This window comes from Crinia signifera, chromosome 5, assembly GCF_055691185.1.
Source record: "Crinia signifera chromosome 5, ASM5569118v1, whole genome shotgun sequence".
Taxonomy (NCBI): Eukaryota; Metazoa; Chordata; class Amphibia; order Anura; family Myobatrachidae; genus Crinia; species Crinia signifera.
The window spans coordinates 87116305-87188393 of NC_139221.1; the positions used below are offsets into that span (position 1 = coordinate 87116305).

The 72089-nt window shown below is 45.2% G+C and overlaps 3 long non-coding RNA genes across 4 annotated transcripts; all 3 read right to left on the minus strand.

The window, feature by feature from the left end:
• Positions 1-12094: 12094 nt before the first annotated feature.
• LOC146079502 (uncharacterized) lies at positions 12095-12884 on the minus strand. The gene is made up of 2 exons (XR_014474571.1): positions 12782-12884; positions 12095-12259 (listed from the first exon to the last, which is right to left on the minus strand). It is a non-coding gene; the product is annotated as an uncharacterized LOC146079502 (long non-coding RNA).
• Positions 12885-14388: 1504 nt separating this feature from the next.
• On the minus strand, positions 14389-14902 carry LOC146079503 (uncharacterized). Its single transcript, XR_014474572.1, has 3 exons — positions 14783-14902; positions 14559-14698; positions 14389-14474 (listed from the first exon to the last, which is right to left on the minus strand). It is a non-coding gene; the product is annotated as an uncharacterized LOC146079503 (long non-coding RNA).
• An 811-nt stretch (positions 14903-15713) lies between these two features.
• Positions 15714-16970, minus strand: LOC146080382 (uncharacterized). 2 transcript variants are annotated; one of them, XR_014474865.1, is made up of 4 exons: positions 16569-16970; positions 16101-16469; positions 15897-16017; positions 15714-15812 (listed from the first exon to the last, which is right to left on the minus strand). It is a non-coding gene; the product is annotated as an uncharacterized LOC146080382 (long non-coding RNA). The 2 variants fall into 2 exon arrangements; XR_014474864.1 differs by having other exon boundaries at positions 16101-16970.
• Between the last annotated feature and the right edge of the window lie 55119 nt (positions 16971-72089).

Consider the following 72089-nt stretch of genomic DNA (forward strand, 5'->3'; position numbering starts at 1 on the left):
CAATTCCCAATCTTTTCTTTTAGTGATGAGACAGGGTTCCAATGTAGCTCTCCCAAGTGTCAAAGAAGTTTTCGATTCATTTTTCTTTTTGTAGGAAAGCTTTGAGCCACTCCATTCTAAAAATGTCAAATAATTTTGTAAAAAGAATGGAGAACGGTGGAGCTGTAGGGTGTAGTCAAATCTTTGACTGAATATGTTAGTCCAGCTACAGAAATACTGTATGACCGTATTTCAATAATTAATACAAATTTTTACAATTAATATATTGTACCAGTTTTACCACTCTTATATGTCTATGCCCACTTGACAATACTTCAGTACCATGAAACTATCAATTACCTTTACAGAGCATTTCTGTACTTCACAATAGGGGCATTATTCTGTTCCGCTCGCTCCTCCATGCATTCGCACACGAGCAATGTCTTCCTAATGCACATGCGCATTTTTATGCATGTGCATATGCTGGGTGCGAACCTGCACAGCAAACTGCTAGTTCGCCGTCCTGTTCGCACCTACCAGTGCGGGCAGGGGGTGGCAGAAAGGGGGTGCACCCATAGGAACGCCCAGCGTTTCATGGCTGTTCCCATGAAAATGCTGTGCAATCCCATGAAAATGATACAGTGGCTGCCGGGTGCGGGCAGCTGACCACCGGATGTCAGCTGCCACCCCTCGTCCCGTACAGGAAACATGCAAAGCTAAGACACCAGAAAGTGTCTTAGTTTTGTGTTTAACTTTCAAATCATTAGATGGTCGGCGACCATCAAATGATTTGACCTCTGCACCCAAGGCCAAATCACCCAAGGCCAAATACACTGTGAGAAGTGGTTTAGTCAAAATTGCCTTGCCTGAATAGTCTATTTGGGCAAGCGATAGTCACACAGCAGCGCCATACATCGGTATCACCCGCAAGGGAGAAGCACTGTACACACAGTGCAATTCTGGCTAGTTAGCTAGGCAATTTTGGGGTCAACTGTCATTGCTACTGCCATCTCTATTGCACTTTTGGTGATCTCCTTGACCTCCTTGGTGACACCTATAACAAGAACTTATTCAAACATGAGGTACAAGTGGCCTAGCTCTGTGTCCAGCAGCGATTATGATAACAAAGTATATAAACAATACCTCCCAACTCTATGGCGAAAAATTACACAACTACGCTCAGCTTGTATGTTAAACTAAACTAGTCACAGGTGCTGCTTGTGGAAAAAGGAATTAACTAATAGCCTAGTGGCTTATAGTTATAGGGCGCCTACTGGGGTGGTTTGTCAAGCTGCTCCTACTGGGGGGTGTCAATCCCCTGGTGAAATTACAATAGAAAAAGGGGGTGGGTGGAGCGCTAAGAGCAATAATTGGTTTTACAATAATTTTCTATCAACATGAAAAAAAAATGTCTAAAATAAAATCCTCAATCAGTGTGCAATTGCACTGGGTAGGTGTACAATCAATGCATGGATAACATAATGGGCGGTATTCAATGACCTGAATCGCTGGTCACAGCGATTCAGGTTTCACATTCGCCAGTCAATCGCCGTTTTTTTGACGGCGATTCGCCACGCGTAGGGATTCGTCGGAAGTCGCCGGGACTAGCTGTGTCACCCTATTCAACGTGGCTGAGAATCGCCGCCCCCAACGGCGATTCTCAGCCAATCCAGCGTATCTGGTGACTGGGTGGAGGGCGGGTGTATATATTCCCGCTCTTCCATCTAATATATAAGTGACTTCCCTGCTGCGCAGCTCTGCTATTAGCTTTCAGCAGGGGTGGAGTGAGTTGCTGCAGCTAATAGTTCTCCCTGAACACGTGCAGAGAGCAGAGAGCAGAGAGCAGAGAGCAGAGAGCAGAGAGCAGAGAGCAGTGCCTGGAGCCTGGAGCCTGGAGCGTGGAGCGTGGAGTGGAGTGCATATTTTCTTTTGCAGGTGAGTATTGTGATGTGTTTGTACTGCAATGCTATGGGGCTTTGTTGTATGGGGTGGGTGAGTGTTTGTTTGCAGTATGTGTGCCCCCCGTTTTTTGGGGGGGTTTTAAACTTTTTTTTGCTTGAGTGTTTTTTTTTTTTTTTTTTTACTGTGCTTGGTGCAATGTGCGGCCATGCTGCATGCTTGTTTGGGGTGCTGGAGTGTTGTGGTGGGTGCCCTTCATGCTTTGGGCGTGGTCGTGAGTCCCCATTTTAAAATGACTGCAGCCAAAAAAAAAAGGAAAAAAAAAAACCTGCAGCCATTTTAAAATGGGGGCCCTGGGTCACGAACATAGCATGTCGGGATCCCCCCCACTACACCCCAGCATCCCTGACAAGCATGCCTGCACCTTGCACCCCACTTGGGTTCGCCTCGCCCCTAAGTGTCATTTTCTCAAAATTGCCTGTTTGGGGTTTTTTTTAGTGTGGATCATGTGTGGGTGCCATGTGCGGCCATGCTGCATGCTTGTTTGGGGTGCTGGAGTGTTGTGGTGGGTGCCCTTCATGCTTTGGGCGTGGTCGTGAGTCCCCATTTTAAAATGACTGCAGCCAAAAAAAAAAGGAAAAAAAAAAACCTGCAGCCATTTTAAAATGGGGGCCCTGGGTCACGAACATAGCATGTCGGGATCCCCCCCACTACACCCCAGCATCCCTGACAAGCATGCCTGCACCTTGCACCCCACTTGGGTTCGCCTCGCCCCTAAGTGTCATTTTCTCAAAATTGCCTGTTTGGGTTTTTTTTTAGTGTGGATCATGTGTGGGTGCCATGTGCGGCCATGCTGCATGCTTGTTTGGGGTGCTGGAGTGTTGTGGTGGGTGCCCTTCATGCTTTGGGCGTGGTCGTGAGTCCCCATTTTAAAATGACTGCAGCCAAAAAAAAAAGGAAAAAAAAAAACCTGCAGCCATTTTAAAATGGGGGCCCTGGGTCACGAACATAGCATGTCGGGATCCCCCCCACTACACCCCAGCATCCCTGACAAGCATGCCTGCACCTTGCACCCCACTTGGGTTCGCCTCGCCCCTAAGTGTCATTTTCTCAAAATTGCCTGTTTGGGGTTTTTTTTTAGTGTGGATCATGTGTGGGTGCCATGTGCGGCCATGCTGCATGCTTGTTTGGGGTGCTGGAGTGTTGTGGTGGGTGCCCTTCATGCTTTGGGCGTGGTCGTGAGTCCCCATTTTAAAATGACTGCAGCCAAAAAAAAAAGGAAAAAAAAAAACCTGCAGCCATTTTAAAATGGGGGCCCTGGGTCACGAACATAGCATGTCGGGATCCCCCCCACTACACCCCAGCATCCCTGACAAGCATGCCTGCACCTTGCACCCCACTTGGGTTCGCCTCGCCCCTAAGTGTCATTTTCTCAAAATTGCCTGTTTGGGTTTTTTTTTAGTGTGGATCATGTGTGGGTGCCATGTGCGGCCATGCTGCATGCTTGTTTGGGGTGCTGGAGTGTTGTGGTGGGTGCCCTTCATGCTTTGGGCGTGGTCGTGAGTCCCCATTTTAAAATGACTGCAGCCAAAAAAAAAAGGAAAAAAAAAAACCTGCAGCCATTTTAAAATGGGGGCCCTGGGTCACGAACATAGCATGTCGGGATCCCCCCCACTACACCCCAGCATCCCTGACAAGCATGCCTGCACCTTGCACCCCACTTGGGTTCGCCTCGCCCCTAAGTGTCATTTTCTCAAAATTGCCTGTTTGGGTTTTTTTTTTAGTGTGGATCATGTGTGGGTGCCATGTGCGGCCATGCTGCATGCTTGTTTGGGGTGCTGGAGTGTTGTGGTGGGTGCCCTTCATGCTTTGGGCGTGGTCGTGAGTCCCCATTTTAAAATGACTGCAGCCAAAAAAAAAAGGAAAAAAAAAAACCTGCAGCCATTTTAAAATGGGGGCCCTGGGTCACGAACATAGCATGTCGGGATCCCCCCCACTACACCCCAGCATCCCTGACAAGCATGCCTGCACCTTGCACCCCACTTGGGTTCGCCTCGCCCCTAAGTGTCATTTTCTCAAAATTGCCTGTTTGGGGTTTTTTTTAGTGTGGATCATGTGTGGGTGCCATGTGCGGCCATGCTGCATGCTTGTTTGGGGTGCTGGAGTGTTGTGGTGGGTGCCCTTCATGCTTTGGGCGTGGTCGTGAGTCCCCATTTTAAAATGACTGCAGCCAAAAAAAAAAGGAAAAAAAAAAACCTGCAGCCATTTTAAAATGGGGGCCCTGGGTCACGAACATAGCATGTCGGGATCCCCCCCACTACACCCCAGCATCCCTGACAAGCATGCCTGCACCTTGCACCCCACTTGGGTTCGCCTCGCCCCTAAGTGTCATTTTCTCAAAATTGCCTGTTTGGGGTTTTTTTTAGTGTGGATCATGTGTGGGTGCCATGTGCGGCCATGCTGCATGCTTGTTTGGGGTGCTGGAGTGTTGTGGTGGGTGCCCTTCATGCTTTGGGCGTGGTCGTGAGTCCCCATTTTAAAATGACTGCAGCCAAAAAAAAAAGGAAAAAAAAAAACCTGCAGCCATTTTAAAATGGGGGCCCTGGGTCACGAACATAGCATGTCGGGATCCCCCCCACTACACCCCAGCATCCCTGACAAGCATGCCTGCACCTTGCACCCCACTTGGGTTCGCCTCGTCCCTAAGTGTCATTTTCTCAAAATTGCCTGTTTGGGGTTTTTTTTTAGTGTGGATCATGTGTGGGTGCCATGTGCGGCCATGCTGCATGCTTGTTTGGGGTGCTGGAGTGTTGTGGTGGGTGCCCTTCATGCTTTGGGCGTGGTCGTGAGTCCCCATTTTAAAATGACTGCAGCCAAAAAAAAAAGGAAAAAAAAAAAACCTGCAGCCATTTTAAAATGGGGGCCCTGGGTCACGAACATAGCATGTCGGGATCCCCCCCACTACACCCCAGCATCCCTGACAAGCATGCCTGCACCTTGCACCCCACTTGGGTTCGCCTCGCCCCTAAGTGTCATTTTCTCAAAATTGCCTGTTTGGGGTTTTTTTTTAGTGTGGATCATGTGTGGGTGCCATGTGCGGCCATGCTGCATGCTTGTTTGGGGTGCTGGAGTGTTGTGGTGGGTGCCCTTCATGCTTTGGGCGTGGTCGTGAGTCCCCATTTTAAAATGACTGCAGCCAAAAAAAAAGGAAAAAAAAAAACCTGCAGCCATTTTAAAATGGGGGCCCTGGGTCACGAACATAGCATGTCGGGATCCCCCCCACTACACCCCAGCATCCCTGACAAGCATGCCTGCACCTTGCACCCCACTTGGGTTCGCCTCGCCCCTAAGTGTCATTTTCTCAAAATTGCCTGTTTGGGGTTTTTTTTAGTGTGGATCATGTGTGGGTGCCATGTGCGGCCATGCTGCATGCTTGTTTGGGGTGCTGGAGTGTTGTGGTGGGTGCCCTTCATGCTTTGGGCGTGGTCGTGAGTCCCCATTTTAAAATGACTGCAGCCAAAAAAAAAAGGAAAAAAAAAAACCTGCAGCCATTTTAAAATGGGGGCCCTGGGTCACGAACATAGCATGTCGGGATCCCCCCCACTACACCCCAGCATCCCTGACAAGCATGCCTGCACCTTGCACCCCACTTGGGTTCGCCTCGCCCCTAAGTGTCATTTTCTCAAAATTGCCTGTTTGGGGTTTTTTTTAGTGTGGATCATGTGTGGGTGCCATGTGCGGCCATGCTGCATGCTTGTTTGGGGTGCTGGAGTGTTGTGGTGGGTGCCCTTCATGCTTTGGGCGTGGTCGTGAGTCCCCATTTTAAAATGACTGCAGCCAAAAAAAAAAGGAAAAAAAAAAACCTGCAGCCATTTTAAAATGGGGGCCCTGGGTCACGAACATAGCATGTCGGGATCCCCCCCACTACACCCCAGCATCCCTGACAAGCATGCCTGCACCTTGCACCCCACTTGGGTTCGCCTCGTCCCTAAGTGTCATTTTCTCAAAATTGCCTGTTTGGGGTTTTTTTTTAGTGTGGATCATGTGTGGGTGCCATGTGCGGCCATGCTGCATGCTTGTTTGGGGTGCTGGAGTGTTGTGGTGGGTGCCCTTCATGCTTTGGGCGTGGTCGTGAGTCCCCATTTTAAAATGACTGCAGCCAAAAAAAAAAGGAAAAAAAAAAACCTGCAGCCATTTTAAAATGGGGGCCCTGGGTCACGAACATAGCATGTCGGGATCCCCCCCACTACACCCCAGCATCCCTGACAAGCATGCCTGCACCTTGCACCCCACTTGGGTTCGCCTCGCCCCTAAGTGTCATTTTCTCAAAATTGCCTGTTTGGGGTTTTTTTTTAGTGTGGATCATGTGTGGGTGCCATGTGCGGCCATGCTGCATGCTTGTTTGGGGTGCTGGAGTGTTGTGGTGGGTGCCCTTCATGCTTTGGGCGTGGTCGTGAGTCCCCATTTTAAAATGACTGCAGCCAAAAAAAAAGGAAAAAAAAAAACCTGCAGCCATTTTAAAATGGGGGCCCTGGGTCACGAACATAGCATGTCGGGATCCCCCCCACTACACCCCAGCATCCCTGACAAGCATGCCTGCACCTTGCACCCCACTTGGGTTCGCCTCGCCCCTAAGTGTCATTTTCTCAAAATTGCCTGTTTGGGGTTTTTTTTAGTGTGGATCATGTGTGGGTGCCATGTGCGGCCATGCTGCATGCTTGTTTGGGGTGCTGGAGTGTTGTGGTGGGTGCCCTTCATGCTTTGGGCGTGGTCGTGAGTCCCCATTTTAAAATGACTGCAGCCAAAAAAAAAAGGAAAAAAAAAAACCTGCAGCCATTTTAAAATGGGGGCCCTGGGTCACGAACATAGCATGTCGGGATCCCCCCCACTACACCCCAGCATCCCTGACAAGCATGCCTGCACCTTGCACCCCACTTGGGTTCGCCTCGCCCCTAAGTGTCATTTTCACAAAATTTTCTTAAGGTAGGTTAATTGCACACTAAAGGTACAAAAATGTAAATTAATATTGCTTTATCTGTGTTTATATTCCACAGGAATGTCTCATCGGACAAGGACCGTGGAACCCCTTTCCCCTCTTCTTTCTATTTCAGGTGAGATGAGTCCAGTGGAGATGACTACAAGGGAGGAAGATGGTGATAGGATATCCACAAGTAACCCTGGCCGGCCGGTGCAGGACGACATGGAGCATGGAGATCGAGAAGGAACACCTCAATCAAGACAAACAACTAAAAGGAGAAGGACACAGGTAACTTCTTTAAAACTTGATGAATAGACAGGTTTCGCAACAACGCACTAGCGCGTATTTTACCCTAAAAGTGGGCGCCGGGACCCATTAAACAGTGGCCACCGGACGCCGATGACTGTAGGTTTTATATATTTTGCTGCAGCTGCGCATCACGAACCCTGCATGAGAGCAGGTTAACTTTTCAAACTCTGCATCCTAAGTCCGCTCTGCTGTTGAGAGCAGTGGGGGGGGGGTGGGGACAGGATAGGATGCTGTAACAGCCGCTCTCAGCAGAGTAGATCTGCGCACTGTCAGGGTGGCGGGGTAACGGATGATGCAAATTTGACTTAGATCAGCGTGTCAGCTGGTCCAGTCCCACCCCGCCGCGTTGATAGCCTGCTCACCTACTCTGCTGACCCCCCTACCCCCCCCCCACCCCCCCCCCCACCCCCCCTGGCAACCAGTGTGAAGATCCCGGGATCATGCAGCAGCGCAGCGCGACTTAAGCCTCACGCAGAGCCCCGGGGTCACTCCTAGTTCCAAAGATTGCACAGGAATAAACAATAGCAAAGATACCAAAGTATTACCTTTATTTTACACACGGGTTCTACATGTAAAATCAGCATTTAAAGTCTATATACATTATATACAGAAAGGTCATCAGTATTATTCACGTTATCAGAACCTTACCATGTTATCCTTCAGATTAACATCAGATGGCCAGGACACGCTAGTCCACAACTCCCGGCGCTGACGCTCGGACACTTCTCTGCCTCTCTCTCCCTGCAAACACCCACTTAAATCCCAAAGGCACCCCTCTCCACCACCCTCTGGAATTTTTAACCCTTCCTATGCTGGGTGCGGTTGCATGATATATAAAGAGGCCCATTGATCCCAGAACCAAAAAATATACACAAACTAAACAGATTCTAATCTAAGCTTTTGGTCGCTTCTAACCGGACCATTTGACTCTAGATATACAGTTATATTCTTTAGGTATTAAGCATTCGGGAAGACTGCCATAATTAACTTCATTGTAGCAAATCCCTTATTCATGCTACCATCACAGTTTACTAACTACATAACCAGGAGGCAGTGACGTAACCACGGGCAACGCTTATCCTCCCAGTTTCTCTTGTGTTCAAAAAACGCTCTTCTTGCCTTCATATGCATATGTAGCAGTATGGGATACAGTATACAAAGCTTAGGGAACATAGTACAGCCATTTACATAACATGAGGGAATATTTCCCTCCAGTAGCACACATACTCATCCTAATTGAATAACCTGTTTGGATTATTCAGTATAACATCCTATTATTGTCCGACATACAGCCCTGTGATGTCCCCTATATACAGCAGTCTGGGGAACCCAGCTCAGATATGAATACAGTCCGTGATAATTTCCGGTTATCGCCGGCATTTTGCAGTTCTCTTTGCTGAAACGCAGAAAGATGCAGGCGAACAACATATGCCGGAAAGGGGCGTGGCCAAATACTTAATACATCATGAAGTTAATGTTTAATATATGCTAAATCTATGTGTAATTTTGCTGACACTGTTTGTTTTTTAAAGGCAACAGACAGAACACTGGACGAACAACCCAGTGGTTCTGGGGTCCAACCACCCGTAGCGAGAAAGAAACCTGGCAGGAAAAAAAAGGTTCCCCTAGACCAACTTGCCGAGGGAGAAGAAGAGAGCATCCCGTTCACTACTGCAGAAAGCAACGTGCTGGTTGAAATGGTCCACAAGTTCTATGACCAACTGTGTGGACAAAGAAGACAGGAAACGAGCGGTAGAGAGCGTAAAAGAATATGGGCCTCGATTGCAGAGAAGGTACATTGCTTTTTTTTTATTAAAATAAATCCATTTAAAAAAGTGCATTATTTGATTGTTTATAATGTGATGTTTTGCATCTTAGATTACAGCAGTGAGTGGCAACGTCAGGTCGATCGACAAATGCCACAAACGATACAATGATTGTCGACGGCACACAAAACGGAAGATGGGCCAAGTCAGGCAACATCTAATTGGGACTGGAGGCGGACCACCATTACAAGTTTCATGGCAGCCGTGGGAACGAGCCATCCAGGAACACATGAATCCAATCATGGTGGAAGGTGTTCCAGGCTCTGTGGAGTCCAATGTCCGCAGAGCAGAAGTGTTGAACGCTATCGAAGCGCAAATTCCACCTGCGCAACGAAGAAGACGGAAGACAACACCAGCAGAAACAGCACCTTCGCAAACTCAGGAGCAGGGTAATTATTTGTACTACTTTGCTCTCTCTAAAATTATTTTGCAATGTTCTAAAATGTATATTTTCATTTCAACAGTTGTCGTTGCTGAAGATCGGACAGAAGACACCCATGTAAGCCAACCGGCTGAAGAACAGTCAACACAGGAAGAGACCATCACCCTGGATCTGTACTCGATCAGTCAGTTTGAATCGTCCATTCAAACAGAAGACACCTCTCAAGGATTTGAAGACAGCAGCTTGCAAACCCCACTGGGTGAAGAAGGATCTACAGCAAGTGGAGGATTGGCCCATCAGCTTCCAAGTTATCATCATTCCATCCAGGACATCGAGGAAGTGTCTGAAGATGAGGAGGAGGTGGATCCCACCAGACCACCACTGATGGATTGTAAGCTTTTGCCATTTGTTTGTAACCTTGTGGTATTTTTTTATTTTTTTAAAGATTACATTGTGTGAAATGGATAAAATTTATTTATCTTGTCCTTTTTTTTTATAGCCGGAATGCAGCTCGTGGAGGACATCCAGAGAGAACAGGCTCCAACGCGCGTCCATAGAGTCCGGCAATTGGCATCTGAAATAGAAGATCACCAGAACCAGTACCGGATCATGATGGAGCAGAGGATGACAGCCATGGAGAAGCATCTTGAAACACTGGCCACAACGATGTCCGACATCGAGCGAAGACGCCAGGAGGATTGGGCCGAAATAGAGCGAAGACGGCATGAAGACTGGGTGGAATCCGAACGCCGACGTCGAGAGGATAACCAGGTGATGATGACCGGGATCTACAAGTTGGTTGAGAATGCAGCGTGTCAACAGGAGACCCTGAGACAAATTTCCACCTGCCAGACACAAATTGCGGCAAGCTGCATGATGATCGCCAGTTCCCTGCAGCAGAGATACAATCCGGACAACGTGGGACAACCAGCGAGAGCCACCCCTTCACCGTGGATGCCACCATCTTCATCAAGTCGGCATCAAGAGCCTGCGCATCTCCAAACATCGTGGGCTGGATCTTCTCAGGCATACCAAGGCTACGCTGGAATGTATCCACCTCCTCCACCCTCCAGCCAAAGACCAAGGACGCCACCACATCGCACATCTCCTGCTCGAGCTTCAACCGCCCAAAGGCCGGGACCGGCGGCGGAGGACCCTGCACAGTGAACACGGTCGTATATTTCCATTTATTTTACATGTTGTTTGTTTTTATGTTAATATACAAAGCTTTCTTTTCTCCTACTTTCAGTTTGTCTTTTCTTATGATTATTTAACCCTTGCAAATTTTTTCTACAGCTGTGTTCACTAAGGAGTTGGGCGTAACAGTTATGCAATGCATGCGCGTGCATGCATTGATAATTGTAGGGAAATGATGAAAGCTCCTTACATATGGTGGATGTAATAATGGGCCATAAAAAGAGCAATCTGATCCCACATTTCTACCCTTGCTATGCAACCTTTAAACCATTTGGTCATATTTATCAAAATTACACCCAGTGCAAACACCATTTTTTTTTTTTCAATTTTTCAGGGGCAGTGCATTGGAAATTGATTTTCAACTCCTAAAATCCAAAACGGGGAGAATGCCAAAGCTACATACCTATTGGTGAGTAATACCCAAGTGCACCCTCTAATCTATCTTGTCCCCAAATCTTGTCCCTTGTGCTAACGCCCAGACCAGGCGCATTTGAAGTGTGGCTGGCTTGTGCGTTACCACAACACTTACTCTGCATCCGGTGCCCACAGCTTGCAAGTCGCATCTTGTCCCTTGTGCTAACGCCCAGACCAGGCGCATTTGAAGTGTGGCTGGCTTGTGCGTTACCACAACGCTTACTCTGCATCCGGTGCCCACAACTTGCAAGTCACATCTTGTCCCTTGTGCTAACGCACAGACCAGGCGCATTTGAAGTGTGGCTGGCTTGTGCGTTACCACAACGCTTACTCTGCATCCGGTGCCCACAGCTTGCAACTCGCATCTTGTCCCTTGTGCTAACGCCCAGACCAGGCGCATTTGAAGTGTGGCTGGCTTGTGCGTTACCACAACGCTTACTCTGCATCCGGTGCCCACAGCTTGCAACTCTCATCTTGTCCCTTGTGCTAACGCACAGACCAGGCGCATTTGAAGTGTGGCTGGCTTGTGCGTTACCACAACGCTTACTCTGCATCCGGTGCCCACAACTTGCAAGTCTCATCTTGTCCCTTGTGCTAACGCCCAGACCAGGCGCATTTGAAGTGTGGCTGGCTTGTGCGTTACCACAACGCTTACTCTGCATCCGGTGCCCACAGCTTGCAACTCGCATCTTGTCCCTTGTGCTAACGCCCAGACCAGGCGCATTTGAAGTGTGGCTGGCTTGTGCGTTACCACAACGCTTACTCTGCATCCGGTGCCCACAGCTTGCAAGTCGCATCTTGTCCCTTGTGCTAACGCCCAGACCAGGCGCATTTGAAGTGTGGCTGGCTTGTGCGTTACCACAACGCTTACTCTGCATCCGGTGCCCACAACTTGCAAGTCACATCTTGTCCCTTGTGCTAACGCACAGACCAGGCGCATTTGAAGTGTGGCTGGCTTGTGCGTTACCACAACGCTTACTCTGCATCCGGTGCCCACAGCTTGCAACTCGCATCTTTTCCCAAATAGGTTTTTGATACCAATTTCAAAACTTTGCTCTCCTTTTTTGCAGGTTATACCGACGGTAAGGATTAAGAATTGACACCGGGAAAGTCTTTACCATGGTATTAATTTATTTCGGAATTTAACATGTGAAAAAAAGTTAAATAAAGTTTTTCAAATATATTGACTGCTTTCTTGCTTCTGAATGTTATTAAAAAGGTATCAGATGAGTATTATTCCATTTTTCAGTTGTGAACCATTTTCTTTTGAAACGACTGAAAAAAATGATAAAGGGTCAGTGTCAGATAAATATTAAGGTTTTTTTTTTTGTTTTACATGCATACAAGCTAGGAGTTTCCAGATTGGTGCCGGTTTACACCAAGTACTTTTTGGGTTTATATTTCACTGATACTCCTATTTCTAAGCTTTTCCTTAAATATGTCATTCTTGCCAAATACACCTAAATAGATTTCTGAAGGTGTCTCAGTGAAATATTGGGAGCAATCCCCGCCATCTCATAACAGAAGTGATTGATCCAAAAAGCGAATTTCTGGGCCTATTACAGGGTGATAGTTTCAGAAAGCAAATGATTTTGGGAGAGTGTTCCCATAGCTTAGATAACTTAGATTTGACCATATAATTGATTGATTTATCACTATTTTCAATAGTTTAAAAACTCTACCAAAATCAAACACAAACTCAAGCTAGCTATATTCCATTTGACATGAACTGGTTTCATGGACGAGAGGTGAATAAACATGTAAAATTTATTGATGAGAAACAACATTACTTAACACCTTGCACGCACATGACAGGTACAGCCTTTGGTCCTGCAGGTCTTTTTCACTTTAGGGGTTCACCCGCTGGAGACTTCCCCGTCCAGAGACCAGCAAAAGAAACTGAAAAGAAGAAAGAAGGGGTTAATGATCGGTGACTGTCTCCTATAGCCTCCCACCACCAGTCCCCCACGTAGTTCCATACTCACCCCAGATTTGGTTTTAATGAATGTGCTCGCACATGACAGGTACAGCCTATGGTCCTGCAGGTCTTTTTCACTTTAGGGGTTCACCCGCTGGAGACTTCCCCGTCCAGAGACCAGCAAAAGAAACTGCAAAGAAGAAAGAAGGGGTTAATGATCGGTGACTGTCTCCTATAGCCTCCCACCACCAGTCCCCCACGTAGTTCCATACTCACCCCAGATTTGGTTTTAATGAATGTGCTCGCACATGACAGGTACAGCCTATGGTCCTGCAGGTCTTTTTCACTTTAGGGGTTCACCCGCTGGAGACTTCCCCGTCCAGAGACCAGCAAAAGAAACTGCAAATCCCGCTGCTTATAGGTCCCTCCAGAAATTATCAAGCAGGAATAGGCTGCGGAAAATAAAATAAAGGGGTTAGTGACACCTCACAGGGCCCAAACCCTCCCCTCCTTCCCCCAGGGGGAGCGATACTCACCGGGTAACTGCACAGTAGCCCATGGGAAAGGCATCACGCACCCACACCTGTCAGCAGCCCTCACACATCAGGGGTTCATCCGCTGCACACAGGATCCAGCTGCTTGTAGGGCCCTCCAGAAAGTATTAAGCAGGAATAGGCTGCGGAAAATAAAAAAAAGGGGTTAGTGACACCTCACAGGGCCCAAACCCTCCCCTCCTTCCCCCAGGGGGAGCGATACTCACCGGGTAACTGCACAGTAGCCCATGGGAAAGGCATCACGCACCCACACCTGCCAGCAGCCCTCACACATCAGGGGTTCATCCGCTGCACACAGGATCCAGCTGCTTGTAGGGCCCTCCAGAAAGTATCAAGCAGGAATAGGCTGCGGAAAATAAAAAAAAGGGGTTAGTGACACCTCACAGGGCCCAAACCCTCCCCTCCTTCCCCCAGCGGGAGCGATACTCACCGGGTAACTGCACAGTAGCCCATGGGAAAGGCATCACGCACCCACACCTGTCAGCAGCCCTCACACATCAGGGGTTCATCCGCTGCACACAGGATCCAGCTGCTTGTAGGGCCCTCCAGAAATTATCAAGCAGGAATAGGCTGCGGAAAATAAAAAAAAGGGGTTAGTGACACCTCACAGGGCCCAAACCCTCCCCTCCTTCCCCCAGGGGGAGCGATACTCACCGGGTAACTGCACAGTAGCCCATGGGAAAGGCATCACGCACCCACACCTGCCAGCAGCCCTCACACATCAGGGGTTCATCCGCTGCACACAGGATCCAGCTGCTTGTAGGGCCCTCCAGAAATTATCAAGCAGGAATAGGCTGCGGAAAATAAAAAAAAGGGGTTAGTGACACCTCACAGGGCCCAAACCCTCCCCTCCTTCCCCCAGGGGGAGCGATACTCACCGGGTAACTGCACAGTAGCCCATGGGAAAGGCATCACGCACCCACACCTGTCAGCAGCCCTCACACATCAGGGGTTCATCCGCTGCACACAGGATCCAGCTGCTTGTAGGGCCCTCCAGAAAGTATTAAGCAGGAATAGGCTGCGGAAAATAAAAAAAAGGGGTTAGTGACACCTCGCAGGGCCCAAACCCTCCCCTCCTTCCCCCAGGGGGAGCGATACTCACCGGGTAACTGCACAGTAGCCCATGGGAAAGGCATCACGCACCCACACCTGCCAGCAGCCCTCACACATCAGGGGTTCATCCGCTGCACACAGGATCCAGCTGCTTGTAGGTCCCTCCAGAAATTATCAAGCAGGAATAGGCTGCGGAAAATAAAAAAAAGGGGTTAGTGACACCTCACAGGGCCCAAACCCTCCCCTCCTTCCCCCAGGGGGAGCGATACTCACCGGGTAACTGCACAGTAGCCCATGGGAAAGGCATCACGCACCCACACCTGCCAGCAGCCCTCACACATCAGGGGTTCATCCGCTGCACACAGGATCCAGCTGCTTGTAGGGCCCTCCAGAAATTATCAAGCAGGAATAGGCTGCGGAAAATAAAAAAAAGGGGTTAGTGACACCTCACAGGGCCCAAACCCTCCCCTCCTTCCCCCAGGGGGAGCGATACTCACCGGGTAACTGCACAGTAGCCCATGGGAAAGGCATCACGCACCCACACCTGTCAGCAGCCCTCACACATCAGGGGTTCATCCGCTGCACACAGGATCCAGCTGCTTGTAGGTCCCTCCAGAAATTATCAAGCAGGAATAGGCTGCGGAAAATAAAAAGGGGTTAGTGACACCTCACAGGGCCCAAACCCCCCCCTCCTTCCCCCAGGGGGAGCGATACTCACCGGGTAACTGCACAGTAGCCCATGGGAAAGGCATCACGCACCCACACCTGTCAGCAGCCCTCACACATCAGGGGTTCATCCGCTGCACACAGGATCCAGCTGCTTGTAGGTCCCTCCAGAAATTATCAAGCAGGAATAGGCTGCGGAAAATAAAAAGGGGTTAGTGACACCTCACAGGGCCCAAACCCCCCCCTCCTTCCCCCAGGGGGAGCGATACTCACCGGGTAACTGCACAGTAGCCCATGGGAAAGGCATCACGCACCCACACCTGCCAGCAGCCCTCACACATCAGGGGTTCATCCGCTGCACACAGGATCCAGCTGCTTGTAGGGCCCTCCAGAAAGTATCAAGCAGGAATAGGCTGCGGAAAATAAAAAAAAGGGGTTAGTGACACCTCACAGGGCCCAAACCCTCCCCTCCTTCCCCCAGGGGGAGCGATACTCACCGGGTAACTGCACAGTAGCCCATGGGAAAGGCATCACGCACCCACACCTGTCAGCAGCCCTCACACATCAGGGGTTCATCCGCTGCACACAGGATCCAGCTGCTTGTAGGGCCCTCCAGAAAGTATTAAGCAGGAATAGGCTGCGGAAAATAAAAAAAAGGGGTTAGTGACACCTCACAGGGCCCAAACCCTCCCCTCCTTCCCACAGGCGGAGCGCTACTCACGGGATAACTGAAACGTAGCCTTGGGATAGCAGCCACGCAACAACAGCGGCAAACAAAGAACCGTAGAAAACCGAAGGAACAACGGCAACAGGCCAAAACACTAACGTGCCCAAACGGAACTCTAGAAAACATAAATTAATGAAAAGTGTTAAATATCATATAACTAATCAAACAAGCCACAAACTTTGGACTACAAATACTCACATTGGGCAAAATATGACCGGATGAGTCGAGCTCTCGCATCCACTCGTTCATTCATACCGGCGAGCAAAGCTGTTGAAAGGTCCCCATGCCGGAAAACCGCAGCATCCACGGTCACCGGCAAACGGTTTGCAATGCAAATGTTGTGTAAAATACAACAAGCATTAATTATGCCGCAAACCTTTGCCGGTGAGTATAAAAGGGCTCCGCCGGTCATGTCTAAACATCTAAACCGGCTTTTAAGGACACCGAAGGTTCGCTCAATTACAGCCCTCGCTGTCGTGTGAGCCCTTTGGTACCTTTCAGCAGCTTCGCCCACAGGATCAGATAATGGGGTCAGGAGCCAGTCCTTATTGGGATAACCCGCATCACCTATGGAAACCAAAAAAAAAAATATTACATTATTAACAATGTCTGGATTTCAAGACAAATCAAAACCCCCCCCACAGCCAAAAAAAACATACTACTTACCTAACAGCCAGCCGTCCGGCATTCGGCCGTGCTCGAAATCGGCATACAGGGCGGACTGGCTTAAAATGAACGAGTCGTGGGTCGACCCAGGAAAACCCACAAGGAGGTTGGTTATTTTCATTTGGTGGTCGCAAACCACCTGAACGTTCATCGAGTGGAAGTGTTTTCGGTTCCGAAAACATTCCTCTGATGAACGCGGTGGTTTGAACGCCACATGGGTGCAGTCGATCGCGCCCAAAACACTGGGAAACTTCCATTTTGAGAAAAAGCCAAATTTGATCTCATTCCATTCGCTGTCTTGATCAGGAAATTTAATATACTGGGTCGTTAATTTGCGGAATGCCTTTATGACCTGTGCTATACAGCGGGAGAGGGTTGGCTGTGAATAACCGCATGTTTGGCTTAAAGTGCGCTGGAATGTGCCCGACGCAAAAAAATGCAACGCACCCAACAGTTTCTGGAAACCGGTGAGTGCGTGATTGCCCCGTTTCCGTGCTACCAGGTCTGGCTCCATGAGATCGTACAGCATATGGATTGCCGCAGACGAAAGGCGATAATTAGAAATCACCTCCGCCTCGGTGAGATCACCCAGTTCACGCCTAGTACGAAAGTGGCGTGGACGTGGGACTGAAACCCGCACCGACTCACCTAATGGAGCTATCGCCGGAATACTAGTGTCATGTTCCATCATATCTACCTCCTCCTCCACACTGGCATTCAGCATGAAAACAACAATAGTATCCCTGAACAGCTCCATTACTGTAGTCAGTGTTAAAGAAATTGCAGTGAAATGCAAAAAAACGCAAATTACCCTACAAAAACGTTTCCAATACAGCAGACTGCAAAAGCTGTGTAATCTCCTCAAAGGCCAAACGAAGGAGTGAGGTGGGGAGGAGAATCATGGGTAAGTGAGGTGCACCATGGGTAAGAACAGTGCGTTGTGGGAGAAAAAAAAAATACCAGAAAAAATTAAATATATATTTGTATAGCACTTCTACGACCATCACATCACAACAGGGCAGCAAATAATAATACATTACACTTGCAGAGTTAAATTGAACACTTAAAACCAATTATTTCACAGGTTCCTAAAAAAGTTCACCATAAAAAGATGACGAGGGACACTCGGTGAGGAACGGCGATATGAAACAAGAAATAAGAATCGCCAACTTCACATTGAATACACTTTTGGCGATTCATGGGTGATTCCCGTCGACTACCGGCGAATCCCCATGAAAATCCCTATAGACAAATACCGGCGATTTGTAGAGAATCACATTTGGCGATTGGTGCTTCATTCACCGGTCGTCAGCGGCGAATAGACGACGTTGAATAGGGTGATTCGCTTATACAGCTCATAAAATCGCCGGCACACATGAAAAAAACACAGAATCGCCATAAAACTTGGCGATTCTGGCTCATTGAATACCGCCCAATATATTGCTTAAAATGTATAATATTACAAAACATTAAAAATGTACATTATAATATGAAAAATAAAAAATTGTGAAAAATGGGTCTGATACTTATGGTCTGGAGTCCCGTTTCACCCAAGGGTGGGAGACGATGGTATTTGAAAAATCCTGGGGTCAATCCTTTTATAGCTGAAAGGGGATAGGGTCCATTTAACCTTGCTGGATTCTTTTTTCATGCTGGAGGATGATGTTAGAGCCCCTGTTGGAGTGCGGGGAGTCCTCAACAATGGTGCGGAATTTGTAATCCTTATTGTGCAGGTGGTGGTTCCCAGATGGATATTGCAGCTGTTTGACCCAGGTGTTTGCAAAGTGGGGGAAATCAGTCTCCAATATTGTGATAGTGAGAGGTGGTAGGAGTCAGACCAAAGATGCCCAATTAAAATCAGCAGGTGCTCCCTGACATGACAGGAAGTTCACTTAACCAATTTAGCCTACTCATTAACCAATTACATATAATATCACGTTGTTTACAATCAGCAGTTCATTTTTACACATACAGTATATACATATAGGAGGCAGACCTATTCTAAAAAGAAAGATATAAATACATATATTGGAGCTCTAGGGAGGCATAAGAGTGAAGACGCTGGTGTATTCACTCATTTCCGGGGTCCGGAGCACGGTGTATGTATTGGCTTCCAGTAAATGGAGCGCAGGTGACCCGCATTTAGCGCATCACTTCCGCCCTCCTATTATCAGCACAGCGCTGGAAGCAACCCGGCGTGTGGAACGCACTTGGCTTCCTATTTGCGCATCAGGCGTAACTATTGTGCGGCTGGCAGCCGGGGGTCACTTGTATTAAGCAGAATTCAGCTGCGTTCTGGGAGTTTTAAAGCGCTCTGCCAGCTTTCCAAATACATCTTATAGTGGGTGCACACATAGCATATATATATATATATATATATATATATATATATATATATATATATATACATTTATCTATATATAAACAGAAGTTGCAGGTATTGTTTATTAGAATTTTTCATTATAAATTTCAATGTTAATAATAGAAATAGGGATTATTCATATATATACATAAATTGCTATATCAAATTTTTTTGTTTCTGGGAAGTGGGATGCAGAGAGTCATTTCAAGAATTTTAACACTATTATTAATGACGACAGGGTAATGCTAGAATATAATATCAGTCTATATATATTTGTGGTACATAAAAATTATGGCCCTTATTCTGGTTGGTGCGGTAATATCCGCGTGCGTTCGTGCAGCCGATGTTTTGTGTCTGCGCATGTGCGGAGGCGTCTCTGCGCATGTGCGAGCGGGGCGTACGGCCAAATCCCGCATGAAATGTGAACACTCCGAACAGGGGGTGGAGAGGGGCGTGAAGGGCTATTTGGACTCATTACCATATGCATACGCCCCGCGTTTCATGGGCGTACGTATGGTAATGCGGCCGTGACGCACGTGTAGGGTGGGCGGACATATGCCATCGCCGGATGTCAGCTGCCCGCCCAGATCCCTGCTTTTGCACGGAAAAATGTCCGTGTGGTCTGAAGTTGCGGGAGCTGGTGGACCACTCGGTCCTGCATTCGATGGTCTGCGACCATCGAATGATGGGAGAGGTTCCCTGAGATGGAAGAGGTGTATTCCATGAAAAATACACGTGCGGTCCGTTTGGCCAGCTTCTTAACGCGTACGGACGGAGTTGGCGATCCGTATGGAAGGCGGGGTTTCGCACACACGGCCCTGGCCGCATATTCGGATCCGGCCGCACCGATCAGAATAAGGGCCTATGTTATTAATTGTCCTGAATGGACAGGAGGAGGGAGGGGGGGAGGGAAAAATATAGTGGGGGGGGGAGGGGGAAAGGAAATGGATACAGAAGAGAAGGGATAGACTTATAGTCATATAAGTACCAACTCAAAACATAAAGCATAAGAATGGCTAAAGGTACATATTGAGTTCAACTTGGTCATTCAGACCATCTGGGTATATTGTGTTCATTCTGTGCATCCAATATACCTCTTGTTTACACAGAGTTTTGAAATTCAGTTGGTAGATTACATAGACTGTCTCACAATTGATAAAGGATTTAATTCTATACAGTGTCTTCTCATTCGCAATGGGGACAGCCTGAGTCTTGTCTTGGATATGTCTACAAGTAATGCATCTAGTTTTGTTGCATTTATAGCAGCCACATATAGGCTGTAACCAGGAAGTTTTCTTTTGTTTTATAGTTGTATTATCAAACAGGCTTGGGGCCAGAATATTTTTCACAGTTATATTTCTCTTGAATATGAAACTAGGTCTAGCTGGTAATAGATCCCTCAGCAAAGGGTCACATCTGAGCAGATTGAAGTTTTTGTTGACAATCTCTTTTATTTGGCGGTACTCTCCATTAAATGTTGAAATAAAGGAGATTCCTAAATCTTTTTTCGGTTCAGATTTTTTGTTTGTGCTGCGTGATTTCAATAACAAGTTGCGGTCAATTTCAGCTGCTTCAAAACATGCTTTTGTGACAATCTGCTGCGGGTATCCTCTATCAATAAAGGAGTCGGCCATCATATTGCTTTGTTGATGGTAGGAATCCAAATCAGAACAGTTGCTGCTTGTCCCTTAAGGGTATCCCAGTCCCTTGTTGGTTGAAATACAGAAAGTTTTGGGGTGGGAAAGCGCTATCCTGTTTGTGTTGAAACTGTGAGTTTTGTTGGTGTGAAAAGAATTTAGAGGATGGCGGAGGAAGTGGGTAAAATAAAGTAAGGTTTATTAGATAAAATGAGAAAAGTGTTGCATGGGCACCAGACTCTGGTGTTGTTGAGATAACTGGAATTGGAACCTAGGGGTAAATGGGTAACTTGAGTGGTAATACGTGGCGTTTTAATTACACCTATAAGGGGTCCCCAGAGTGGGGAATTTCCCTTGACAAGTGTCACCAGTGGAGATTTCCCAAAGGGATTTAAGAGAGTCTATACTAGACTTCTTTAGCTACCGTAGGTCCTGACCCAGGACCTATGGTCTCTCCTGGTGATTTGTGCAGGCAAATGAGTCTGGGTGAAAAAGTTAATGTTGGTGGGGTTCGCAGGGAGGTGCCTTATGGGCTTCGGGCGATTTGTGTAAGAACCCCCTTACAATCACATAGGTTATGGACACCTATGCCCTCTCTGCTGGCTCACCGTTTGCAAAGTCAAATGTCTGTTGAGGATGAACTGCTAGCGGCGTCCCGCATCGCAGTGGGTGTGTGGTGTGACTCATGGTTTGGCTGGGGATCAGGTGCGGCTGCTGGTGGGGATATCTCCGTCTCCTGGTGGGTCCCCGGAGCTTCCCTTCTACTCTTCCGTGCATGTCACAGCGTGTTGCCCGGTCACTTCCGGGTCTCGAATCTCGCGAGACTTCGGGCGCCGGGTTCAAACAGTGCTTGTAGGTTGTGCTTGTTTGTTCTTACTCTCATGAAGAGAGCTCGCTAGCTCCGTTGTCTGATGTATTCCGGCTCCTCCGCCCAGACCTCTCCTCACTCCGCCATCTTCTAAATTCTTTTCACACCAACAAAACTCACAGTTTCAACACAAACAGGATAGCGCTTTCCCACCCCAAAACTTTCTGTAATACCTCCCAACTGTCTCAATTTGTGCAGGACAGTGCCTTTTTGGGACTGTCCATCTGTCCCACCTGTAGTTGGCAGTGTCAGCAGTAGGGTGGCAGTTGGGATACCACCTGTCACTCATTGTTTTGCTTAGTAGTGCAGTGGTGAACAAATGCTGTGTCCATGTGTACAGCATCTATTCACATGAGACATAGGGGCTGGGGGCATGCAAGCAGCTCACAGTGTTGGGCATGCTCCTATAATGCCAAAAATGGGAAGCAATAGTGTCCCTTTTCTGAGGCAATGCCCCTTTTCAGGTGCTGGAGTACTGAATTGCACAACATGTACAGCAGGGACGGATTAAGGGATCAGGCCGCCCCTAGGCACAACATTTTTAAGCCGCCCCCCCATCATAAGGTGTGTGGCGTGATGATGTCACATGCATTAGTCTGGACTGGACCGGGAGGGAGGAACAACACAAGAGGGTCCAAATTCAGTAAGTTGTTATAACAGAATATAAACCAATGGGCATTATAAACAATAAATAAATAAATATGAATGAGGATAAGACTAAAGCCAACAATATGCTGGGCTACATCAATGTATGGAAAGTTAGGCAAAACCTCTTATGGACAAGGGATTAACTCTGCAAGGATTTGCTTGCACACATGCTCGCCATCAGAGGAGGAGGCTTGCAGCATACACACATACAGTAACACACTTATACACTATATTGTATAGCCAGGGTGTTTGCTGGAAAACACTAGTGATATCGCTCATAGAGCATATTGTATAGTATATAACAGCTTCAGCTAGTAAACTAATTTTGTATCATAATTCCTGCAGTGTACAGAATTGACGGTACTTCCTCATCTTTGTGGCCACTGCTATAAAAGTTACGTCAGCCACCACTTAACCGCTTAGTAAGGTTTTCGGCGAGGGAACCGTTACAAATCTGCTCTAGAGGCATTTTTTGGTGCCCCAAGCTTTGCTCGCCACACTTGGGGTTTGGTGGCTCACTCCGCTTTGCTCGCCACAACTTTTCTAAAGGTAATAGATGGTGGCGTGGACACAGGAGGGTGGCATGGATCCAGGGTGGTGGCGCCTCCAAAAATAACCCTTGTGGCTTGCCGTACAGTAGGTAAATCTGTAGAATAAGCGGTGGCAGCAAAGATGAGGAAGTACTGAATTGACTAATGTGTGGGTCCTTTAGAAATAATAATAATTATAATGATAATTATAATAACAATAATATTCACAAATCATCTTTCTGTAATCCTCAGGCTGTTTCGCTAGGAAGCTATGATCTATTGTATTATGTGGTGTCATAGCTTTTGGAGTAAAGATACAACTTTTAAAGATTCCGCATTTCCTATCATATATAGTATATTCAATTTCAGAATTCAATTTTAGATAACAACATTCTCATAGCTAAAATTGAAACACCGGTGCTTATCTTGACATATGCAGTCCATATTTTGTTTTCCCATTCTATTTTATGCAATTTAAGGTTCTATAGCTCTGATTATGTTTTGAGGCTATAAATGTTGGTTGTTATTGATAACTTAATCAAATGATTTTAAGAAACCTATACTGCTCTATGTATGCATGAATGTACTTTTCTCAAAACTTGCATGGTTAAAAAATAGTTTAATAATGAAAGTAAAAACAGATGGGGTGAATACAAGTGCAGTAAAATAACAAAGAAAATTGCTTCTTGAATATGGGTTTAAAAAGATACCGCAGTACTGTACTGTATGTGTTATACAACTTAAATCAGTGGTTCAGAAACTGAGGGACAATATCAGACCTGTAAGCTAAGCTGCGTTCACTTGCAGGCTTACAGGCTGCTGAAAATCAACGGCCTCCACCATGACAGTCCCCGGCAGCAGCAATGTATACAATTAGTGTAGGGGAGCAGGAAAACCATGTGATGCTCCCCCAGTGGCAGTACACTGAATTACATACATTGCTGCCGCCCCAGGACGCGTCTCCTCTGCCTGCCCACCGCTGAAGCCCCGCCGCCTGCCCATAGTTCAGGCCACCAGGATCTCCCCTCCGGCCGCCCGCCGATGAAGCTCCGCCACCCGCCCTTCAGGCCGCCGAGCTTTGAAGCTCCGCCGCCCACCGAGCTGTAAGTAAGTGACATATTAGCAGGGTGCGCGGCAATGGCTACTCTGACAACGTACCCTAAGGTACGTTGTCAGCGTAGCTTAGCCGGGTGCCCTGCTAATACATAAGTACCCAGATTTGTTATACCTTACCACCATGTTATACTTTCCCACCTTCTTCAGTTTTATTCTCTAGCTATGTATCAGTTTATCCTGACCTCTCTACTCTCTACATCAGCCTGATGGTCAGCAACATGGAGTCGTGACCCCATGCTGAGAAGGTAAGGACCCACTTAGATGCTGATCTAAATGCTCTACTCCATTTCCTAGCTCTCCACAGATAAATAATTACAGTGACTATAGTCTCTTAAGTACGGGACAGCAAGACTTACCACAACACCTGAAAAAAGTTCAGTATCACAATGACCTTTTCTATAGATTTAGTTACAGCTTAACTGAATGTCAATGGAAGAATATACAGGCAATCTCTTTGACTTTCAGTGTTTTTCCCAAATAAAGTACTGTAGATAGCTGTTATTTAATGAGTGAAGAGGAACAACTAAGAACTTAACTCAATGTCAAAGCATTCATTGGGACACTGGCAGTAGCATATAACTGAGTAATAGTTTGTTTTCCCACTGTGTTGTAATGTGTGACAGGAAATACTATCTTTCCTCCTAGTACTACTGAAACATGTTTGAGAATTCACCAAAATCAGTCTCTCAAAATGTACAGAAATCAATCAGCTCTTGCTCTCTCCCCCAAGACTCGTCAACAAGCACAACATGTTGTCTGTAATGCAATCTGTACCGTATTTTTCTTTAATTCTGACATCCAACAAAATGTCTTTTAACAAAAATACCTAATATAATATATAAACTATTTTTCTTTTCGTGCTGTGTAAGCTATGTTATGGATACAGATTGCAGCACTGAACATTTCATTATAGTATCATATCTCTCAACTTTTTTAGGCTAGGGAATTGGGATAAACCAGCATGTTCTCCCTGTTTGCATGCATGGGAAAGGGGCATGTCACATAGGGATGCAGTTCAACGCCGGAATCCCGACCTCCGAAATCCTGACACTTTCTCCCTCCGTGGTTATCCACGACACACATAGAGGGAGAATAAATAAGTGTGCCGAGCATAGTGAGGTACTGGGCCCGCAAGGGAGGGCGATCCACATCCCCCCTTGTCGGGATTTCGGCGGTCGGGATTCCGGCATTGGAATTTTGAACGCCGGGATTCCGGCATCGGAATTTTGAACGCCGGGATTCCGACCACGGGGATTTCATATTAATCCCGTCACACATCATGGAATGCAAAGGAACCCAACATAACGACTACATAACGGGTTCAGGCTGGTCAGGGGGGGATTAAGGCTGACTTCTTATATTCAGACCTGTTAGCAATGTTGCCATTTACCTAGTACACACATGCATGTTGGTGTTCAATAGAAAAAATACATAAATAAAAAAGCAGTGTTGGCCGAGGTTGAGGCCTGTTCCCTCCTGCACACTAGCTACATGCTGCAAGTAGTTTTTATTTTTTTTACAAAAATAGTGTACTGTGTAATATTGGTGTGTGGAAAAGTATTAAATAACTTACTATTGGTGTGTAACTGCGGATGTGGACTCTCTGTTTGGTGCGTCGCTTCAGGGGCTGCACTACCTTCAGCTGGGAGCACTGTTCCAGACGCTCATGGCAACGCTGATGGTAGTCGCTGCAATGGCGACGCTGATGGCGGTCACTGTACTGGCGGTGGTGAAGACGCTGATGATGGTAGACCCACTGTGGAATTTTGCAACAGAACCGATGCATCCAGGGCATCATCATGGACCGAGCAGAAATCCATTTCTATGGACTCAAGTTTAATGGGTGATTCTGTTGCTGCATTCTCTTCACACAAACACTTGTGGCACTGTCAGCAAAACTGCTGAAGGAGGACAGTGAATTGGGGTTAGCCAGTGCAGAGTTCCCAAAGATGACATTGCACTGGTCATAAAATGGCCAGTCCATACGGGCAAACCACTCTTCCTCATGGACCTTAGAATACTGCTTGCGCAGTGCTTTCAGTTTATTCACTACCTGTTGGTGGGTTTTGATGATGCCACGGGCAGACAGGATTTTGGCGATGTTAAAATAACATGTGGAGTCCTTAACTGTGCCAGTGACTTGTTTTTTTTTTATCTACTCCTCTCCTCTCACAGCCAGCAGTTCCAACACCTCCTCATCCCTCCAGTGCACCATATCTGCTCTCCTCTACGCAGAATGAAATGGACGTCACATGTCACCTGATTACATCCTCCAATGAGCTTGCTTTTTTGCATCTTGTGTAAAAAAAAAGTTTCTAGGCTCTTCACACTGCCGTACACCCATGTATTTCCCAGGAAAAACCCTGCAAAAAACCTGTGTGTAATTTCACTAAGACCCGTTCACTCAGAGACGCGACACAGGAAATTACTGCTTGCCCTGGCCAATTCACGGGTTTTTGCGGCAGTGAGAATGGGGTATTAGTTACTCTCAGCCACTGGCCATATACAGAGAGTACCATTATTTTAAACATGCTTCTGATCTCTGTAAGCAGTTGTGGATTCAGGGGGAGGGGGGGGGGGGGGCTTGCACATGCCACCCTTGTGATTTTTAGGCATTTTTTGCATAAATGCCATGACAGGAGAGGACTGGGAGTAAGGATGTGGAGCCACCTCTCAGATGGATCTTGTCACAGTGCCTGCTCCCAGAGTGGGATGCACTAAGGAAAAAAATGTGGGTGGGGGCGTGGCCTGGAGTGACTGGGGGGAAGACGCGCTTTCTGGCTCTCCCGCCTGATATCCGATCAAATAACCTTTTTTGGATGATATTATTCCCCTAAGTTGAGTCCCCACACCTGGACATCATCTTCTGCGTCCCCTGTAGTGGTCAGCGGAGTTCCTCACTTTTTCGACCTCCCTGTGATCCGGAGATATCTGTGGCTGCTCCTCCGGCAGATTGTGGTGAGTGGCTCCATCTCCTTACTAAGTGAGATGATGTTTTCTCCTCGGTTGCCTGGCCGAATCAATTGGTGGTCTGGACGAATACCCCGATGCTCTCCTGCTGTCTGGCCAGTGTGAAGTGACGCTTCTATTGACGTGGCGGCCATCTTGGAGCTCCCTACTCTGGTGACCTGCAAGGATAGCGTGCTGATCCTGGGGAAGTGAACTTGCCGTTTTCCTTCCTATCCTGCTTGGTAACTGTATTCTAAGTCCCTGGTACCACTTGTATCCTCGGTACAACGAAGGGTGGGGTGATCCCTGCTTTATACTGTGTGAGTTATACTTTCATTATGGATATATCACTTCTAGTCAGTGCTATTGAAACTTTATAGACTTGAGGGGCAATTAATCTGGCTATGCCCTCTTCTCTCTGGGCTGCTGGGGGGGGGGGGGATGATGATGCAGGAGTTAATGCTGCTATACAAACCAGTTCTGACTATGTCGTTCCCAAACCTGCAGTAACACATATGGATATATTTTCCCGTCCTTTCCCCATTATGAAAGCTGCTGAAGGGGTTAACACTGATATGACCACTTGTTATACCCAAAGCGCTGATTTGGGCTCTGTAAATGTACAGTCCATTTCACCATCCGCTCCTTACAGCTGTGGAGTCTGTTATGTCCGGGACAGTCCTACTATATTTAAATGTTGTATGCCTGTGGCTCCTGAAGATTCTAAAGGGTTACCTGCAGATACCTTTCTCTCAGCATCTACCTATAAAGTATCCATAATTGAGATCACTCTATCTCCTGAGGAAGGCCTAAATATTCTCTACAATCCTGTATCTGCCTTCATCATGGTCCTACATACTTCTGCGGCTCTACCCGGACTAAAAACTTTGTGCTTCTGTACAACTGAGGAGTCTGTTATGGATGTTCCGCATGGCATGGATGCTTTGCTCTCAACAGCATCACTGTTACTATTGCTGGCTACGGGGATATTCCAAAATCCTGTACTTGTGGGTCCTAATGCGATGTATTCCACACTACTGAAGTATGGGACCAGTGATATGATATTGCGGTTTTGGGGGGTTCCGGGCTGGCCGGACTGAAACTACTATGCACCGGTTTCGTGCCACGGTCCTGTCCACAAAGTTTTAAGTTTACCGGACTGATGCTATACCCTTTTTGACTGCTGCAAATGTGTTGCCAATATGGTCGATATCCTGGTTGATCCTGCTCATATATATATCTTACTAAGTAATTTTAATTCTTGTTCATACTGTTATTCTGTGTTATAGAATGGACCGCTGTCCGATATTCCAAAAGCAGCACCATCATGGAAGCTCTGTCTAATTATGTTCTTTCCAAGCTTTCTGGTTACTCTTGAAAGTTAATATATTTTTTCCCTGTTATATTTGAACCTATACTGAACACTTTGTGAAGGTCCACTTATATATCCTTATGGCGGGAGAGCCAGTTACACCCTAGTCAGGGTCATAAGTATATTGTCCCCGTAGGTGGGTGGGTAAGGGATTCCATTACTTTTTCTAGTTAGTGGGAAACGTTAATGTTTAGGGCTCCAGGTATACCTAAGTTGGGTGTAGGTAATACAGGGTGGGGTTTTTTTTGGTGTGGTTTGCTTTATGAGGTTAGTATTTGATTTGTTAGGTTATTTAGATGGCTAGGTGTATGCGTCTATCCTGCTGGATTACTATTTTTTTTTTTTTTATTCCCAAATATGTAAGTATATAAGCAAAATAATAGTTTCAACTCACTCCTTACGAAGGGGAATATATCGGTAATTGTGATTATACATAATTTTGAGATATGGTCCTGGATGCTTCTGTTACACCCGAATGGCGCCTTCGGGTGGTTGAGGCAATGTAGGTATGTAATGAAACTGCTTAACCAGCCCATCGGAGTTCCGATCCCATTTATCCTATGTGATATGTCCCCATCTAATCACATTTGGGATGGTATTATTTTTATTCTTTGTATGATGCTAAATGTACGTCCTAGCCGACCAATACTCTGTAACCTTTCTACGTTGTTTTTGTTTATATTACAAAACTCAATAAAAATTATTGAATTTAAAAAATCCAGTTTTTCCTGCATCTTGGTATGCAGAAAAACCTGCATGCTGGGTTTTCCCTGTGGGGAGTATCACCACCAAAAACCTATAGGATTCTTATCACAATCCGCTGCCACCCTGCACGGTCCCCCATGGCTCCCCCCTCACCTGTGTCCAGACAGCCTCCTGCTGTGCTGCCCTAAGTGACCTCCTCCTCCCTAGCCCCGTACATCTATTTCCGGTAGCATGGAGGAGAGAGCAGCAGCAGCCGAGTAGGAGGAGGGGGAAGGGACCAACTTAGCCCCCCCCCCCCGCTGGCTGCTTCATAAAAGGCAACACTTATCGCAAGAGCTGCCCTTTGAGATACTAATCGCATATGTTAGAGCATATGCAATTAGTATCACTGTGGTAGCTGGCGGAGGGGGACGATGAGGGGCTGCGCCCCCAGCCTCTCCCTCAGACCTCATGTATCGACCTTTGAAGCCACTGTGGTTGTCTCCAGTCCACTCAGCTGCTGGGTCCCATCTGCACAGCCCTCTCTTTCTCTCTGGCAGTTGCAGCCCGTTCTCTCTGGGAGCAACCAGATCCTGTTTCCACAGCCCACTCTCTCCGGCAGCTGCAGGGTCCCATCCTCACAGCCTGCTTTCTCCGGCAGCCCCTGTAATCCATTTCTCAGGCCCTGAATGCCAATGTTTCCTGCCAACGCAACCACTACATAAATTAATATCTCTGGGACAGACCATAGAATACAGTTCCTGGTAAGCAGTTCCTGGGAAGGGAGTTCAAGAGTTGCATGTGCTGCCAGTGGGGCAGGATCCCAGGCACCTCCTACCACAATCTTCTGCAGGAGGCTTGGGATTAGAGGAAGTATACAGGCAACCCACCCCCCAGCACCAGACTCTGGCAGCAGCCCCCAGCTCCCATCAGCCCCTGGCTTATACTGTTGCATTCACTTCCCACCAGCCACCACTTTGTCTGAACCTATAACCAGTCAACAGCCCCCACTGTCACCTGCACTTCCCCCAGCCCCTGGCCAACACCGTTGCCTGCCCCTTCCACCAAACACCACTGCGCCTGCACCTCTTATCAGCTGCCACTGCTGTGTGCACCTCCCACCAGCCTCTGGTCACCATGCATGGAGTACCACTATAGGGCTGGATGTGGCAGTGGATACATCATCTGGAACAGAGGTCTTGGCACTATGTGTTACAATGGGGCAGCTGTATTAAGCCTGGTTAAGATATAAAGTGGAGATAAAGTAGTAGGTGATAACGCACCAGCCAATTAACTCCTAAGTGTCATTTTTCAAACATAGCTGATTTGCTGGTGTGTTATCACCTTCTACTTTATCTCCATTTTATCTCTTTACCAGGCTTAATGCATCTGTCCCTCACTGCTTTCGGCAACCCGCTATGTCCCTGTCAACCTAAGCCTCTCTCTGTCACTCAGCGCCTCTGTTACCCATTGACTCTATATCACCCACTGCCTCTCCAGTCACCCACTATCTCCCTATCATCCTCTGCCTCTCTGTTACCCCTTGCTCTCTGTCACTCACATCCTTTGTCATCCTATACCTCCTTGCCACCCTCTATCTCCCAGTTACCCCCGGCCTCTGTTACCCATTGCCTTTCTCCGTCACCCTTTCCAGTCATTCATTGCCACTCCCCCTCACCAACTGCTGCTCCATCTCACAGTAACTCCCCCATAACTTCTTTCTGCTGTCCACCACTGATTTTCTTGGTGTCATCCACTGCCTCTCACTGTCACCCACTATCTCTCCCTATCACCTACTTTCTCACCCTGTGTATCCCCCCCCCCTGTGTTACTCTTTCCCTATCACTCTCTCTCACTCTCGCTAGTGTGACTCTCTGCCTAATTATGGCATCACCCTCTCTCCATAATATTGATATGGCGTTCTCTTGTTGTGAGTCCATGGTCATTTTCCAGGGAGCACACACACATAACCCCCCTTCATCCTGTCAGGGTGCCCCACCTATCATTTTCTTCTGGATCCGCCCCTGTCTGTACGTTTTCATATATGCAGCTATACCAGGACAAGGTACAGACAGAATGCACCAATATATTTATAGTGTAATATTTATCTTGCCTCTGGGCAGCTGGGATGAACTTTCATCCCTGGCGCATGTAACTTCTTTAGCTCCATAACATGCTCCAGGGGGCATAAAAAAGTGTGTATACTTATGTCCCACGAAGCTAGGGAGAACTTTGACTTGGCAATATTGCTATAAGTAAATACTAAATTCACATATTGGTATATGAACTTAATGTAATAAAATATCTTATAAAAGGGAGAATATTGTTGTTATTCGTATTTATATGAGCTAATGTAACATTTTAAATATAAAATTTAATAAACTACAGACATAATTATAATTCAATTTAAATGAAATGCAAACATAAGTTGTTTTCTCCTTTTATAATCAAATGTTAATTTTCAGTCCTGTAGTAGACCAAATGGAAATGTTAATTATCTAATACAAATAGATAATTTGATACAATAGCTGCAACACTGTTAATTAGGTAACTGTTGGAGTAGTCAAAACTTAATCAGCCAATCAGAGATGACTAGATAGCACTGCTGTTATTCACAGTTATAATAGCATCATCGATGCTCCAGCAATTCAGTAACTAAATGGAGAGATGAGATACAACCTTCAAGGAACCTTAAAGGAATGCATGTAGATCCATCCATATCTACTTGTATATGTCAGCCCTCCCCTGCCCATCACCTCTCAGCCTCCCATGTGTAAAGATGTATAAGTCACATATACACAAATATGGCTGTACAGTATGCTTGCATTGCCTTCCTGTATATATGACTGTCTGGTATTACCCAGTTTTTTCACTATTTTTTGGTTATGCTATCAGTCTTTCCAGTTGTTAAGAGCAACGGAATTCTCTGCACTATGCAAGAAACTGTTAACCCTTTGAGTGCCAACACCTCTGTGGGAGATGTACAAAATATCTGCCAGCATAACTCACATTTGTTATATAAATTCAAATAAAAAATGTTGTGTAAAAAAAAAGATTATATTCCCTATAAGAAAAGTGACTTTCGGAAAATGGCTGCCCCCATACGAAAGACAGTTTTTTTAAACTGGTTTTCCTATGGGGCAGCCGTTTTCCAAAAGTCCCTTTTTTTTCATAAGCGCAGCCAGCCGTCCATACTGCCAGGATCCTCAGGAGGTACCGGCTGCATGGTTTTTTTTTTTCTTAAACACAATGCGGGGCGGGGGGTCGGGGATGTTAACCCGCACGGCCCCCCCGTGCGGGTTAACATCCCCGACCCCCCGCCCCGCATTGTGTTTAAGAAAAAAAAAACATGGGGGGGCGGCGGCAGCGGCGGGGTGTTCTTAAACACATTGGGGGGTTGTTAGTCCTGGGGGGGGTGTTTTTGGAAACGTTTTCAAATACAGGGTCAAAGACAGTTTTGCGGTCTGAAAGCAGCATAAGTTGTTGTTTTCTTGTTTTTGCATATTTAAGAATTCTGTTATGCACTGCTGAACCCTTGTGGTGCCATATAAATAAACAATAAAAATAATAATGATAGATAGATGTCAATATGAAACATAACTGTTTTTGCATATACAGTGTGCATCTATCAAATAGCATACCTTCATATAACATATACCACTTTCAGATCGCAAATGCAGGGTCGCACCGGGACTTTGAAACAGTTCAGTCCTGGTGCGACCCTGCATGTGCGGTCTGTTCAGATCGCCTCTGCAAACTGACAATATTGCCAGTTCGCTGACTTCATGTGGGGGGGTGAAGGAACATCGGCACATCATCAGGGGTGGGGGAGGAGGCCGCGTTTAGAGCTGTCGCTGCTCCAGGCGCTGCCTCCTCCATAGTGTGAACGGGAAACGGGTCACTCAACACGTTTAACCCATTCACATTGCACGGCAACGAACCGGTAACTCTGCTTTTTACCTGCCTCGGATTGCCGTGTTGCTACCGGTTAGATGTAACCAGTAACCCCTTTCACATCGCACTAATTAACGGGTCGAAACGGTAAGAAACTGGCTTGTACCCGGTAATCAGGTGCGACATGAAAGGGATATTGCTTATCAGAGGTGAATATTAAAAATGAACAATGCTACAATGGAGAATGGATTATAATGAAAACTGTTAATATTATATATTTTACTTTTACGTATTATTATTACTTTTTTAAGTGATAGCATTTGAGTGAAACATCTATTTACTCCTGTTTTACCTTAAACAACTTTGCAGCTTCAATATACTGTATGTATAGTATTATACATATTTTTTCTCTATAATGGATGTTTAACAACTTTGAAATATTCAAAAGAAATACAGCTATTTTCTTCTATAACTCCCTTGATTAAAGAAAGATAAAGCTTGCAACCAGGGTATTATAGGATAATCATGTCTTTAAATTCCAGCCTAAGCACAGATTACAGGAATGATCACAATATTTGAAAAACAGTTCCCCAAAGTAAAAAATCATATTAACCACATATTATGTTAAAACAACTCATGAGGAAGTGTAATTTATCTAAATATTTGAATTTATTAGAGAATCCATCAGATGATGATGCGCATTCCAAATGATCAATCTTAAAGTTGAAATTCACAAAGCATATAATTACCCTAGGTTACAGTGCAGAAGCATCCTACCAGAATGCCAATGACAGGTGTGTTTACTATTTGCAAATTCTGAATGCAAGCGCCATCAAAGACGATTCCTGCATATTTTATTTTAACCACATCAAAGTTACATTTTTCTCTCCTTGTCCTTTTCATGCTCCTGTTATTTTTTTAATGCATAATCAAGTAACAAAAAGTAAAGGATAATCTCTAATATAAAAGTTAAGGAGCTCAGAAAAGGGTCTAGACTATAATAGACTTACAACACTGTTTAATATGTGTGCAGCAAATAGAAAGTATGAAATGTGATAAATAACTTTGAAAGTGTTATAATAATACATGTATTCCTCGGATTTGCAGTGGGAGTGGACGTTCCCCAACATGTTGTTCCTAATTAGACTGTGTTGACAGCAGCCCGCAAACAAATGTATGTTGTCACGGCGATCTCTGTGAATGCATATTAGCTGCCACCTCACAGTTCTAGATATAATATATCTTTGGCAACACTGTGACTTCATCCTGTCATTTAAATATGATCTACAGCTACCTTGAATTATCAATGCACTCAGTCTTAATTTGTCTTTGTTAGTTGGCACAGCTCAGGAAATGGCCTTCAGATCAATAAAAAGATAACTCAGTACACTCATTTGCGTGTGTATTTTACAGCACACATCTATGATAATCAGCATAAGGAGCTGACCAGTAAAATAATGAGTAGAGATATTCTGCTTTGACTTTGTAGCGTATAAAAACACATTGAAGATCAACGTCAAAGGCAGATTGTAGAGTGAAACTGGCGATACACTAGTGCGATTTGCACTCTTTTCGGATTCCGACAGAAAAATCAGATGTCAAGTGGCAAAATCGCATGTGTTTGACATTTGATCCGATCCAATGCACGTTCCTGTGCGCACCGGGTTGGAGATTAAACAAATAAGATTAATCGGAATTAAAAGCATCAGGTGCACATCGTGGCTGGTTTTAAGCACCACTGATATATTGCATGGGAATTGACAGCACCCCTAACACCCTGAAGTCAGGCCCATCAGATAAATCACATGTACATTTAATTTTGGGGGTGATTTACAAATTCCCCAAATAAACACTTTCAATGCATGTGTCACAATTGCAAAATACAGTAGAACATGCTTTGAGTGCAGATCTGGGCTCTTCTAGCATCAAATCATTATTTTGATCCCACATGCAAAATTTGATTTAGTTTACTATATTAAACAGACTTTTTTTTTTAAAGGGACAATAAAATACAAGGTAAAACCATGCCTTGTAAATGATTGCTCCTTTAAAAATAAGTCAGAGTTCGGATGGAAGCCCGCACAGCCGCTGAACTCTGAGGCTCTTACATTCGGCCGGTAGAAATTCCTTGGGAAGCAAATGGCAATAGAACAAAACCGCAAAGGATTGATGTTTACAATGTGCATGAGGTACTGTTTTTCCATATATATATATATATATATATATATATATATATATATATATATATATATATATATATATATATATATATATATATATATATATATATATATATATATATATAATATAGTTATAGTCCAGGCTGTCTTTATCTCAACGTTTCAATTTCTTTATGAAATTTTCATCAGAAAATGGCATGAAAATATTTTGAACAACCCTGGGATGTTTTGTTTGGGAAATTGCAGCGTATCCCCTGATAATGTCATTAATTTTCATAAAGAAACAGTTATTAATATTCATCTCACTTGCAATTTTTATCATCTCTGCTATAAATTACACATTTTTAGACTCCATTCCTATGGTGTTTTTTATTCTTTGTGTATAAATGTGGTGTCTTTTTACTCACAATCTTGTATAATAAAGTGTGTATATATTTTTTAGTAGTGTCTCGTTATAATTAATCATTAGCTCCTAGGTCGCTTTTATAGTCCTAAATCTACAGATTTTTGGGAGTAGTTGACCACATTTTTGGACTTAGGTGACATCCATTATTAGGTGACGCCCATTATTATAAAGGAGTGCTTAGACGGGACCTTTGGTCTCAAACTGCCCAAGATAGGAAAAAAACTCATACAGATGGGGCAGGTCCCATCTTTGCAGGGGATTGCGATGCCAGCCGCCATCCCCCGCCAGCGCCATAGCTATAGCGAGAAGGGGACGCGCGCGCACGAGAGACACATGCGCCCCCTTCCGACGGCGCTTCGAGCGCTTCCCCCGGGTCACTGCCGGCTTGTCGGCGGTGACACGGGGTCCCCGCCGCCTGCCCGCACCCCCCCCCTAAACCTGTCCGTCTCCTTGAAGCGGAGATGGACAGGGTTCCCGTCGCCCCGCCGATGGAGATTGAGACGCGCATGCGCGTGAGACGCACCCACGTCTCAGTCAGATGGTGAGGCAGGCCGCTGGCGGATCGCCAGCGCTGACGTTCTGTCGATTCGCCAGCAAAGAAGAGGCCTGCCCCATCTGTATGTGACACAACCCCTCCCCCAACCCCCCGTCCCTTCCCATATATTTGACATTAAGTGTAACAAAAAGAAGAAACTTTGGGCCTGATTCAGACCTGTTTGCTAGGCTGCATATGTTCGCTAGCATGCAAGGGGATGTGTTCCGACCATCAAATGATTTTGCACCATCGGTAATAAAAGTCAGTCTAAACTGAATTTTATTCTGGTCGCAGATCGTCAAAAAGGGGGTGGACATCAGCCGTCTGCCTCGAGCAGGCATCACAAGGCCTGTAAATTCAGGGGAACGCCCAGCTTTTTTATGGGGATGACCATAATACATGGGCGTTCCCCCACTGCTGTCCCCTGCCCACCCCCATTTCGCTCCTCTTGGCGCGAAAGGCTCAGTGAGTGTGAAACTCACTGACGCTGTCCGTTCCCGGGGTTTGCGCATGCGCATATTTACGCTTGCACATGCGCAAACACTCCACCATAGAACACGGAGCCGAATTCTGACCAGAACAAATGGGTCTAAATCGACCCCTGTGTGTGTATGCGCACACACAATCTAGGCGCCCAGTATACCAACTGAGGGTGAACAATCATATATGTATTTTAAATTGACAGTACTGTACTGATTCATTTACATGAACAGTGTGTAGAAGCAAAACACCTGATAACAGCCTACCTACAGGAAAAGTACAGTCTCCCACATAAACACCTATCATTAACTTGTAGTTCACAAATACAATTGCTGCTGGACTTATTCCAAACTGTACAAACTGCAGTCACAGCCTAATGTAATCAGAGATAACGTGCCATAATGTAACATTGTAAAAATCAAACCTACAGGACAACTAAATAGTAAACAGCAAAGAAAGAATATTTATCAGGTACAGTACATATATACAGTATTGAATAAAAGCTAAGAGAAATACAGTACAGCAATCTAAATGCATATTCAGTAAGTCTATTTAGTAAAAACAACAATTTTCTTGATCATTTCCAGTTGTTTCATGGACACAGGCCCTTATTCTGGTTCACTCGCAAACGCAAATTACTTCTCAAATTGGCAAAACCATGTGCACTGAAGGTGGGGCAGATGTAGCAGGTGCAGAGAGATTTAGATTTGGGTGAGTCGTTTTGTTTCTATGCAGTGAAAATACTGACTGCTTTATTTTTACACTGCAATTTAGATCCCACTTTGAAGTAAAACCCCACCCAAATCCAATTCTCTTTGCATAAGTTACATCTGCCCCACCTGTAGCGCACATGGTTTTGTCCATTTGAGAAGGAATTTGCCTTTGCGAGTGAACCAGAATAAGGGACACATCCATGAAGCGTCTGTCTCACCTAAGGTGGCAACATTTTTGGTGTGCTGTTTTAATCAGATTCCATGCAGACAGCCAGACCGAATAAAATCTGCAGATTGGGGGCGTGGCTTGGCTAGCCAACAAGACGGTCGGGTCTGCCGTGAGCTCCCGTCACAATTGCCCTTTTTACCCTCTCCTCCCTTAAATCTACCGTCCCCCCTACCTCATCCTTTCCCTCCTACGACCCGGACTCTGTGGATCGCGGTTGCGGAGCCGGGGAGCGTTTAATTACGTTCCTGCGGGTTGCGGCCTGTCCACTAGGCCGGAGCCGGGGCCTCAATTTTGGAGCTACACGGTTCCAGCTGACGACTCCCGCTGACGAATCCCACAGCCAACTGAAGACCTGCAGCGGCGGTCCTTTAGGAGCGGCTCTACCCTCCTGATTACCGCTCCCTTGGCAGGGAGACCAGCGGGGACACAGCCGACGACGGAGCAACGCGCAACCCGGGCGCCATAGAGCCAGGTGCCGGTGCCGGCGCCATCGCGGGAGGACACTGGCGGTGCGCTCTGCCCCCAGAACCCCCGTCCAACAACAGCAAGGACCGCGGAGGTCATCCTACAGCCTGTGAGTACCTGAAGAGGAAATCATGTGGAAATCATGCTTCATATTGAGGATTCTAACTCCCAAGGCCTTCCTTCACAGGAACCCGCCCCATCACACCTACCTCCTCCACCCACCCAACATGCCCAAGGCCATGAAGGGGGGGACCTCTCACAAGTTTTACACCTCTTAATATCTATGCCTACCCGTCAAGACTTTGATTCACTGGATCGCAGTCTGCGAGACACCATACGCTCTGAGATAGCTGAAATTAGAACCGACATCTCTCAGTTAGGCGACAGACTGTCCAAATGTGAAGACCAGCAAGAGTCTACAATGATCTCCGAGAAACAGCAGCATACCACATGGATATGATCAGTGCCCTCTTACAAAGATTAGAGGATCTGGACAATCGTGGTAGACGTAATAATCTTAGAATCAGAGGGGTTTCAGAAGACATTACCGGGAACAGTCTGGTGGACTACCTCACTAGGATTTTCAATGAAATCCTAGGAAATTATCCTAATTCTACAATCAACTTTGATAGAGCCCATAGGGCCCTCCGCCCACATAGTTCCCCGACTGAGAAACCCAGAGATATCATTTGCCGCCTTCATTACTTCACCCAAAAAGAAGACATCCTTCGTAAAACCCGCACCCAAGACCTAATTACACCCCAGAAGAAATCCCAATCGACGTCGAAATATGACGAGCAGCAAAGTCACATGATCCCCTCCAAGAATCCTCTGATTTCCCACGGTGTACTCGAAACTATTGCCATAGGCACATTGTGCCGTGCTTCAAACTTCATAGGCCCTGACGAGGACTAGAATATAGAGTATATTTTCAATATGCATACAACCTTTTCTCATCTAATGATTGTACCTTTCTACACGAGTGTCTACTTATATACTTTGTTACTGTTTTATAGTGTGTTTTCATATAAATATAGTTCCGGGCCGTAAAATACTACTGCTCCGAAGTAACTCAGATACTTTATAGGTGGTCCGATATGTTACTAGATATGTGTTATACATATGTTGTTTTTCTAGTTTAGCAGTTGTTGACTCCAAACCCCAGATGCCCCTTGTACCGCACATGTCTATCCTTACAACTGGATGTGTTCTTCACTCCTGTGATAGTAAGGAGCGGTCTGTTTCTCACCCCAGTGTTTATCTACACTCCAAGCAAATGTTCTTTTCATTACTATGTTTCCTGACACTTACCAACTACCCCTGTGCTTCCTCACTCCTCCCTCTCTCCACTAGCCTGGTCTCATCTTTAGGTCCTGATGACTAACCTAAATTGTACTACCCTTAGGGTTGTTTCTTTTAACGCAAAGGGATTAAATATTCCCGAAAAAGGTCCAGAGCCTTACGCGAACTTTTCGCACTTAAAACAGACGTAGCTTTTATTCAGGAGACCCACTTCATCGCAGATAGAGCTCCCTCTTTGAAAAACCGTAACTTTCCTTTCACTTTCTTCAGTAACAATACGAGCAGTAAAACATTAGGTGTTGCGATTCTGTTCTCCAGCCGCCTACCCTTCAAATCCCTAGAATCCCATTCAATCGAAGAGGGCAGAGCATTACTAGTGAAGGGCATATTACATGGACAGCAATATACTTTTGTGTCTCTCTATGCACCCAATAGCAACCAACCCTCTTTTCTACAGAAGGTACTTGAGCGTATTGAGGTTTTGAAAGAGGGGATTCTTGTCGTGGATGGGGACCTTAATTGGTTAATTCAGCCTGACATGGACTCTTCTACAGCATCTCGTAACTACCTCAACAAAGTTTACCGCAAGGTCAAACATACTCTTCATGAACACCAGCTAGCCGATACGTGGCGACTCCAACATCCCGCTGAACATGACTACACTTTCTTTTCAACACCCCATAAGTCATACTCCAGAATAGATTACTTCCTTCTCCCACATAGATTTCTCCACTTAATAGAACAGACATCAATCGAACCAATGACCTGGTCCGATCATGCACAGATTACACTAACATTATATACGGATATTGCCCTAGCTAGGCCCTGCTCCTGGTGTTTTAACGAAAGCCTTCTCTCTAATGAATATTGTAAACCCCAGATCACTCAAGCCCTTACTGATTATTTTGAGCTCAATGACTCCCCTGAGATCTCCAAAGTCATGGTATGGGAGGCACACAACTGTGTACTGAGAGGAAAACTGATGCAGCTAGGCTCGCACATCAAGAAACAGAAAGAAGACTGCAAATTACAACTTCTCCAGCAGATTAGGTCATTGGAATTAGCACATTAAGCTTCCCTGTCGGATGCAGACAGGAAGTCTTTAATGTCGGCACGGGCTGAACTAAACTCTCTCTTGAATGAAAGAGTCAAGCGAGATCTAAAGCTCTGCAAGAACCGTTACTTTCAGTGGGGAAATAAACTTGGTAAACGCCTTGCACGAGCATTAAGATCCCAGAGGGCAGTCGCCTTTATTGATGTAATAAAAGACCATAATGGGAAAGAATGTAAACTAACCCCAGATATAGCATCAGCATTCCAAACATATTACTCCAAACTCTATAATCTCTCCCCCTCAGCTCCGTCACCGGAGGTCACTGGCATGCAGACGAAAATAGCCAAATACCTAAAAGACATCAATTTCCCCACTATTACAGAAGCAGACAGAGACTGGCTGGACAGACCTTTTTCGTTGAAGGAATTAGAAGACGCTCTGAAAACCACCCCTTCTGGTAAAAGTCCGGACCCAGATGGTTTCACTGCCCTGTACTACAAAACGTTTAACACGATCCTTCTGCCCCAGATGCTCGCAGCCTTCAATTTGATCTCTAATTCCTTACGGTTCTATCCACAGTCTCTCGAAGCCCACGTCACGGTTATACATAAAGAAGACAAAGACCCATCCCTCTGCCCCAGTTATAGGCCAATCTCTCTCCTGAATATAGATATCAAACTGTACGCTAAACTTATTGCAAACAGAATCAAAACACTCCTTCCGTCATTAATTCACTCCGACCAGGTGGGCTTTGTCCCGGGACGCGAGGCGAGGGACAACACCACCAAAGTGATAGACCTAATCCACCTAGCCTCGGAGGCCCACACCCCATCCATAATAATTACAACTGACGCAGAGAAGGCGTTCGATAGAATAAATTGGCTATTCATGGAGGGAGTATTGACACACATGGGACTAGGCAATACCTCTGTAAACAGAATCCTGGCCCTCTATTCTTTTCCCTCGGCTCGTATCAAAATCAACGGCACCCTCTCTAAACCAGTCAAAATATCAAATGGCACACGCCAAGGCTACCTGCTATCTCCCCTCATTTTTGTTTTATGTATGGAGGCTCTGACAAGGGCAATCCGGCTAAACCCAGATATTGCGGGCCTGACCGTTGGCGGTCAGGAATACAAGCTATCATTGTTCACTGACGATTTGTTGATTATACTGACCAATCCCGCCATCTCTATACCTAATCTAATTTCTGAGTTCCACACCTTCGGGGCCTTGTCTCATTTTAAGATAAATTTCTCCAAATCCACCGCTCTCAATCTAACTGCCCCCCCCCCCTACCCTAGTAGACAATTGGAAGTGTGCCTTCCCATTCTCGTAGCATCCCCCAAAAATTAAATACTTAGGCATCTGGATAAACCGAGACCTAGCGAAGCTATACTCAGACAACTTTTTACCACTCATAGCAAAACTCAGGGGTGAGCTGCGGGAGTGGCAGACGGGTACATTTTCATTGTTGGGAAGGGCAAATATAATTAAAATGAATGTTCTACCTAGAATCCTATACTTATTCCAAACAATCCCGATCCACATCCCTAGAAGCTGGTTCCAGAGAATCCAACGCCTGATCAGAGAATTTGTATGGAACTCCAGCAACCCTTGCTTTAGACACGTACTATTTCGTCGCAGACACTTAGGCGGTATACAACTACCCCACCTCCCCTCATACTTTGAAGTGGTGGTCTTAGGAAGAGTACTAGACTGGACAAGACAAATATCTGATAAACAATGGGTGGCACTAGAAAATCATGGGCTACCAGCTCGCATTGGGCTGGCCGCTTGGCTAAAGGTCCTCCCCCAGACGTCCCATCCCATGGTTGGACCAACCTTGGCTACATGGAGATCACTCCGAGGGAGACCTTGCATTTCTTCCCAGCTTTCCCCAATGACCCCACTCATAGGCAATCCTGATTTCCCTCCAGGACTGAGCCCACTTACCTACCACCGTTGACCACACGCAGAGGGGTTACGTATTGGCCGGCTGGTCACCCACTCTGGTTTGTTACCATTCCCAGAAATGAGTGAGTCGTGGAATCTACCCCCAGCGGAAATTTGGAGATACCTCTCTATTAAACACCTTCTTTCTAAACATCCTTATCGAGAGGCGGCCCTCAGACCTCCTACTTCTTTCGAGGCGCTATGTCAGGCTGTCCCCACCCCTCAACACTTCCTCTCAATAGGATACAAACTTCTCATAGAAGATACTTTTGCCTCACTGCCTCGTTTTACCTCTGATTGGGAAAGAGACCTGGATATACGACTTGACCCCAAAGACTGGAATAAAATCTTCCAGGTTACTCTATCAAGCTCAACGAGTTATTCAGTTATTGAGACCCACTATAAAATTTTAACTAGATGGTAGACACCGGCTTCTGTGGTCTGGTTATCTGGTTATAGAAGTTATATTTCACATGGGATCTTGCTATGGGCAACCAATCAGATTTTACCTCTTATTTATTTAGCACCTTCTAGAAGATAATCTGGTTGGTTGCCCATAGCAACATCCTATGTGAAATAGAACTCCCATCTTAGTAAATTTCCCCTTTAGCATCTCCTACCTTTTTGGGGGAGGGGCACTGCCTCTGGCCGCGGGCACCCCCTCCCCCTGTCGCCGCCACTGCCACTCTCCTCCCGTCCACGGTGCCTGTCTTATGAGGCGCTGGTACTGGCGCCTGTGCAGTACAAACATATGTACTGCGCATGCGGCCAGCTTCTATGGGCTGCTTCGGCAACAGCCCATAGAAGCTGTCTTGGTCCCGGCGCCTGTACAATATAAATTACAGGCACCGGGACCAGTGCGTGCACAGTATTGTTATAGTTACTGCGCATGTGCAATTGCCGATTTTGCCCGGCAGCCCACACAAAAGTGTCCCGGAGGAAGGTAACATCTTCCAGTGGGACTGCCTTGGTGACTGGCAGGAAGTCACTGCCAGTCACAGTGAAGCCAGTACAGTCTTACAGACTGCATCTGGCTTCACTACAGTGGCAGATTTTACCTGGGGGGGCTGCAGCATATAGGTAAAACCACCACTGCTCTCCACTTTATCACTTTGTGAAGCTTGATACATCTGGCCCACTTTGACCGTCATCACAGACACTAATCTGCACACACGCAGCGAGGGTCACATGCACAAATCAAAAACCATCAGATACATATGTAATACATTGGATAGTATGAAATTAAAAGCACATCAGTGATTAAAGAAATAATTACTTACACTCCGAGAAACATAAGTCATACTTGCCGACTTTTAAAATTGCCTCTCCAGGAGAAGCCCTGAGAGGACAGCAGGATCTCCAGGTCAGGGGGCAGGGACGGGGGTTGATGACTCAAAGCTTCGCCCCCAATCCATACAAACGCCACGATTCGTGGGTCCGCGAGTAGAAGGCGGGGCTAAAATGACGCAAAATGACGCGGTTTGCATCATTTTAGTCCTGCCCCTTGCCGCGGACTCGCGAAAACCGGTAATTAGTTCAGCATGGCAGGGGGTTGCGGGGGCTGCCTGACAAATGCGGGAGGATTGCCAACCTTCCCTGTGGGCCGGGAGGGGGACCCGATTTTCAGGAGCCTCCCGGGAATTCTGGGAGGGTAGGCAAGCCTGACATAAGTGTTGTTTATCAATTGCACTATATATTATGGGCCTTATTCAGGACCAATGTTTTGTGTCTGCACATGCGCAGGCGCGTTTCTCCGCATGTGCAGACACAGGGTGCATGCACCCACAGCAAGCTTTCAGTTTGCTGGAAGCACGCACCCTACACGCAGAGCGGGGGGTCGCCGGGCAGCCCCATTAGCATATGGGAACGCCCAGTGTTCCATGGGCATTCCCATGAGAATGCTGAGCATTCTCAGGCTAATGAGGCCATGACGGACAAGTGTCAGCTGCCCGCCCTGTCCTTTCACAGAGCGCCCGCAGTTTTGCCCACAGTTTAGAGTGACTATATAGGTCTCGCTGAACTGCGTGCGCGGGAGAAATCATTGGATGAAATCCAATGATTTCTCACCGCCTGCGAATTATGTAAATCATCCATTCGCAGCCGTGTGGAGGTACTACGTGTGAGTGGGGGGGGGGGTCGGCACTGCGGGCGGAGGGCGGCATCTGATTTACTTGCGAATTTCGCAGCCTTGCAAGTCAGAATAAGGTCCTATGTCTTTGAGACAAGCCCAACAGGACAATATATACATAAATGTCTAAGATAAATAAAAATTATACAACTCCAACCTAGTTTTCCCAATTCCTGTCATTTTTATTTCTTAAGAAACTTAATTTATTTAGTAAATTATGCCTTTATCTCACATATTCCAGCCAAATCAGAAGGACAAGAGTAAACCATGATGCAATATATTTTTTTTTTTAAAAATCATCATTTAATAGTCAGTCCTCTTGGCCAGAACTAAGCTGAACCACTTTTGGCAGCCAGTCGTGTTTTGGGATTAGTCTCTATTAGTTCCAAGCAGTATTAGCCCCTTTGTATATTCAAAACTGTTCATGTTGTGTCTTTATTGCTTGTAACCATCTAGGTTTAGGTCTTATTACAGATTTTCAATGAGATTAAGGCCAGGTATCTGATCTGAACAAATGTATTAATCTGGGCACTCTAGTGTTGTTCTTGCACTTTGCTGTAAATTCTGACTGAAAGTCGAAATTCTATCTCCATGAACAAATTTGGCGCAGAGTAGCTGTTTTTTGTTTCAAATGTCTTTGTGATGTGCTCCATTCATCTTGCCATTAATCCTGAAAATCCTGAAACTATTGCCAGTTCCTGTGTCTGAAGATCAACCCCTTACTATGAGTCTCGTATTGCCACACTGCACAGTGGTCATGGTGTTACCTGGCTGGTGTGCAGCTGTAGATATGCAGCAAGGCTTTCTGTCACGTCTCTATCTTCTAGCTGCAGATTCTGCTGGGTTTTCTCCAGTCAGGGATTTCTCCTGCTCCTGAAAAAGAAAGAATAAAATATAAATGAAGGAATAAAAGAAAAAAATGTGGTATAATTGATGAAAGTTAAAATGACATACAGTACCAGTGGCATAACTATAAATGTTGCCCCCCACCACTGCGGAAAAAGTTTGTGGCACCCCCCATACAGGGAAATTAAATGAAAGGGTTAACTTTGCAGGTATGCAGAATCATAGGCGAATCTAGGGGGTGGTCCGGGGGTGCACAGGACCACCCATTAGCCTATTTTGTAGCTGAGGGAAGGGGCTTTCCAACGAGCCCAGCCCTGTGTCTCTAGCCCCCTGGGAACCGGAGATACGGCCAGGCAAAACTGGAACGTTTTCCCTATAGAATAACATGGGACCCACTAATTCCGACCCCCACCCAGTTCAATGGCTGCCAGTTCCCCCTTCAGCATCACTGAAGCTCGAGGTTGATCTCAGTCGAACCTAAATCGCTGGGCCTTCAATCTGATACCAGGCTGGATCCATATGGGTTAATTGGTTCCAGGGATATTGAGGTTAAACCGTTTTTTTTTTTTTTTCATTTATTAAATGTAATTTCATGACTATTTATTTATGTTTTTTGAGGGCAGATTTCTCTGGAACCAAACAGCCCAGTTTCACGGGACCAAAATCATTCAAAGCCAACTCATAAGTTCTTCAATATGATACTGGTCTCATGTAAATGGGTCAGTTGGTTCCGAAGATATAGCTGGTTGGTTAAAGGGGGGTAGGGAGAGGGGAGTGGTTGTCTCTCCCCCTCACACCAGAAAATGCAGGGACTAGGCTGGTGTATAAGGGGTCAGCCTGGGAATGTCCCTGCATGATCCTGGGACCATATTCCCGGGAAAATCCCTGCATTTTCTATTGTAAAAGGGGTATTATTTCAAACAGCCGTGACCTGCAATGCTCTGAATACAGCCGGGCAGCCCCCTGCTCTCTGCCCAGCTGTCAGTGACTGTCACCCCTGCAGTTTCCGCTCCAATTCTTCTCCACGCTTTCACCTCAGCCCGCCCCCCCTTTAATCATGTGCGGCATCATGTGTAATGGGTACTATGGTGTGCGGCATCATGTGTAATGGGTACTATGGTGTGTGGCATCATGTGTAATGGGTACTATGGTGTGCGGCATCATGTGTAATGGGTACTATGGTGTGCGGCATCATGTGTAATGGGTACTATGGTGTGCGGCATCATGTGTAATGGTAACTATAGTGTGCGGCATCATGTGTAACGGGTACTATGGTGTGCGGCATCATGTGTAATGGGTACTATGGTGCCATCAAGCAATAACCCCCTAGCAATGAGCACGTAGGTAAGCAGCACTTATGTGGCAAATATGTAATGGGCATTACGGTTTGTTATATAGTATGTAATGGGCATCATGATGTGTGGCACAATGTGTAATGGGCATTATGGTGTGTGGCCTTATGTGTAATTAAATTACGGCGTGTGGCTTTATGTGTAATGGGTATTACGGAGTTACTGTGTATGGTCTAAAGTGTAATACCACACCCCTTTTTGTGATGCCACGCCTCCTTCCCATGAGGCCACGCCGCGCAAAGGTTCCCCTACTATTGTGTATACATCTGGGACCACCCATTACCATAATTCTAGATTCGCCTATGTGCAGAATAACAGATGTATGTATATCACAGGCAGGTGTAGCAGTAGTTAATACTGATAACATGTAATACAGGCAGGGTATACAGGTGTTTGATGCAGGCTACTTATGGTTCCTATTGTAGAAGGATGATAGATGGAGTGGAGTATGGAGGTCTCTTTTGCAGGCTTGAAGTCTGCACAGCGTGCAGGTGGGTCTGTGAGGCAGGGAGTGGAGTAGCACTGTGGCGCTATGCAGGGAACTCACGCTGGCCAGGTGGTGATTGACAGCTCAGGACTCAGGGTTCTAGATGCGCTGTATACTAGTACGCTGTCCTCTCACACTGCAGGGCTCCCTCTCCTCAGGTGACGGCTGGACACTGAGGGGCAGATTTATTAAGCTTGGTGAAGTGATAAAGTGGCTAGCACTTTATCACCGGCCAATCAGCTCCTACCTGTCATTTTTCAAACCAAGCCTGTAACTACACAGTTGAGAGCTGATTGGCCGGTAATAAAGTACCAGGCACATTATCACTTCACCAAGCTTAATAAATCTTCCCCTGAGTGAGGTAAGGACATGCTGTATCTATCAGACACTCCAGCGACACTGCACACACACATAATGACAGTCACACAGCGGGCGGGGACACTGACTTGGCGAGCTGGGGGCTGGCTGAGCGCACGGTCACTAAAGATTGTGACAGCGCATGGGGATACTGGGGCCCGTCCACACAAGGGACACAGCCACTGCTGGCTGGAGCTTCTGCCACCAATGAGACAGGTTATTAACAACCAGCGCAACTGCCTCCCTGAAGTTCAATTCAGTCCCAAGAGATTGGGTTAGAAACTTTCAGTGCACTCAGCCGGCGCTGGCTCCCCCAAGCCGCTGTAGTGGCTGCTGCACCAAAGTTACGCCACTGTACAGTACATTGAGGAAAAAATAAACCTTATCAAAGTTTAAGCTCTTGTAGGTAAATTTACTAAATCTTCTAAAGATGAAATGTAGGAATGATGCCGATAGCAACCAATCAGATTCTATCTATCATTTCTTTATTACATTCTAGAAAATGATAGACAGAATATCATTGGTTGCCATGGGGGCACTTTTCACTTTAAAATTTTTAGTAATTGTACCCCTTAGGGGTATATTCAATCCTGGATTCTGACTGTCGGGACGTCCCAACACTTGTAATCCAGTCTGTTTCCGATGGCTTTCGACAGTACATCGACAGTCGGTATTCAATGTACAGATTGTCGGAAAACGGCAGTGAATTGGACAATCCGCGACCGTTTCCGACAAAACAGATTCGGTTTAAAAAAAATTGTATCTGACAGTCAGTAACGGCAGCATTGAATAGGTGAGTGCAGATAATTCCCCTGTCAGGAAATATTGGCACATATTGAATACCCCACTTAGTGTGGCTTTTATAGCCAAACAGGAAGATGAACTTTTTGAGGTAGTTTTTGAGGTAGTTCAGGTAACAGCTGTCTTGAATGGAGCATTGTCATTTAACAGTGCTAAACACAGAATGGATTGGATTGAAAATTAATGACATGTAATGACATGAAATATAAAGTAAAAACAAAGTATAAAAGGAAGAAGGGAAAAAAAAGTGAATACATCATTGTCCCTTGACCCAGTCCTTGAACTTTATTGCAGAATTTGTATTTTAAAAAGCATAATTGTGTTATTTAACATGACAGGCTCGGAGTGGCCATTTCCTATGCGCTGTGACCTTCGGCTGTTTCGAGTGACAGCTGAGGTAAGATGATGTCTGGGAGCAATAACTTTTGGTATGTTTTCAGATCACTTCAACAATTCCAAAGATATTGTTATATATTGATTAAATGAAGTCATCTGAATGAAGCCAGGACATACAGTAGTATGGCATTCACTCGATGTCTGGAGATATATCAAGAGTTCTTTTGACAAAATAATTTTCAAATGATACCAATTGAATAGCACAGAATAACAAGTCATAGTATATAACTAAAGGCTATATTGTTTAGCTACAAAACTAGAATACTGTTTACTATTAAAAACACTGTTTAGCACAAGAGATTGCAGATGACCTTGTTATGTTAGCGAACAGCAATGTACCTAATGTGGATGGTAAAACATTTCTGTGTTCAATTCCAAAAGGACAAATTAATATTAAACAGAATTGCCCTTGCTATAATGCTAGGCATTATGGTGCTAGGTTTTAAAGCTTGTGCCATCTAAAGATAAAATGTCTCAGGGAAGGACTTAAATTATGCCTACCCTTGTAATTTGACTCCCTAATTAGTGGATTGTCCTTTAAAAAATTATGCTACAGCTTCGCAAGTAAATTATACATCGGGATCTTGAACTTTTAATTAAAAGCATATGTTAATCTTTAAAACCCACATAGTTACATTACCATTAAAATGCCCTTGTTTTGTTTCCTTTTTTTTTTTTTAGAAAGAGATTTATCTAATGGATCCGAGTTGGGAATAACATTTGTGCAATGCAAAACTGAGCACAGAGCCCATCAAATCAATGCATATAATGTTATTATCAGCATGGTATTAGAATTTAAATAGTTATATTACTGCCACAAAACCCCAGTCATATAGTGATGAATTTATAGGAGCTGCACGACACTTTTCCAGCTTCAAATGTTCTGTTGGAGAAATACAGACTGAGATTATTCAATAAAATGTAATTGCAATTTTATAAAATAAAATATATGGTGACAAGTGATGAAGAAGATAAAAAGGGATACAGCTATGTCACTTTACAAAGTATTTATGAGGTCTCACTTGGAGAACTGTTTCATTTTTGATGACTGCATCTCAAACGAGCAGAAGACAGGCTTGGGATGTTTCTGTAAGAGTTCAAAATGGCTGTTGAAGTGTCATATAAATATATAATTGTGGGGCACAAGTTATAAACTATGAACGAGGATGAGCCAAGAGAAATATGAGGATGACTTTTAATTGATCTCTACAATACTATAAACGCTTCACTTTTTGAAGAGCAGATACAATATGTTCAAACGCTCTGAATAAGTAATATTTGAATATATTTTATAATCGTTTTGGAGCCTGTTGAGAGAGTTAAATAATATTTTATGGCCATTCTGGGAGAAATGTTTTACCAGACACAAATTACAGCTATAAAAATATAGCTGTAAAATGCATCTGAAACAAATACGCAATTTACATAGGGTGCAGAGTTGCAGGGATCTTAAGTTAACTGTGAGACTGCAAAATGTGTAAATTTCACATAGAAGAGAATGTAATACAAGCATATGATACTCTAAGCTTATCATGTGATCACTCACTCATTGTAGTGATCAGAAATTGTTCCGACTAAACTGACGATTTCCGTTGAGCCCAGAACAAGCGATATTTAGCGTACACACACACTGCGATCTTGGTAATATCCAAATGATATATCGCATCACCTAGATGCTAGCGATTTATTGTTCCACCTGTACACACTGGAACAGGGGTGGCTGCGCTTTTGTGGCCTGGGATATACTTTTTGTTGATCTACCAGCATCAATGTGCTGAAACCTAATGCAAAATGTACTGATGAGATGGCGTGCACTGCAAGCCATCAGCAAGCTTGGCGTACGCTAGGCACTCCTCACCATAAGGTGGCATCAAGATGGTAAAAAACAGCCATAATAATCAGTGGCGTAACTATAAATTTTGCTCTCCCCCTGCCAAAAAAGTTCCTGACGTTCCCCCCCTCTGCCCCCCATAATGCCCATTACATCTCACACACTACAAAGCCCCTTACATATTACACCCCTTACACTATACACCGTACACAGCCCCCCCACACACACACACACACATACTCAAAATAGGAACAGTGTGTGCCGAAGGCAGGCACCAAAAATGTAGGGCATAGCTTTGTGGGAAAATGGCGCGGACAAATAATAGTGTCACAGTAGTGTCCATTATCCACATTACACCACATAGTAGTGCCACTTGTACACATTGTGCCAGATAGAGCCTCTCATACGCCTTTCAAATCACATTTATAACCTGGGTTTTTGCCGGTCGAGGTACGATGTGAAATTCAACTAAAAAATGTTGTGTAAAAAAATATAATATTTCCTATATTAGGTAAACATTACAGGTCATTATAATGAATACAAATGTTTGCTTGGAAATTTTCACACCTATTTTGACAAATTCACTTGACACTCAAAAACATAATAAGGTACTTGTATTTTTCGGGGGTTGGCACCTGCGCACTGAATCTTATTGGGCTAGCTGCCGCACTAACGGATGACTGGTCCGTTGGGTTTAGTTTATGGAACAATTGGGTTTTAGTGCTGCGCTCTGCCCTTGCTTATGGTTTGGAAGGAACTTGTTTTTAAATAAAGGAGTTTGTATTTAAATAAAAATGAGTTGGAGAGAGATTGTGTTACTCTTTTAAATAAAACAAATCTTTACTGATAATCAAAAAGTGATACTAAGGGTCACACACAATGATACAATTAGCATGTTACAAATAACGAAAAGAAATAATAATGGATGTATTTAAGGTCAGGAATTCTGCAATTTAAACAGAGTTGAGTGTCCTGAAGTGCTTAACGATTACAGTTCTGTATGTTCTCTGCACAAATACAGATCATAAATGTCTGATAAGAATAATATTCAAAAGCAAAATATAAAAGGTAACCAGATTACTGGTTTTTTAGGATTTGATGAAGTTGCTCAATGGAAAAAGCATGTGTGTCACCACGGCGTCCCGTTAAGTGACAAAATTTCAATGTGTACACAGTCCCGTCAGTGGTGATTCTTCAGGTACCTCTTTAACATTGGTGGCCAGTGGTGCCTGGTTTTCGGGGGAAAGTACTCACTTGCCGCCGCAGGTTACCCGGACTCTGGGAGGCTTGTACAGCGGGACCGCTTGCACTCGGGGCTGTGTGTTAACACGGCTCCCTGTGCTGCGGTGCGCGCGCTGTTGTGTCTCCCTGTCTCGGAGGCTTGCAGGACACTGCCACGGATGCCGTTAGGTTCGTGGCTGCGCCTGCTTCACCTCTCTACGGGCTTCCTGCAGAGGTTTGTTTTCCTCTCCCCGTACTCACCTCTTGATGCTGATGGATTCGGTCCCACGCTGTCACTGACGCGTACAGTCTGGCGCGTGCACCCGCCTGCTGTCAGCGTCTTCTGTTGCGGAGGTCCTGCAGTCTCAGCCTGTCGGGGTAGCTGCTTACGTGTGGATGGGTCAGTAAGTATCCTCCAACGCGTTTCAGCTACCTTGTAGCCTTCTTCTAGGGAGATTCATGCTGTATGTATGTCCATTGAGGGTTTAAATAACCCTCTCATTCCCTTTGCTATCCCACCATTGGTTGTTCGCTTGGGCTGGTGATTGGTTGTCTCTGTGTGACGTTTTCCATCCGCCCATATTTGAAAAAACCTGTTGTTTCTATAGACTAATGTCAGACAGTTTGAATTGAATCTGTCTCCGTTCTTAAGTACAATATTGCTGCAGTAAACAATGTTGTTTATTGCTAATTAGGTAATGGTCTGTGTACGATCTTGCAGTGCTAACTTCAAAGGAAGAAAAAACATGCTGTTTGTGCAAACCAGAGTCGGCCCATTTTAAATACATTTGTCACAGTTTCTAGATTAGAGGAAATGCAGAAATGCTATAAAAAACAATAGTGTTTATTGCTATAGTGGTTTAAACGGGGGTAATTATTTTTTGCTATGTTGGACAAAGCACACTTTATTACTTCTTGCCAACTATAGCTTTGACCTCGTTGTCCAGATTGAGACCTCTGGGTTTTAGTGTTTTCAGGATATACATCCATTTGAGCTCAAGTTTGTTTATTTTCATTTGAAAGTCTCCACCCCGCCAGTTTTGTTCTACTATTTGGATACCTGTGAATTTTAGTGAACTTGGGTCCCCGTCATGGTGATCGTTGAAATGTTTAGATAAATTGTGCTCATCATTCCTCTTTTTAATATTACGTAGGTGTTCATTAATCCTGGTTTTTAATAGTCTGGTGGTCCTCCCTACATACTGTTTTTTGCAGCTGCATTCTAGCAAATAGATTACCCCCTTACTGTTGCAAGTTATCATGTTCTTGATGTTAAATGTTTCTTTAGTTTGATTAGACATGAATGTTTTATTCGGTTTCGTGGATTTTACATTTTGGTTTTTGCAGCCTGCACACGTCCCGCAATGGAAAAATCCATTCCCTGGTCGTGTCGTTAGGGTGGTCTGGATTTGTCTTTTGGGTGGAATGTGATTGTTCACTAATTTTTGTCTTATGTCCGGGGCTTTTCTGTATACAATTTTCGGTTGATTGGGCAAGATGTCTGCCAGGGTCTCGTCCTCTAGTAGGAGGGGCCAGTGTTTTTTAAGAATCCTGTGCATTGTGCCTGACTGTTGGGAAAATTGGGTAATGAATGGAACTTCTTGATAGGGGGTATCTGTTTTGTTTTTGTATTTTAGAAGGTCTGTCCTGTCAGTTTTTTGTACTAATTCTAACGCTGTTGCTAGTTGGTCACTGTCATAGTCTTTCTCTCTAAATCTGGTTGTCAATTCTGCACTCTGTTCTATGAAGTCTCTTTGCATAGAGCAGTTTCTTTTAAGTCTGATGTATTGGCCTTTCGGTATTCCCTGTAGCCACTTGGGGTGGTGCCAGCTACTTGATAAAATAAAGCTGTTCACATCAACAGTTTTTTTGAAAGTTTTTGTGTGTATAGTGGAATTCTCTATAAAGATATTAAGGTCCAAAAATTCTACGCTGAGTTTACTGTACTTTGTAGTGAATATTAGGTTATTGTCGTTTTTGTTCATGCCTGTCAAAAAATGTGTTAGTGAATTTTCGTCCCCTTTCCAAATAAACAAAATGTCGTCAATAAAACGGTTCCAGAGCACGAGATTCGCCCCGGGTCCGCCCCCTCCCCATATGTGATGATCCTCCCACCAACTCATGAAGAGGTTTGCATACCCCGGAGCGAATTTCGTGCCCATTGCGGTCCCCGTGGTCTGTAGGTAGAAGTCGTTCTCGAACCATACGTAGTTGTGCTTTAGGATGAAATTAATACTGTCAAGGATGAATGTGAGTTGTTCTTGTTCTATGGATTGGTCTTTGGACAGGTGATAATAAATGCTGTTTAGTCCTTGGTCATGGTCAATAATGCTATATAGGGAAGTGACATCGGATGTCACCAACCACATGTCATCTTCCCATCCTATGTTCTGTAATAGTTGTAAAATGTGAGTGGTGTCCCTGATGTATGATTTCTGTTTTTGAACATATGGTTGAAGAAAAGTGTCGAGGTATTTTGAGAGGTTGGTGGTTAATGAATTAATTCCTGAAATAATTGGTCTGCCGGGTGGGTTTATCTGGTCTTGGTGAATCTTTGGCAAGTAATAAAACACTGGAATGACTGGATGGGGTGTCTGAATGAATCTTAGTTCTTGCTGATTGATAATTCCTTTTTGGTGTCCTGCTGCGAGGTGTTTGTCTAATTGGTTTTTAAATTTGATCGTTGGGTCTTCTGTTAGTTTAATATAAGTTTTGGTATCGTCAAGTATCCTATGCGCTTCTTTCAGGTAGTCATTTTTGTCCAGGGAGGAGGGACAGTAATACTGGACAAAAATGACTACCTGAAAGAAGCGCATAGGATACTTGACGATACCAAAACTTATATTAAACTAACAGAAGACCCAACGATCAAATTTAAAAACCAATTAGACAAACACCTCGCAGCAGGACACCAAAAAGGAATTATCAATCAGCAAGAACTAAGATTCATTCAGACACCCCATCCAGTCATTCCAGTGTTTTATTACTTGCCAAAGATTCACAAAGACCAGATAAACCCACCCGGCAGACCAATTATTTCAGGAATTAATTCATTAACCACCAACCTCTCAAAATACCTCGACACTTTTCTTCAACCATATGTTCAAAAACAGAAATCATACATCAGGGACACCACTCACATTTTACAACTATTACAGAACATAGGATGGGAAGATGACATGTGGTTGGTGACATCCGATGTCACTTCCCTATATAGCATTATTGACCATGACCAAGGACTAAACAGCATTTATTATCACCTGTCCAAAGACCAATCCATAGAACAAGAACAACTCACATTCATCCTTGACAGTATTAATTTCATCCTAAAGCACAACTACGTATGGTTCGAGAACGACTTCTACCTACAGACCACGGGGACCGCAATGGGCACGAAATTCGCTCCGGGGTATGCAAACCTCTTCATGAGTTGGTGGGAGGATCATCACATATGGGGAGGGGGCGGACCCGGGGCGAATCTCGTGCTCTGGAACCGTTTTATTGACGACATTTTGTTTATTTGGAAAGGGGACGAAAATTCACTAACACATTTTTTGACAGGCATGAACAAAAACGACAATAACCTAATATTCACTACAAAGTACAGTAAACTCAGCGTAGAATTTTTGGACCTTAATATCTTTATAGAGAATTCCACTATACACACAAAAACTTTCAAAAAAACTGTTGATGTGAACAGCTTTATTTTATCAAGTAGCTGGCACCACCCCAAGTGGCTACAGGGAATACCGAAAGGCCAATACATCAGACTTAAAAGAAACTGCTCTATGCAAAGAGACTTCATAGAACAGAGTGCAGAATTGACAACCAGATTTAGAGAGAAAGACTATGACAGTGACCAACTAGCAACAGCGTTAGAATTAGTACAAAAAACTGACAGGACAGACCTTCTAAAATACAAAAACAAAACAGATACCCCCTATCAAGAAGTTCCATTCATTACCCAATTTTCCCAACAGTCAGGCACAATGCACAGGATTCTTAAAAAACACTGGCCCCTCCTACTAGAGGACGAGACCCTGGCAGACATCTTGCCCAATCAACCGAAAATTGTATACAGAAAAGCCCCGGACATAAGACAAAAATTAGTGAACAATCACATTCCACCCAAAAGACAAATCCAGACCACCCTAACGACACGACCAGGGAATGGATTTTTCCATTGCGGGACGTGTGCAGGCTGCAAAAACCAAAATGTAAAATCCACGAAACCGAATAAAACATTCATGTCTAATCAAACTAAAGAAACATTTAACATCAAGAACATGATAACTTGCAACAGTAAGGGGGTAATCTATTTGCTAGAATGCAGCTGCAAAAAACAGTATGTAGGGAGGACCACCAGACTATTAAAAACCAGGATTAATGAACACCTACGTAATATTAAAAAGAGGAATGATGAGCACAATTTATCTAAACATTTCAACGATCACCATGACGGGGACCCAAGTTCACTAAAATTCACAGGTATCCAAATAGTAGAACAAAACTGGCGGGGTGGAGACTTTCAAATGAAAATAAACAAACTTGAGCTCAAATGGATGTATATCCTGAAAACACTAAAACCCAGAGGTCTCAATCTGGACAACGAGGTCAAAGCTATAGTTGGCAAGAAGTAATAAAGTGTGCTTTGTCCAACATAGCAAAAAATAATTACCCCCGTTTAAACCACTATAGCAATAAACACTATTGTTTTTTATAGCATTTCTGCATTTCCTCTAATCTAGAAACTGTGACAAATGTATTTAAAATGGGCCGACTCTGGTTTGCACAAACAGCATGTTTTTTCTTCCTTTGAAGTTAGCACTGCAAGATCGTACACAGACCATTACCTAATTAGCAATAAACAACATTGTTTACTGCAGCAATATTGTACTTAAGAACGGAGACAGATTCAATTCAAACTGTCTGACATTAGTCTATAGAAACAACAGGTTTTTTCAAATATGGGCGGATGGAAAACGTCACACAGAGACAACCAATCACCAGCCCAAGCGAACAACCAATGGTGGGATAGCAAAGGGAATGAGAGGGTTATTTAAACCCTCAATGGACATACATACAGCATGAATCTCCCTAGAAGAAGGCTACAAGGTAGCTGAAACGCGTTGGAGGATACTTACTGACCCATCCACACGTAAGCAGCTACCCCGACAGGCTGAGACTGCAGGACCTCCGCAACAGAAGACGCTGACAGCAGGCGGGTGCACGCGCCAGACTGTACGCGTCAGTGACAGCGTGGGACCGAATCCATCAGCATCAAGAGGTGAGTACGGGGAGAGGAAAACAAACCTCTGCAGGAAGCCCGTAGAGAGGTGAAGCAGGCGCAGCCACGAACCTAACGGCATCCGTGGCAGTGTCCTGCAAGCCTCCGAGACAGGGAGACACAACAGCGCGCGCACCGCAGCACAGGGAGCCGTGTTAACACACAGCCCCGAGTGCAAGCGGTCCCGCTGTACAAGCCTCCCAGAGTCCGGGTAACCTGCGGCGGCAAGTGAGTACTTTCCCCCGAAAACCAGGCACCACTGGCCACCAATGTTAAAGAGGTACCTGAAGAATCACCACTGACGGGACTGTGTACACATTGAAATTTTGTCACTTAACGGGACGCCGTGGTGACACACATGCTTTTTCCATTGAGCAACTTCATCAAATCCTAAAAAACCAGTAATCTGGTTACCTTTTATATTTTGCTTTTGAATATTATTCTTATCAGACATTTATGATCTGTATTTGTGCAGAGAACATACAGAACTGTAATCGTTAAGCACTTCAGGACACTCAACTCTGTTTAAATTGCAGAATTCCTGACCTTAAATACATCCATTATTATTTCTTTTCGTTATTTGTAACATGCTAATTGTATCATTGTGTGTGACCCTTAGTATCACTTTTTGATTATCAGTAAAGATTTGTTTTATTTAAAAGAGTAACACAATCTCTCTCCAACTCATTTTTATTTAAATACAAACTCCTTTATTTAAAAACAAGTTCCTTCCAAACCATAAGCAAGGGCAGAGCGCAGCACTAAAACCCAATTGTTCCATAATAAGGTACTTGTTTCCTAGCACGGCGCCACCGATTTTAATTGTATTGATCGCGGCCGCAAAATCGCATCGATCGCATCGCATGCCAACCAAATCGCATGCGATGCGATCTACGCGATTTTTACATTGGAATTAGAGATGTGCGGGCTCGGATTCCCCAGATCCGAGCCAGCACGGACGTCATCAATCCGGGCCCGGATATGAGCAGTGCTCCGCGCTTCCCGCCTGACTGGAATCCGGGCGCACGGGCAAAACGTCATCGCCCGGCGTCGGATTCTCGCGAGATCACGGAACCCTTAAATTCCGCAACCTTGCGCCGCCATCTTCACTCAAATCTCGGAGAAGGGTAGGGAAGGGTGTGCTGCTGCTGTGTGTGGTCTCTGCTGGGGCCCGTGCTGCTGTGTACTGCTCAGTGATCAAGACATCACCATTGCAAGGATGACTGGTGCTGTGTTCTGTCTCTCCTTTGTGCTGGGGCCTGCCTCTGCTGAGTCTGCTCCTGTATAGTCAGTCACAGTGTGATAGTCAACTGGTGCTGCTAGTGCCACTGCCTGCCCTGCACTGCCTAGTGTCTGCTGCAGTCTGCTCTCTGCTGTTGCCACTGGCTAGTGCCTACCAGTACCTATTGCAGTATATAATTCCAGTGTGCTGTTGCCCTTGGCTACCAGTACCTATCACAGTATATAATTCCGGTTTGCTGTTGCCACTGGCAGTGGCTACCAGTATTTTATTTATTGCAGTATATAATTCTAGTCTGCTGTTGCCACTGGCTACCAGTATTTATCGCAGTATATAATTCTAGTCTGCTGTTGCCGCTGGCTACCAGTATTATTTATCACAGTATATAAAAATCCAGTCTGCTGTTTCCACTGGCTACCAGTATTTATCGCAGTATATAATTCCAGTCTGTTGCCAATGGCTACCAGTATTTATTGCAGTATATAATTCCAATCTGCTGTTTCCACTGGCTACCAGTACTATCAGTCCAGGGGTGCCCACATGTGTGCTGTATCCATCCAGGGGTGCCCACATGTGTGCTGTATTTGTCCAGGGGTGCCCCCATGTGTCCTGTATCAGTCCTGGGGTGCCCGCATGTGTGCCGTATAATTCCAGGGGTGCCCCATGTGTCCCATATCAGACCAGGGGAGCTGCCCTTTTTTTTAATGAAAATAAATTTAAGGTGTTTTTTTTTTTTTTTACCGCAAGGGCTGTTAAATGCGCTGTAGTCCAGGGGTGAGCCAAGAGTGCTGTATAATTCATGGGGTGTTGCTAAGTAAGGTGTGCTGCTCTTTTTTATAATTAAAAGAATACACATTTTTATTTTTACTGCAGGAATTTGTCTGCCGTATAATTACATGCCTGCCGCCATGTGTGCCGTAACAGTCCAGGGGTGCCGCCATCTGTGCCGTATAATTCCATGTGTGCTGTATCAGGTCAGGGGTGTCACCATCTGTGCCGTATAATTCCTGGGGTAAGCCAAGTCTGCCGTATAATTCCTGGGGTGCTGCCAAGTGTGCTGTATTAGTCCAGGGGTGATGCTAAGCGTGCCATATCAGTCCAGGGGAGATGCTAGGTGTGCCGTATCAGTCCAGGGGTGATGCTAGGTGTGCCGTATCCGACTAGGGGGGATGCTAAGTGTGCCATATCAGTCCAGGGGTGATGCTAAATGTGCTGTATCAGTCCAGGGGTGATGCTGTGTGCCATATCAGTCCAGGGGTGATGCTGTGTGCCGTATCAGTCCAGGGGTGCTATTAAGTGTGCCATATCAGTCCAGGGGTGATGCTAAATGTGCTTTATCAGTCCAGGGGTGATGCTACCTGTGCCATATCAGTCCAGGGGTAATTCTAGGTGTGCAGTATCAGCCTAGAGGGTATGCTAAGTGTGCCATATCAGTCTAGTGTTTGTGCCGCACACTTGTGTGGCTTATCATAGTTATCCAGCTACCTCGGTGCAACCTTTTGCCCTAAAAACAATATTGTAAGGTGTGAGCTGTTCAGAATAGACTGTAAATGAGTGGAAATTAATGTTATTGAGGTTAATATAGCGTAGGAGCAAAACAAATAAAAAATTCTGCGATTTTAGCAGTTTTTATGCTTTTTTAACAAAAAAATCAGAACCCAAAACAAAAGAAATCCAAACACAAAACACTTAGGAGATGTTTTGGCAAGACCCATTAGAACCCCAAACCTCAAGGTATTCAGAACCCAAAACCCAAAACCCGAAAAGTGGCCGGTGCACATCTCGGTACTCTTTACTTAGAAGGGCGCCCATCTCGGGCATCTCGGGCATCTCGGGGATTGAATGCACTAAAAAATCGGGTGCGATCAACCGACGAGATGCCCGAGATTTCCCATAGGGAACAATGTTAAATGTCTCAATTGACCCGATTTTCCTGTTCAATGCCTCAATTGACCCAATTTTTCCATAGGAAACAATGTTAAATGGGCCACAGAGGCCAAATAGGCACCCTGAAGTGAATAATGGCCACCCGAATTGTTAACGCCACCCCACGATCAACGTCAACCCGAAGCGTGGCGAGCGCAGCGAGCCCGCGAGGGGCGGCGGTACGCGTCCTACGACCTTTTCATACCCCCACTATCCACGTCGGCGTGGAGTTGAGAATAGAAAGTGTGGCGAGCGTAGCGAGCCACCGAGCCTGAAGCGTGGCGAGCGCAGCGAGCCCCGCGAGGGGACGCGGATACCTTCACAGGTATCCGCGTCCCCTCGTGGGCTTCACAGCTGTCCGCGTACCCTCGCGGGGCTCGCTGCGCTCGCCACGCTTCGGGCTCGGTGGCTCGCTGCGCTCGCCACACTTTCTATTCTCAACTCCACGCCGACGTGGATAGTGGGGGTATGAAAAGGTCGTAGGACGCGTACCGCCACCCCTCGCGGGCTCGCTGCGCTCGCCACGCATCGGGTTGACGTTGATCGTGGGGTGGCGTTAACAATTCGGGTGGCCATTATACACTTCAGGGTGCCTATTTGGCCTCTGTGGCCCATTTAACATTGTTTCCTATGGAAAAATCGGGTCAATTGAGGCATTGAACAGGAAAATTGGGTCAATTGAGACATTTAACATTGTTCCCTATGGGAAATCTCGGGCATCTCGTCGGTTGATCGCACCCGATTTTTTAGTGCATTCAATCCCCGAGATGCCCGAGATTTTTTACTAACGATGCCCACGATCAAAATCGTGGGCGCCCTTCTAAGTAAAGAGTACCCACATCTCTAATTGGAATCAATGTAAAATGGTCCCTGAGACCCAATTTTACATTTATTTAAATGTAAAAAGCCCTAAACCCCCCCATTTTCATAGCAAACCTCCTCCATGGCCCTCCATTGTTAACGCCACCCCACTATTGATGCCAACCCGAAGCGTGGCGAGCACAGCGAGCCCGCGAGGGGCGGCGGTATGCGTCATATGACCTTTTCATACCCCCACTATCTATGTCGGCGTGTAGTTGACTTATAAAGTGTGGTGAGCCCCGCGAGGGGACGCGCATAACTTCACAGGTATATGCGTCCCCTCGCCACGCTTCGGGCTCGGAGGCTCGCTGCGCTCGCCACACTTTATAAAATCAACTCCACGCCGACGTGGATAGTGGGGGTATGAAAAGGTCGGAGGACGCATACCGCCGCCCTTCGCAGGCTCGATGCGCTCACCACGCTTCGGGTTGGCGTCAATAGTGGGGTGGCGTTAACAATGGGGGAGCAGTAATCATACTTAATACCCATGAGGGGGCATATACAATGAGAAATTGGCTATATTGGCCCTTTTCCCATTGTTCCCTATGTAAAATCGCGTTGATCGCGTCGATCGCATTGCATGCCATTATAATGGCATGCGACCGACGCGATCAACGTGATTTTAACTTTAAAACTCATTTAACATTGTTCTCTATGGGTAAATCGCGTTGATCGCGTCGGTCGCATCGCGGGCCATTATAATGGCCCGCGATGGACGTGATCAACGCGATTTTCTCTTTACCGGCAATTAAAGCTGGTAATTGACAGAAAATCGCTGCCATCGCGTCCATCGCATGCCTTAAGTACCTTAACTTAAGGCATGCAATCAACCCTGATGGGCGCCGTGCTAGGAAACAAGTACCCATAATAATAATGCCTACATCAAATAGTAGCACCAGTGGTATCACTAGTGGAGTGTGGGGTGTGTGGCCAGCATCCGGGTGTCACCCTTTAATGGGGTGACACCCTGACTGCACCCTCTGCAGTGATGTCTGAAACAGTTCTCAGTCGGCCAACCACTCTCTCTTTCAGATTGACAGGCCGCATATCATAGCTACCCAGATCACAGACGCAAGCGACTGTTTATCCAGGAATCAAGATGGCTGCGGGAGGGCTGCTGCACATGCACAGCCACCGTAGCTCCTCCTGTGGGCCTTTGCGGAGTGACAGCTTACAGCTCTGCTACAGATCTCTGTTACTCCTGCAGGGCTGCAGTGTGTGTGCAGCAACTTCAGGATCTCTGAGTAGGAATAATGGGGGTAAATCTGGTTCAATCGGTCCCCAGCGTATTCCCATCGGGGACCAATGTTTAGCCTCTGCACATGCGTATATTAGCATATGCACATGTGCAGGGCTGTTGAGCATGGGGACACCCAGCATTTTCCAGGCGTACCCACAAAAACACTGGGTGCACCCAGGAATACGCTGGACCTCCCCATGCGAATGCAGGACATTAGCTGCCCACCCCGTTTCTTGGACCGCACAAATGTAGGTCAGTCGAAACTGACTTATATTTGTGAACAGGGGAAAAATCATTTGATGCTCGGCGGGTTCTGGTGGCTGCGTGTGATTTCACTTAGCCGTCTAGGCCTGCATCAAAAATGGATCGCCTGTGTTGCCGGGCCTCGCCCCTCATAATGCCATATACCCTGGAAACGTTACACCTCTAAACTTTCACCGCCTTCTGCCGGCCCTTAGACTGCAGTTGCATTTTTTTTATGTCTCCACCATTTAAGCGTCACGCATGTGCAGATTGCCAAATAGCCATTTTTCGACAATTTGCACCCCATACTGAATTAGGCCCTTTCAAAAGAAGGACTATTGTATTGCAGGCATTGCAGAAAATTTGCACAGCTGCGAAACAGCCTTTTCCATTTTTAAAAGTGAAATGTTGCGGCATGTCAATGCAATTGCACTCAGTAGCAATCACATCAATTTATAAACTTCGAACCTCAGAACAATTTATTTTATTTGCAAATATTTCTGACTTGGAAATAATGAGGCTTCCAAGTCTTTTTTACAGTTTGTTCAATAAAACCACAGTATCCAAAATTTAGTACATATTTATTTTTTCCCCATTAAAATTTAATATTCTGATAGTAAAAGATTGCACCTTTATCAACCCATATATGTTTCCTATATTGAAGAACAGATGTAGTTTTATAATGTCATATGCTACTAGATATTGTATTTTTATGCGAGTATCAATTAGGGAAGAAATGGGACTGTAGGGGATTCAATTAAACCTGTCCTTCTTTGCAATCATTTATTCAAGAGCATGTCCTTTAAAAACACAGCTAAGTGCTTTTTGAATGCTTTGTGTATCTGTGGTGACAGCAAATTTATTACACAAATAAATTCTTTGTGATGTACCAATAGTTATCACCACTTTGCTGCAAGGAAAGATAAACCAAATTATGGATGAAGATCCACAGAGATGCAAAATAAAACTTACAGCAAATCTCTCTGTATTCATATGGGAATTTACTGATGAGCAGAGTTATCTAGAAGTTATGCACATTTTTGTAAGTTTGTGCTGGGCTATAAAACTACTCATTCATTTTCTGTACACAATGTATTTTCTAAACTTCTGATCTGTTGTAGAAAAAAAGAAGCTGAAATACAACATTTTATTTTATTCCATAAAACTACATTTATCTGTTTTACTCATTATGCCTAAGATGTTTGGTTGTTTGGCTACACAACCAATAAGTATGTATGTGCCTAATGATAAAAGAAGACGATAGGTAGAACATATTATCCAGGGCACAGAGGGCACATTTCATAAATGTTTGCAATGTTGATGTTGTACACAGTTATGGCTATCTCAACTGCAGGGGTTAAAGTGGGGTAAACCTCCACCTTGGCCCTGCACAGTAATTCTAGCGGAAAAGCATTAGAGTTTGCAGGGGGTGCCAAGAACCTGAAACATTATATTCTGTTTTAAAAAGAAAGCTATTCCTTAAAAATGTTCATTTCCTTAACTATCCTTAAAAAACAATTTCTTAATTAAAAATTAAGTCAATGGGGCAAATTTACAAATATGGAATTTCTATTTTCCATGGCATGTTGCTTTGGGTAACCAATCAGAATCTACTTATTTTCTAATTAGCACCTTCTACAAGATAATAGATAGTATCTGGTTTCCTATAGATACATCCCATCTAAAATAGAACTCCCATCTTGGCAAGATGAAAACAGGCACAAGGAGAGAGGAGGCAGAAAAGGATATGGTCAAGTTAGAAGGTGGTGGGGGGACTAGATAAGGGCAATGACACATGGGGAAAAAGAAGTTGTCGAAACATGTGGAGGGGTGGTCAGTGAAAAAAAGGTGAGTGTTGTTTAGTGTCTGGTGGGATGTGATGTCCTGATGTATGGAGTCAACTTTAGATGTGATAGTTAGTCAAGGGCAGAGAATATGGATAGTACATGAGGTGAGTGTGGGCAAAGGAGGGAGTTGCCATTGACAAAAAGATGCTAAAGATTCAAAAAACTGGGTGGAGATGAGGTTCTTGAAATATTGTATGACAATTTAGGGAGGAAAAGTGCAATACTGGAGGGTGAAAGCATCCCTTTAAATGAAGGATGATTGCCTTAAGTGTACACACGTTGTGATTTACCAATCAAATCGGGATTGAATTGCACAGCACCGTGTACACATTCGAATAGAAAAATAGATTGTGCAGACAAGACTATATAGTTTAGATCGCTACTATATAGTCTTGTCTGCACAGTTTACTTTTCTATTAGATTTCCATGCCGCGGGGACACACATCAAGATCAAATCGGGATCGAATTTGTTCGATTTACGTTCGGTTTATGTCGATTTTGCTTAAATAAGCGGAATATAGACAAATTCGAACCGTAAGTACACTATGTATGTGAACATTTTTGCATAGATCTGGTGAGTTTGGTATTCAAGGGTTGAGGTGTTGTTCCATAATGTAGGCTGTGTATAGAGAAGTGGATTGTTCCGGTTAGAGATTAGTGATTTGAACAAATAGGATAGTAGCCTTTGGAGGAAGAGAACTGAGAGGGATAAGTTAAAATAGTACAGGTGATGGTCAAAGCAGGAATGTGGAGTTGGAGTAGTTGGAATTATCACAACGGTGAGTGAAGACCAGATCAAGTGAGGGTGACAATATCCAATGGAAAAGATCAAGCAATGTTGTGAGATTAAGGAGATAATCGGCAAAGGGTTTTGTGGGGTACCAATTTGGTTGTTGAAATCGATATCCCACAAAACCCTTTACCACGAATGGGGTGCGTGAGCATCTCACACGCACGTGCGCCCCATTCTTGGATAAATAATTGCTGCTCCATCTGTTAATACACACATACATACATACATACATATACACACACACAGTACATGTTATTTTCAACATTCTTATAATCACTGATTATTAAAAATGTATTATACCCAGCATATAGTTATTATTTACAGTCTATATATATATATATATATATATATATATATATATATATATATATATATATATATATATATGTATATATATATGTGTGTGTGTGTGTGTGTGTGTGTGTGTGTGTATATATATATAAACTTGCAGGCTGGACTCCCAGGTGAACACTTATCCTATCCACAGGGAATAGTTCCATTTTTTGGGGACCATATTTGTGGAATATATCATTACTGGGATTGTTACAGGATATGCCCGAATTGAGTCCCATTGGGAATCCAACCATGTACTTATCCTATAGACATTCTTCTGAGGAGATTCAAGTTGTACACCATACATTGTGTTAAAAGGTTTCTATTGTATGTATCATCCACCAGAAGAATCCGGTTTTTATTCAGATATCTGTATAATTAGTCGTGATTTCCTATTTCCTGACTCTGATGGGTCTTTATTTCATTTATAAGATCATGAACCTCTGATGAAGTTTCTAAAAGAGACGAAACGCGTTGGAGGCTGTCACGATTTTGAAAAATAAAAGAAAACTTTCTTCAAAAGAAATAACCACGAGTGTACTTACTTTTTTTATTGTATGGACATTACAATCTGAGAGCGCTGAAGACACTTTTGGTGGTATGTTAAGGAGTATCTAGATCCAACTAGTAGGGGACTGAGTGTCAACAGCGACCATTTGTTTTGGTATTTTAATAGCGCAATTTTAGAGATTTTTGTGTTGTGTATATATAACGGGTATCCATTGTGATCCATAATCTAAAGAATACACCTTTGTCACGAAATCCAATTCCAAGAAAAAGTTTGATTTATTTGTTTTAAATGTTTTAAATAAATGTTTTACATTTGAAAACGTTTTATGTTGATTATGGTACTATAAAACAAAGGAAAGACAGGAAATATCCAGAAAATTGCACAGGGCGCTATATAACACTATTGTTTTGGATATATATATATTACCTGTTCAAGTAAATATGTTGTGTACTGTATAATTTGTCCTTGCAGCATGTATTATGTTGGGAAGACAATCTGCCAGTTCAAAGAAAGAATGGCCCAACACAGGAGCGCGATCAAAATTGCTTTGGGAGGTAAACCTGTCGACCAGCCAGTTGCTAAGCACTTCGTGGCTTGTCGACACAGCCTGTCTACTCTTAAATATCTTATGATTGATCAGGTGCAGGAGGATAGGAGAGGGGGTGACAGAAGTCGACTTCTGTTACAGAAAGAAGTTCGATGGATACATCGTTTGAGTACGGTGGCGCCCGCTGGGTTAAATGAACAATTGAATTTTAACTGTTTCTTCTGATTAAATAATGTTGTTATTTCTTTTTGTATATAAGATGTTGCCATTATTGTATTGATGTTTCCATTGCACTGTCTGACCTGATACAATGTTTCTGTAGGAACCATCCACTCTCACCATCTTACATGGAATGAGGAATCAGATGGCCCTGTTTCTGGCTGTCAGGGGGAATTATCCTAGACAGCACACAGTGCACTTCCGGTTTCAGCACAGTGATGGTGGTGGGGGAGGTTCACAGATCACCTGTATAAAGGTAAGCACTGCACACATTTATTTATCTGAAGAAGGTAATAAACCGAAACGTCATTATCTGTACTCTTTGAGTCAGTACTTTATTTGAGATTGACACGAGTGACGCCCACCCACACTGCTGTATTTTGGTTAACCAACCGGGGAAGGCACCGTGCATGCTGTTTATACGTTTATTGGAGTGCCGACCAACACCATATTGCTATTCATATCTTGGGCTAGTCCTAAGTCGGGTAAGGCACCCGTGAAAAGACTAACATCACCTCTTCACTTCAAACCAAGTCACAGTTTGTTTTCACTTGTTTGTTTCACTATTCACCCGGATGAGATTTATCCTGTAATATGGAACCGGTGATTGAGGATGTGGTGGGATTCAGATTTACATCTCTCCCGCCCGGAGAAATACTCTCCCTATCAGACATTGATGCTGGCCGCATTTTGGTGAAAGACCAATTGGCTACTACAAAGCCTGCGGATACAATTGACTCTCTATACACACAATGGCTGAGATTGAAAAATCGTGAAACAGACTTTTACTTGCACGGTGTCTGCTTGTCTGACTACTTTCGGGACAGAAAAATTCCGAGAGGGTTTCGGATAAGAAATACCCCGACGATCGGGCGTAATAACCCCGACTTCTGCCGCAGATGGGCGGCAGTCCTAAATAAGGCTTCCTTCGATCTAATATTATTAGTGGTGGAGGAATCTACTAAGGAGCTTACTGCTACACGTGAGAAAATATCGCTATTCGAGCAACAACATCTTGATAACCTGATTGCGGATAAAACATGTGATTGGATGGAGAAACTTAGAGCGGAGGTGGAGAAATATAAAAATGAACTGATAATGTTTAAAACTAAAAAACTTGCTACAGTTGTCAGAGATTATGAAGAGCACAGGGTCTATAATTGGGCTAACTTCCCGGCTGGTAAGCCCAGACAACAGCGTCAAAAATATGGCAGACGCAATCTGAGACCCAATCTTGACACTGGCACCTCAATCGACCCGGGCACAGGGTCTCCCTTTAGGGGTGCTCACCAGGGCACGCAGAGACGGACCCGCCCCCGACTTTCCAGAAGAGGGGGGCAATGCCAGAGGCAGAGGAGGAAAGAATACCAAGAAAAATGCCCGATAGTGAATTTGTCCACCAGGATCCTCACTAAAGACGAGACCACAATTCTATCGAAGGGATTAAGCTTTATACCTACAAATGTCCATGACAGTCTCCGCAGCAAGATTGATCTGGCTCGTCTCAACCGTCAGCTGCGTTTGAAAGAATTTTTTGACAAGAAACCTCCGAATGCTGACAGAGTACCTCCGTGTCCGGTAAAAGCAAAATCTACATTTGATCCGGTTTCTGCTAACCCTGCCATCCGTACCTTCACCCGTACAATCTCTAAGACAATTGACATTTGTGATCAGAAACCAACTAAGATTATTCATAATCTAAACAGGGCAGAACAATTGGCCCTCAGGGACTTATCTTCATATAAAGACATTACTATCCGTCCGGCGGATAAGGGGGGAGCGATTGTGGTGCAGAATATATAAGACTACTGTCACGCTAGGGGTACCTTGTGGATCTGTCTGAGGCCTGGAGGTTGGGTGTTTGCGACTTGAAGGAGACTGGAGAACAGCAGGTTTGATATAACTCTTTATTGTAGCACCAACATGAGAAGGTAAGACCATAAATGAAACTGCAGGCCGAAGAACCCAGTGGAATACCTGGGTAACAACTGAAAGTCCAGAATGATGGGACTAATCCCAGAGTCTCTGTTGGCTTACTGGGGAAACTGGTGACTGGCTGCGGGTGCCGACAGCAGGGTGGAGAAGCGTCAGCAGGCACGGAGGGCTGGCAGTAGGTGCGGATGCAGACAGCAGGATGGTGAAGCGTCAGCAGGCACGGAAGACTGGCAGTAGATGCGGATGCAGACAGCAGGATGGTGAAGCGTCAGCAGGCACGGAAGACTGGCAGTAGGTGCGGATGCAGACAGCAGGATGGTGAAGCGTCAGCAGGCACGGAAGACTGGCAGTAGGTGCGGATGCAGACAGCAGGATGGTGAAGCGTCAGCAGGCACGCAGGGCTGGCAGCAGGTGCAGCTGGACCACAACAGACGTGAAGATGTGTCAACAGACACGCAGGATTGGTAACAGGTGCAGCTGGTCGACAGCAGGAGTGGAGATGTGTCAACAGACACGCAGGGCTGGCAGCCGGTGCAGCTGGTCGACAGCAGGAGTGGAGATGTGTCAACAGACACGCAGGGCTGGCAACAGGTGCAGCTGGTCGACAGCAGGAGTGGAGATGTGTCAACAGACACGCAGGGCTGGCAACAGGTGCAGCTGGTCGACAGCAGGAGTGGAGATGTGTCAACAGACACGCAGGGCTGGCAACAGGTGCAGAGATACTGAAGACTGTAGCAGAACCTGAAAGGGCTGGAGGCAGAGTGCAATTTGCAAAGTCCAGGAAACAGATGTAAAGCTGTAAGGGCTGGGAGCAGAATGCAAATGCAGGTATCCAGGTATCAGGTGTTGAACTGCAGGTAACGAAGACAGGAATCAGGGATCTCACTGAGCAAGGACAGGAGCACAGGCTGAAGCTTCCTCCCAAGGGATTGACAACAAAGCACTGGCGCTTGTATGCCCCAGAGGGCTCTGCTTTATCCCCCAGGTCAGATCTTGATTGGAGGAGTTGAACTGGGGCTCTGAACCATTGGCTGGCTACAACAACATGGCAGCGCCCGGACTGGAGACAAACAACCTTGGCTGGCTCTTATGCTGGATGCGCTTGCCGCAGGCCCCAGGAAGATGGTCGCGGCCGGAAGACCCAGACACCGCGCTCCCCGTCCTGCACCCAGACGGATAGCCCGCAGGCCCCGCCGCCGGAGATGAACAGGTGAGCGGCGCGTCTTAACAGCGGCCGTGACAGCACCCCCCCCTTTTGAAGTGGACTCTGGACACTTCCATGGTTTTCTTGGATATTGTTGATGAAACTTACGGACCAAAGTGGGAGCATCGACGCGAGCAGCATCCACCCAGGATCGTTCCTCTGGGCCAAAGCCTTTCCAGTCTACCAGATATTGGACTTGCCCCGAACGAACTCTTGAGTCCACAACTTTTTTAATTTCAAAAGCAACATCATGATGGGCCTGAGGCTGAGGAGACTTGGGTACTTTATTCTGGAATCGATTTAATATCAATGGTCTTAATAACGAGATGTGGAATGTATTTGAAATTTTCAAGGAACGAGGCAACTGTAACTTGTAAGCCAAAGGAGAGATCACAGTAGTCACTGTATATGGCCCAATGAATCGAGGTGCAAACTTCATAGACGGAACTTTGAGTCTAATATTTTTGGTGGAGAGCCAAACTCTGTCTCCTACCTTGAGTTTCGGAGCTGCCCGTCTGTGCCGATCAGAGAATTTCTTGTAACGTTGGGAGGCTTTTTCTAATGAAGCATGAACATTCCTCCAGATGTTTGAAAAAAACCGGACAGACGAGTTAACTGCTGGTATGTCAAAAACAGGAAGATTTTGGAATTCTGGAACACGTGGGTTATGACCATACACAATGAAGAAGGGAGTCTTTTCGGTGGAGGAATGATAAGAGTTGTTATGTGCAAATTCGGCCCAAGGCAGAAGCTCCTTCCAATTGTCTTGCGAGGAGGACAGATACAGGCGTAGAAAGGCCTCCAAATCTTGATTTACTCTCTCTGTTTGGCCATTGGATTGCGGATGATAGGATGAGGAAAAGTTCAGCTTTACCTGTAAAGCACTACACAACGCTCTCCAAAACTTTGATACAAATTGTACCCCTCTGTCAGATACAATCTCTCTCGGAAGACCATGTAGACGGAATATTTCAGCTATGAATGTTTGAGCCAATTTAGGAGCAGACGGAAGACCTTTTAGTGGAACAAAATGAGCCATCTTGGAAAAACGGTCAATGACGACCCAGATCGTGTTGAACCCTTGTGAAAGAGGCAGATCGGTGACAAAGTCCATCGATATGTGTGACCAGGGTGACTCAGGTATGGATAATGGTTGGAGAAGGCCAGCTGGTGCTTGACGAGAAGACTTGTGACGAGAACACTGGGTACAGGATGCTATGAAGTCAGTGACATCTTTCCTCATGGACGGCCACCAGTATACTCTTTTAATGAATTCTAAAGTTTTCTTAATACCACAGTGACCAGAAAAACGAGAGGAGTGTGCCCACTGTAGCAAAGATGGTCTGAGTCCAGTATCAACAAAAGTCTTTCCTCTAGGAATGGACACTACAGCAGTCTTCGCAAACACTGTAGGGCTTAGGACTGGGCTTATGGTACGATCTTCTGTAGAGGACGTGAAAGATCTGGAGAGTGCGTCCGCTTTGCCATTTTGAGACCCAGGACGGAAAGATAAAACAAACTCGAATCTCGTAAAAAATAAGGCCCATCGGGCTAGTCTGGGGTTCAGGCACTGGGCGTTCTGCAAATATAACAAGTTCTTATGGTCAGTAATGACGGATATAGGAAACTTAGCCCCTTCCAACAGGTACCGCCATTCTTCAAAGGCCAATTTAATGGCTAGTAATTCTTGTTCACCAATGGGGTAGTTCATTTCGGCTGGCAGAAACTTCCTGGAGAAGAACCCACATGGGTGTAGGTGACCGTCCTCAGACTTCTGTGAAAGTACAGCTCCAACCCCAACAGAAGAGGCATCTACCTCCAGAATAAACGGGCGAGAACAATCGGGCTGCAGAAGAATTGGAGCTGAAGTGAATACGTTTTTTAGTTGCTGAAATGCTGCCACCGCTTCGGGAGACCACTTGGCAGGATTGGCTCCTTTGTGAGTCAAAGCCGTGATGGGACAAATGATGGAAGAAAAGTTCTTGATGAATTTCCTATAATAATTGGAAAAGCCGATGAAGCGTTGAACAGCCTTTAGGGTATGAGGTTGTGGCCAATCAAGGACTGCCTGCACTTTAGAAGGGTCCATGCTTAATCCGGTACCCGAAATGATGTAACCAAGGAAGGGAACTGAAGATTTCTCAAACTCACATTTCTCCAATTTGCAGTATAGCTGGTTGGATCGCAATCGCTGTAACACTTCTTTCACATGCTGACGGTGTTCCGGAATATTCTGAGAAAAAATAAGAATGTCATCGAGATAAACAACCACGGAATAATACAGTAAATCACGGAATAATTCATTCATGAATTCTTGGAATACTGCTGGAGCATTGCTGAGACCAAACGGCATAACAAGGTACTCGTAGTGACCGTCTCTAGTATTAAAAGCTGTTTTCCACTCATCGCCTGCTCGGATACGGATAAGGTTATAAGCTCCTCTGAGATCCAATTTGGTGAAGACCTTAGCCCCTTTGATTCGGTCAAACAACTCAGTCACCAAGGGTAACGGGTATTTGTTTTTGACTGTGATGTT